Raw genomic sequence first — 72,089 nt, forward strand, 5'->3', positions numbered from 1 at the left:
TTCGTTATGTTTCGTGGCTGAAAACAGCCACTACTTTAAACTGCTGTAAAAATGTATCAGATAAATATTTTTTTCAATTTTTTTTGCATGAATCTATTAATCAACCTCAGTCCTGCTCAAAAATATTAAATGTTTTAAAAAAATTCAGGATTTTAACTCTTTAATTGCCAAATTCGTAAATGATGTCACTGATTTGGGGAAAAAAAACACACAAAATGACTCATTTTCAATATAAAATGTGATTGTGGACTGGATTTTTTTTTACCTTTTATCACAGTCTTGGACATGTCAAAGATTAGAAACAACATTGGTTTTGATGCATTGTTAGTTTTTGTGCAGCATCAGATGTAAACTTTTTCTCCCTCATTTACTGTTCGTGGCTGTTTTTGCCCCATTGACTTCCATTATAACCACATTATTTTGATTGCAAAGCCATGACACCATATAATCATGCATTTTTGATTGTTGGTGGTTTTCCCTGTTGGGAAGAGGTAAAATTTGTAATTTTTACTGTTGATAACCAGGTGGCACCATTAACCCTTTAGATAGGCCTGTGCAAAAAAAAGCTTAGTTTCTGGCTTTTACATGGAGTTATATGGAGTATAATAGCATAATAAAGTGTGTGTGTGTGTGTGTGTGTGTGTGTGTGTGTGTGTGTGAACTCACCTTGATGCGTCTGAGAAAATCAAAATATGCACCTCAGCTCTCAGAACTACATGGAGTAAACAAAAACAAAGTAAGTGTATTTATGCATCTGCTGCCTTTTGATGGTGAGAAATGCAGACTAAACAAAAACAAAGCAAGTGGATTTAAACGCGTGCATGCAAGCCTGCTGGTCATTTGATGGTGAGAAGAGCAGCAAGCAACATGAGAAAGGGCTTGACTTGTAGTGAAGTTTTAGAGATGATTATGCATCCTGACCCTTCCAGCGAGCTGCAGGATGTATTGTCTTCTCCCTCTGACACCACAGACTCAGGAGAGTCAGATCCTGATTTGGATGTGGCACCCTCATCATCCTCTCTAGCTTTCACTGAAGGCGAGGAGGATTCGGAGGATCCTGGATCTGGGTGGATCGGGAGAAACGGCGAAGTGTGGTTTTCCACCAACGGGGAGACAACTCCCTTTCTTCAGCCTGCCAGAGGCGTGACTCCAGGGCCGACGCGCTATGCCTTCGCAAGGGTCCAGAACATGGATTCCGTGTTCAATCTGTTTTTTACGGAGGAGATGATTGACCTCATTGTCAGCATGACTTGCGTCAACACATACATGTTTGTACAGTCATACAAACATGTATGACTATGGCTTGTGATGGCAAAGCGCGTCGGCCCTGGAGTCACGCCTCTGGCAGGCTGAAGAAAGGGAGTTGTCTCCGCGTTGGTGGAAAACCACACTTCGCCGTTTCTCCCGATCCACCCAGATCCAGGATCCTCCGAATCCTCCTCGCCTTCAGTGAAAGCTAGAGAGGATGATGAGGGTGCCACATCCAAATCAGGATCTGACTCTCCTGAGTCTGTGGTGTCAGAGGGAGAAGACAATACATCCTGCAGCTCGCTGGAAGGGTCAGGATGCATAATCATCTCTAAAACTTCACTACAAGTCAAGCCCTTTCTCATGTTGCTTGCTGCTCTTCTCACCATCAAATGACCAGCAGGCTTGCATGCACGCGTTTAAATCCACTTGCTTTGTTTTTGTTTAGTCTGCATTTCTCACCATCAAAAGGCAGCAGATGCATAAATACACTTACTTTGTTTTTGTTTACTCCATGTAGTTCTGAGAGCTGAGGTGCATATTTTGATTTTCTCAGACGCATCAAGGTGAGTTCACACACACACACACACACACACACACACACACACACACACACACACACATTATGCTATTATATTCCTTATAAACTCCATATAACTCCATGTAAAAGCCAGAAACTTTTGCACAGGCCTATCTAAAGGGTTAATGGTTCCACCTGGTTATCAACAGTAAAAATTACTAATTTTACCTCTTCCCAACAGGGAAAACCACCAACAATCAAAAATGCATGATTATATGGTGTCATGGCTTTGCAATCAAAAAATGTGGTTATAATGGAAGTCAATGGGGCAAAAACAGCCACGAACAGTAAATGAGGGAGAAAAGGTTAAAATCTGATGCTGCACAAAAACTAACAATGCATCAAAACCAATGTTGTTTCTAATCTTTGACATGTCCAAGACTGTGATAAAAGGTAAAAAAAAATCCAGTCCACAATCACATTTTATATTGAAAATGAGTAATTTTGTGTTTTTTTTCCCCCCAAATCAGTGACATCATTTACGAATTTGGCAATTAAAGAGTTAAAATCCTGATTTTTTTTTTTAAACATTTTATATTTTTGAGCAGGACTGAGGTTGATTAATAGATTCATGCAAAAAAAATTGAAAAAAATATTTATCTGATACATTTTTACAGCAGTTTAAAGTAGTGGCTGTTTTCAGCCACGAAACATAACGAAAGGTATAGTAAATTTAAACAATGCACAAGGGTTAAATATACTATGTGTAATAACTGCAAATTAATTGATATTACAAAACATTTTAAGTTAAATGAACTAAAAAAATGTAAGTTACCATTACTTAATTATTTTAGGGCAACCAGTTTGCTCACATTTTTTAAGTAGATTCAACTTGTCCGGGCTAACAGTGCTCAAACAGAAAGCACAAAGCCTTTCTTTAAAGTGAATTTCGTTTTTTTATTAATTGTATCTTAATTTTAATCAATGTTTCATCTGGATTTAAATAGCCTAAGAAGTAAATATAGTAGAAAATAGATAATCATGACACGGAGGCGCGGGCGAGTGAACTGGACTCTTGTCTCATAAATGAACCGAAACTCAGCGTAATACTTGCCTCACAGACCTGAGAAATATATAGAAAGCTTGAAATGTCTACTTTTAAACAACAATTCAAAACGAAGGAAAACAGACTGCTTTCTGCTTATGAAATGTGCATTTCTCTCTGCCGCGTTCTGAGAAGATCGCGACGCATCGTCAACTTCATCTTTGCAGTCGACACAGAAAACACGTGTTTATTAATAAACATTTAAAATGTCTCCTTGCTATATTTGACACATTAATAATCATTACTTTTGCCGGTTCTTTGTGACAGCTTTTAGGTGCTTTGTTGGCAGCGCCATTTGTAATTTTAACGAGCGCAGTTTCAGTGCTATGATGCGGTCTGAATCCAGACTGAAACTTTTCATAGATGTCATTTTCTTTCAAGAAAGAGCCCAGTTGGGCGGATACAACTTTTTCTAGTATTTTAGACATTAAAGGAAGATTTCAGGGCTCCAGAGTCCAGACTAACTTTTTTTATTAGGAGCACTGTAGCCCCTGACTTAAAATTTTAGGAGCGCAAGCAGAAAATTTAGGGGCACACCTTAAATCACCTTGCAATGAAATTATTCACATTTTCCCCCAAAATAACTGTATTACTGACAAATGTTTTGATAATAAATAGCCTTAACGTACGGAAATTACAATGTGCAGTTTTATTTTAAGTTCACAGGGCTCCAGACTAACATTTGAGGGCAGCAGCACTAAGTTCTACAGAAAGTATTTGGTAGCACAGGATGACAAAGCACTGAGCTTAATTTGAAGTGTATAGATAAAGTTAACTTTAATTATTATCATTCATAATGTCTTAATATTAATTCAAAAGCAAAATGAGTGACAAAATAGATATTAGGGAGTGAAAATAGCCAATAAGCGTCCTCTGCAGCTATGTTTACAATGGTAATTTAATCTTTTTTTTTTTTTTTTTTTTTAATAAGTGAGGTTTCCTACTTCTTGAAACTTTTAGTTTTATAAATAGGGACAATCTTTAAAGGATGAACAAAAAATGTTTTGGTCAACATATTAAAAATAACATTTAAATATGATATTATAGTTTTGAAGTGCTGGAAAAATATGTGTAGGCTACTGTTATAACCACAGTATACCATAGTTACAGTAAGTGTTACTACATTAAATCCAAGGTGAATGTTGCTGATCTGTGGACCTAAAGCCTTCTATAACTTGTTCGTTAATGGCACGATTCTCCTGGTTTCCACGTCAGCGCTGTTTGATCTCATATGGTTTATAACAGAGAATTCTGCGACAAATCTGAATGTTTCTCACTGGATCTCGCAGCAATGTTATTAATTCTGCCGCGAACTCAATGGATTTCTTCACTGGATCTCCACGATGTAACCGTTTCGCGTGATCGAGATCGGCCCGCGACTGGCGAGAGAAGCTCTGCGTTGTCTATTATTGGTTCGAACTATTAAACGATCTATGAAGCAGAATGAGTAGCGCAGTTTTTTTCCACTTTCATTTTGTTTTTATTTATTAACATGTCACGGAATACTCTATGCTTGAGGCTGAGAATGTAACTAGCGTTTTGTGTTTAAACTGCGAAGTGCCTGCACTGTCTGCAAACTTCGTTTTCCCCGCAGTTCTGGGGTAGCGACTGCAACATTCGCAGCTCATGGAGTTCGTCTCCTTACAGTACCTCAACCAGCTGAATTCTCGCAGTCTTCCAGAAAATAGTGGGTTTAGGCCTTTATCACCTTACAAACCTCTGACTCTGAATCATCATCCTCCGACTGTCTCAGTCCGTGAGGACCATGACATTGATATTTATGACGAGTGGATAGTGCCACGGATAACTTACCGAAGTCGACAGTCGTGTACTTTTACGTGACAGAAGGGGTACGCCGCACCACAGACGCGTGACACCAACGCGTGACTCCAACGTCGCATCACAGCACGTTGCACCACAGACGCGTGACACCAACGTGTGACTCCAACGTCGCATCACAATAAAATAATATCTATTTTTCCCCCTAGCTTTTCTTATCTTTCCTTTGTTATCTTTCTAATCAATCATTCTTTTCTTGTATTCTGATGACATTGAAAATATCACTGATACAAATTTTGTATTGTATACAAAGTTGTGTATGTCATTAATGTCATCTCTGAATGGTTTACAAACATAGTATTTTTTTTTTAAATAATTCACTCACTTTCTACTGGATATGAGGACTATGCAAATTATACACCATCAAAGTCACAACTTTTTGCACAATTATTAACAACAACTTTAAAGTTGAACAGATAAATTCATTAATTGTAATCTATAAACATAATATTCTGGAATGTGTCATTCTGAGTTTTTACTTTTGAAGGTGGTAATAATTTTAATTTACACAGTTGACCATAATGGGCGAATACACATTATGAAACTATTCACGATATTGTTTACAGGAGAAGGTGACAAGAAAGTATTTTAATAGCCTATTATTTTCAAGAAATCAACAATGAAAAAATATAAGACAGGGAAATAGTCTTTTAGTCACAAAATGCAAAACAATGTAGGTTCATGTTCAAATGTTCAAAACTAGGGCTGTCAGTGTCGACTATTTTATTTATATATTTTTTGGTCATAAAGATAGATCTGAAGTGAACAATAGCCTTTAGTAGCCTATGACTTAAATACATATTACAAATGAGGCAATATAATTGGTTCAAATAAAGTAGGGTATTAAAAGTAATTAATTATTTTATTTTATTTAACAACACTATTAAAATACATGAAGAAATATATAAACAATGAACATATGTATATTATGTACAAATGCCAACAGAGGGCGCAAGAGGGCTGACGATAATTGTTACACTTTACATCAAGAGCAGTACTACGGTGACGCATAGCTGCTGCCACATACATATTATTTTTTCCCCTCAATTATGTTGTAATAACGAGATCTTATGTCGTTTTAACGTCATCTTTTCTCGTAATAACGTGATCTTATGTCGTTAAAACGACATATTTTTCTCGTAATAAAAATATTACTTGCCTTTATAAGGACATGTGTAGTCATGTACAAAATATGCCTTTATCCACATAAAATTGACAGCCTATCGCGCCTTTATCATACTTCTATGTTCAAAAAGCTTAAGCAAATAGTAACAGCCCCCAATCAGGCAAAATGAATCAATGAGGCCCCTTTTTAAAATATATTTTATATAGGCCTATAAGTTTTTTTTTATATAATATATTATATATAGCCTAAGATTTATTTTTGTTAATAGGCTATATCTTCATTACCTATAGATAATTAAACAAAAAGTAGTCAAAACACATCTAACAGAACATAGCCTAAATTGTTTATTTTTTACAACATTGTGTTCTTATTTTGTTTAATTAACGAAATGTCAATCTTCATCTTTATAACAGAAGATACAATACAAAAATCTTCAAGATACAGCCATATAGGCTACAATCTTCACATGTATAACAGATTGTCACCTTATAAACAGTCATTTGTGTGGTGGAATAAGCAATTCTATATAGAAATATATGGTTACCGGTAGTATAATTTAAACTTTATTTTATTATTTTATTTGTTCATTCACTAATTATGCTAACTCAACTAATTTAATGTAAAGAGCTGGATACTAATTACTAATTAAATAATGTCAAATATTAAATGTAGGCTATTGATTAGAGTTGCCATAGACTGAAGGATTTTTCTAAACTAGTAGTAATTTATTTAAGCAATTAGGACTAATCGCACATTTATATTCAATCCTGGGTGTATATATGGCTATTCCGCGCTCAAGCGCATAAAACTTGCCGCAAAGCACCGGCAAAAGTAGGCTAATGATATAATAAATGTGTCTGTAAAAAATAATGAAGCATTTTAATTGTTTATTAATGAACTAGTCTTTTCTAAATCAGTGTAGGCTGCCTGCAAACATATCTACATCTCTGCTGTAATTTAGCCTCTATAGATGCGCCTTTCATACGGACAGGATCACCTAAGCCCCTTTCACACAGATGGTATGCCGTATTTGCATACCATAATCAGATGGTATGCCGTATTTGCTTTCGATTGGATTTTTTTTCGTTGGTGGATAACATTTTTTTTATTTATAAACTTTATATAGATAGTTATATTCCTCATGTCTGTGAGGCTTGTCTATACACTGTTTTTCGGTTCATTTTTGAGACGCGCTCCAATTCACAGGGATCATGAAAGGCCCTGTTCGTTTTCTTTTATTTTACAAAAGCACAACGTTTTCTTGTTGTTGAGAGTTTACACAAATAAAAGTAGTTGCGACTGATGTATTATTCTTTTCTGCATGACCAGAAATGATGGAGTATTTAAGTTGTTTCCACTGTTGATAGGAAAATGCGAGTGATGGCACCGGCGCCGTCATGCAGTGCGCGCTCCACACTCCGCACAAACACTCGGATATGCGCTTAATAATAGCGAACATTTATCTAGGTTGACGTTAGAGCGAGCGGCCATGCCAGACTGATAAGTCCTCTTCAGGTTTAACAAATCAAATTCTGTTGCATTTTATTGCGCCAGTTTGAAAAGGACGACAGAAACACTTAGCCTATACATGAATATCAGATGATGTCACCAACGTCTCCTCACTGACGTCACTCCCTTCTAAAACTTGTCTGCCGCCATCTTGAGTACCTGATTCGGCAAGATTGATATGTCAGTTGCAGAGGAACTAGCTAGCTATGCTTTCACAACACGGTAACATAAATATAACATAAATGTAACATAACATAAATCTGTAACGGTCGTTATTTTGAATAGAAATCATCACTCAAAAAGCATTCATTCACGTCTTCTCTGGTTTATTTGTGTTCAAATACATGCAATACAGTATCCGCCAGGGCTATTAGTCCAATGGTAATCAGTGTTTGGTGTAGGCAATCAGTACAGTGATTGATATGACCAATGAAAACTTTAGAATCAGCTGCAGGGCGGGATTTCCGATGAAGTGGTTTAAAAAAATAAAAAATAATCACGCTTCTGTTCTGCCTGCGGTCCTGCATGACTTCATCATTGTGACATCCGTGATAACAAAGCTAAAGTAACATTTCTTCACCTGAAACAAGAAGCTAATAAATGCACGGTTTGAAGTATATGTGATTTGTGTGTGATTTTCGTGCGATTGGGGTATTTTCATATGAATAAAGAATGTTTACAGTATGCATGCTAGGTAAGGATAGGCCATAGCTTCATATAAAATGTTAAATATAACATATTTCAAAATATTTTTTTGACTTGAAACCATTTTAAACCGCGACCGGAATATGATACAAATACTCAATGGTGTTTTAAAGTGAGTTAAAAGTAAAAGTGTAATATTAATCAATTAAATTGTGTCATGTAGCTTTATGCTACCTGTTCTGCTAATGCACCTGCTGCAGGAGCTATTCTATTCCATACAATAATTTTTTTTAAAGAATTCAAATAATGTTTCAAGAATAGTTATTTTTTTGTTTTATTTCTAACAAGACTTGAGATAATAGGTTTGTCAGTACCATAGACAGTACTCGGTAGGTACTCAAGATGGCGGCCGTCAACTGGAAAAAGAGCGGATGACGTAAGAGGTCACGTGACTGATATTCATGTATACAGACAAACGCCCATCGCTGGTGTTTTTATTTAAAATTCGTTTAGTCTTTAAAATAAATATTGTTTGTGGGCTAATTAATGCCACAATAATTTGTTTATTTTATTGGCTACTTTTATTTTTCATTTTTGTTTTGCATTGAATACCATTTAAAGGATTTGCTGTGCACCGCAATGCCATCCTCCCATAGAAAGCCACGTTAAGAGCCACCTTTATTTTCTTTATAATAAAGGGTTTCTATCGGAAAACGCTTAACGTATAATTAAATGCATTGCGTTCATATTCTGGGCTCATCTGCTTTTCTGTAGGATAGTATGGTTTATTAATAAGGTGTGTACAGCATTTGATCTTTATCACTGAAGTAACCTATTAAGCCACATTAAGCTTTTTCTTTATTATAAGGGTTTTCTATGGGAGGAAAATGCTTAGCCTAATATAAACAGAATGTTCGTATTCTGGGCTCATCTGCTATTAATAAGGTGTGTACAGAATGTGATCTTTAAACATGAATGTCCGTTGGGGGCTGTTATTTCTTCAGCTTTTTGAATGATAAAGACATGATTGGCTATCAATTTTATGTGGATAAAGGCATATTTTGTAGCCTACATGACTACACACGTCCTTATAAGGCCAAGAAAATATGTCGTTTTAATGAAATAAGATCTCGTTATTACGAGAAAAATATGTCCTTAAAACGACATAATCTCGTTATTACGACATAATTGAGTGGAAAAAATTATATGTATGTGGCAGCAATGCGTCACCGTAGTTTTTCATAAACTTCGATTTATGAATAAAGAATTTTCCAAGCAAAATTATTAAGTTGACTATATATTGTACAGAGAAATTTGAGTCAGAAAATTAAAAGAAGATATCAAAATTAGATAAATGTAGGCTATGTTTGAGCCAAGTTGTCCATTAATGAAACATTGGCTATATTATTCCACAGAGAAGAGCTATGTGAGCAATTATAGAATAAATGGTCTAACGTTTCCGTTTCCATAAAGCAAAAGCTGCATTTTTCGTCTACGGTATAAATTTAGAGATAATCTTGTTACAGGGGTAATAATGGTAAATAATTTTAAATGATATTTTTTTTACTTTGTTTGTAATTAAAAATGTATGTGGTTTACTCCATGCTCTATTCCAATTAATATTTTCATACAAGGGGGACCATTTGTATCTGGAGGCAGGGATAGATTTAGCAAATAAAAGATTTGTTATTACTTTGTTGTTAACTTTTCTGTCTAGAAAAGATAGACCATTTATTGAAACACTGCTGTAGAAAGACCAACAAGTTAGAGCCTGTTTATGGAATATTCGCTTTTTTCTATTAAATCCAAGCAATTGGGTGATGACAAATTTAAAATTAAGATAGGCTTTAATATTAAACAAAAATTCACTTTAAAGAAAAGCTTCCTGCAAAACAAAACAAAAATCATGTCTCCCGATAGGCCTATAGCCTATTGCAAATCCAATCTTACTCATGCTATTCACTTTTCGTTATCAACATGGGAAAAATAACATTATATTGGGACGACGTGTGTATCAGGCGTCTTATTAGGCGACGTACTGACGGACGACATGTGTATCTAGGCGTCTTATTAGGCGACGTACTGAGGGACGACGTGTGTATCAGGCGTCTTATTAGGCGACGTGCCTGGTTCAGACGTTATGATTTTTTATACATTTCTCACGTACGCCGTCGCCATAAGGTATACGTTACTACTGTGACGCCGCCGTGACGTCGCCGCCGGTCTGTCGTCTGACGTCTCTATCAATCCCATTCAAAAATAGACACGGACTGACGGCGACGGAAGGGTAGACTGCTCCATCTCCTTCTTCAGAGTAGACTTAGAAAAGGCATTATCTAACCGCCATATTCTGTAGGCTATATTCCAGCGTACGGAGAAGTCATGTTCATATAAACTAATACTCAGAACTACAACACACACACACACACACGAAAGAGAATTAATATTTACAAGTAAATATGAGGATACATATTCATGAAGATACAACTCCTCGTAATTTACACCTGCACAGCACGCAAACATTTGCCGGTTTTCTTGTGTTTATCAGTTTACCGAAGGGCATGAGACACTCAAACCTGCTCAAGTGCTGCGTTCCAGTTCAAAATTGTCATGCCCTTCACTCGCTAACTTCCCTTCGTCTCGTTCATGTACGTCATTGCGAGTGCCCACTACTGGCGGACACTGCAATGGTCTGATCTGGAACGTCCTAAGCCCTTGATCACTTGGAATCAGCTGTGGAGTTGATGTATTATTTAAAAAATGTTCCCTTTAATCATTTGTTTAATGCAGCATCCAAATGTTTATAGGTGTGTTTGGGTTGTTTTAAATAAAAAAATATATAATTAATATATCATAGAGTTACGGGTGACATCACAATCGTACTGCATTGTGGGACATAAAAGTGCCTGAAGTGTACATTTGAAGCAGACTCGCTCCCTCGGTCAAAATCGAGGGAACGAGGGTCTGTCCATATAAACTTCCCTCGTCCACTTCACGAAGTGGAACGCACTTCAAAATGGCGGCAGGGATTCCCCCGAGGGGAAGTGCTTAGGGAAGTTCGCAAGTGCGTGTCTAACAGTGGACTGGAACGCAGCACAGTTCAAAATTGTCATGCCCTTCACTCGCTAACTTCCCTCCGTCTCGTTCACTCGGATGTACGTCATTGCTTACGGTGCACGAGTGCCCACTACTGGCGGAAGCTGCAATGGGCTGAACTGGAACGCCCTAAGCCCTTGATCACTTGGAATCAGCTAAAGAGTTGATTTATTATTTACATTTTTTCCCTATAAGAATTTGTTTAATGCAGCATCCAAGTGTATATAGGCGTGTTTGGGTTGTTTTAAATTTAAAAATATATAATTAATATATCATAGAGTTGTTTGTTGTGCTGATGATTAGATGAGATATGTGGTGACGTCACAATCGTACTGCATTGTGGGACATATAGGTGCCTGAAGTGTACATTTGAAGCAGACTCGCTCCCTCGGTCAAAATCGAGGGAACGAGGGTCTGTCCATAAACTTCCCTCGTCCACTTCACGCACTTCAAAACTACGTCCATATTTTTTTACAGTCTATGATTCAAACCCGCGGTCAGTCTGAATCATTGCACATGTTTTATTGAGTCCGTTCATATTTCGGTTGCAACCCAGTCTCACGGCAGTTCGTGATATAGTCACGAAATTTAATCTATTGATTCGTGTTCATGGGCACGAATTTCCCCTTTTTTTCGTGTCACTCAGCACGACTTTAAATCTAATGTATTTCAATGGGACATATTTTTCGTGCCTGCACCACGTTTTTCTTTCGAGAGCACAGTATTGTTTGTTTGTTTGTTTTCTCATTTGTTATTCATTTTGCAAACTTTAAGGGCTACATTATCCAATATTTAATCAGGAGATTTTAATCCTTGTTTTTATTGCTTTATAATCGGTAGGCTACTCAACATTGTAAGTACCATCGTCAGTGCTTCCTAACAATCAAAATATATAGTAAATATATTATTCCTGAACGCGACTGCAGAGTTGAGTTACGGCTATCGCTTCTAAATGTTCCTGTTTCTTTTCTGAGAAATACCGGTTTTCCATCGGTTTGCTGTGTCAAATCTAACAGTAACTACATTTCCCAGGAGCCTTATCGACCGTTACTATGGTGATGACGACAGATAAAACTGAGGACGCGCCGCCGATACTCTTTTAATGATATCCTCATCTTTTTTCAACACAAACGCAAAAGTGTGCTTGATAATTCAACAATACTATGTTATGGCCATTCTTTTTATTTGTTTCCAGTATTACCCATGATCATCAGCTTCCGTTGCTATGGAGACGGAGCCAGCCCGCCCTGTAATTGGGTGATTTCTTCAGTGATTTCTCATTGCGCTCAAACCACTTTCCCGGTAAGTTGCAAGGCTCAGAGTCGTACGTAACGATCACGTTTTGCTTAAATGCTATAAACAATTGATGCCTTATTTGCCATATTAGATTCACATGATTTACACGTTAGGGCAACGAATTAAAGCCCGTCCAAGGTTTGCTCATTATCAGAAAAAAACCCTGTGAAATTAGGTTTGCTAAATGGCTAGCCAACTTCAACATAAGCTAACTCTAGTTATCTAAATGATGTCATTTTCTCTCGATCATCGTGGTTCACCCACAGCGTCACTGTAATGTGTCAGTAATAACAATATTATCATCACTTGGTCTAACGTTATACTGCACATAACGCTGCCTTTAAATCTGGGATGACGAACCCCAGACACATGTTACGAGCCTTTAATTTTTTTTTTTAAATTTACGCGCCTTTTAACAGTCGCACAGGAAATAGGAACAACGTGAATCTGTATTTATTTATCCTAAGTATTTATAAGAAAATGGGAATCACTCACTATTAGGGTAATTAATAGGGTACATAACACTACATAATTAACATTTTCTGTTGTTCTCCCTGCAGATCCTGTCAGACACATCACGTGTCCGACACTCTGGAGCTGAAACATGAACGCATTCTAGCTGAAGCCAGGGATAGAGTTTTTATACACCTCAATCATTTTACTTGAACATAACAAATTAAAGTAAAACGTGACGAGGAATGTGTAAGAAGGATGAGTGCAGAAGATTTTATACAGGTATATTGCACGATGCATCCTACCATGCTCTGTGGCATGTGTTAATGAGGGAATATAATATAGTAATAATAATATATGCATTTGGCAGACACTTTTATCCAAAGCGACTTACAATGCATTTACAGGGACAATTACCCCAATCCCCACCATCTCCATTATATTTTGGAAGAATGGAGTTCCGTCCCTCCGAGTTACAGAGACTTGGAGAATCTATTCCAAGGCTCATTTAAGCTGTTCAACACCTTACTAACACACTATGTTGTGTTTTCCTTTCACTAGTTACCTGCCTTTTGGTTACAGTACTTTTAACAACATCAGTCTTACAAGAAATATTCACTCCAATACACAGAGAGCAGCTGATGAGAGGAGACGTGTACGAGACCCTCCACACACCTCTAAAAGGGACTCTGTAGGACGTGGTAAGCCGAGGGGGAGGCGAGGAGGAATTATTTGACATTTGTAGGAATTTACTATGTCAATGTTGGACCAACTCAAATTAGAACACTGTAATTGTTTATTGATATTTTAAAATATTCAAATATCTAAAAAGACATTAAAAATTAGATAAACCTTTTAGTGACGCTATTGTAGAAGACATTTCCAAGTACTTAACAGAAATATGTCTGATTTCATAAATTGTTCAGTATATAGGCTGAAAAGAAGAACATGAATGCAGTGTGATAGCCTAACTTGTTCTTATTCTTCTATGTGCTGTTTTACAGCCACAGTTGAAATCTGTCATCCAGTGTGGAGGTTCCACTTACTGCAACCTCAACAAAACTAAATCCTCAAGAGGAATTTGGTAATTCACAGTGATGAATTTATGCATGTATAATAATAAAAAAAAAAAAAAAAAAAAAAAAAAACATGTTCATTCTAATACTGATCAGGTGACTTCTAAATCTAAATTATCCCTTAACGCTTTATTTCGTATTTTCTTTACAGAAAAAAATATGGAGAGGCTCTCTGATATTTTGGCGTCATGTCCTTCAAAGAAGCTCTGCATCATCATGGTCTTTTCGGCAGCAGAAAGCCTCAGAGCGCTGGAAAGCAGCAAGACCATACCACCTAAAATGCCTTATTTCAAAAGAGGCTGTTGGTCATCCCCTGTGTTGCCTTTGCAACGAGCCTGCTGTTATTAGGTTGGTTTTCATTAATATCAAACTTCAATTACCCAGGGTAGGTTTGCTGAGTGCCCTGCTTTATAGGCTAAGATACATGTCTTTTGGGATGGGAGAAGACTTGGATACCCAGATGAAAAACACATTGAGAAAAGTAAATCTAGGACCTTCTTGCTGTGAGGTGACAGTGCTAAACACAATATGCACAATAATAATAAAAAAACATGATTTATGAAAATGAACAAGAACGGAGTAGGCTACTTTCAAATGATCTCTTCTGTTGTAGATTTCCCAATTTGGAGAGGGTGTGCAATTTTCAAAGAGTTTAATTAAACGTTCATGTTATATATTTTGTTTGCATTTGTGAGTTAATAAAACCGTAACTGGTTGTGTGAACATAATATCAAAATATCGATTAATCGATCGATATAGCCCTGAATCGAATCGAATCGTAATCGTATCGCAGAATTTTTTGAGGTATCGGCAAATATCGTATCGCTGGCTGAGAGAATCGATATCGTATCGTATCGTGATGAACTGTCCGATTTACACCCCTAATTATATTATAATATTGTTTTATTTTCTCCTTAGGTCCAGAGAGTGTCTTCCTGAGTGGTTCTGTGGGGAGTGTGATGTATTGCATCACAAAAAAACAGCCACTCCACAACAGGGAATGCGTGATTCGTGTATTTTTTTTTTTAAGCCATTCCTCCAACCTCATGCATCATTAAAGGGGAAGATGGATATTGCACCCATGAGCAAGGTACGTTCTCACGAAAGCCCTAATTTTGCTGTTCAATGTGTGTCTGCAGACAGTTACAGATAATCTAAATTATTGGTTTTCCTTTTTTTTTTGCCAGCTTGCATTTTGCCAACTGTAAAGGTGCCAGACTGGTCCTGTGGAGGCACAAACTTTACTGGTTACCAGGCAAACCAGTGATTTTAATTACCATCAATGGTAAAAAAAAAAAGAGCTTTTTGTTGTAGATTTGATGTTTTTCATTATAACTTACAAATATATTTTCCAGTCTGGGCCTATCAACAGCGATGCACTGCAGCGCAGCTTCTTAGAGCTTTCATATGCATCATTTGAGGAAGACCAGCTCTGCTGTAGTGCTCCTTTCAGCAGCCCAGCCAGCCATGGATTCCTTCTGAATGCCCTTAACATGTACAGGGGGGAAATATTTGCCTACCCTCTGTATCTTCAGAAGGAGCTCATGCCAGCCAATGCACAATTCTTCGCAATGGACGTGGCTTGCAAATACTGGCCATACCTGGAGAAAGCTGCTAGTGTTCTTCCTGCTCTTCAGGAGCTGACCACTATGAAACCCTTTCTCAGTGTGATGCATGCTCGAGCCAATGCTACTAAGTGTGAGGTGTGTATAATATTTTGCCATCATATGTACATTTGTAATTTTTACAAGCACATTAATAATATGAAATTAAAGTTAAGCTACACAATATCTTGTCTTTTTGCATAACCATTTCTTGCACAGATTGTAATGCCCTTTGATGCAAATTGTGGTTTGTGATATTGGGCTACATAAATAAAATTGAATTGGAATTTCTTCCACCCTTTACTAACAGATTAACTGGAGTGGCAGGAACCAGGAAGGAGCAGGGACAACCGCTGGTGAGGAGGTGGAGCAAGTGAACAGCTACCGCTCACGTTGCTCCATTAACTCCACGTGTTTCATTTTCTCGCTTATGTCCATCCTGTTTGTGATAATCCTAATTTGTTTCAACAAGCCTTCGCTGACTTCGCTGACTTGTTCAGGGAACGCAAGGGGTGGGAAAATGGTGGTGTGGTTGTGAGCATGAAATGTGCTCATCAAATTTCATAGCAATCCAATAAATTGAGATATGTTGCCTTCAAGTTAAGTGTTCATGGGACACTGACATTCCCAATTATTTTGAATATTCAAATTATCCTAATATCTTTAGTCATTAAATTTGGCCTAGTAATTTCAGCATTCATTTAGTAGCATTTGTTTTACTTTTAGATTTATAATAGACTCACGAAATTCCTTCCAACAGCCCTAGTACAGAATCAGATAGACCTATCATCTATCTAATTATGTAATATCAGATCTACTTTTCTAGCAGATTATCCATGGAAAATGAGAACCTTGAGAGTTTTAATTTATCAAGCAGCAAAAAAGTTATAGCATGGTGTGTTTGAGTTCATTTCCCCTACTTGACATCATGCATCCTGCATTGTGACTATTTCACATGCACACATTGCAATGTCGATGCTGAAAAGAGCCCTAACCTGCATCAAGCTCTATGGGGGAAAAACACTGGAAATCAAGTAAAGTTAAGGTAACCCATGGGTCAAACACTTTTGGACTTTACAAATATAAACTGTAATTCTTTAAATTTGTTGTAATTACCTTGCCCCTCCGTGGGGCTCGCCTGCTCCACCTGCCCCTCGGTGGGGCTCGCCTGCTCCGCCGTGGGGCTCGCCTGCTCCACCTGTCCCTCTGTGGGGCTCGCCTGCTCCACCTGCCCCTCCGTGGGGCTCGCCTGCTCCGCCGTGGGGCTCGCCTGCTCCACCTGCCCCTCCGTGGGGCTCGCCTGCTCCACCTGCCCCTCCGTGGGGCTCGCCTGCTCCGCCGTGGGGCTCGCCTGCTCCACCTGTCCCTCCGTGGGGCTCGCCTGCTCCACCTGCCCCTCCGTGGGGCTCGCCTGCTCCGCCGTGGGGCTCGCCTGCTCCACCTGTCCCTCCGTGGGGCTCGCCTGCTCCACCTGCCCCTCCGTGGGGCTCGCCTGCTCCGCCGTGGGGCTCGCCTGCTCCACCTGCCCCTCCGTGGGGCTCGCCTGCTCCACCTGCCCCTCCGTGGGGCTCGCCTGCTCCGCCGTGGGGCTCGCCTGCTCCACCTGCCCCTCCGTGGGGCTCGCCTGCTCCACCTGCCCCTCCGTGGGGCTCGCCTGCTCCGCCGTGGGGCTCGCCTGCTCCACCTGCCCCACCGTGAGGCTCGCCTGCTCACCTTCTTCCGGTTGCTTGTTCTCCAATTAGGCCTGTCGCGATAGTCAATAAATCAATTAATCGCACGATAAAAAAAAATGAGCTCGATAATTTTTCCGGCCGCGATAATTCCATCTGCATGCTTGTTTGTTTTCCTCGTCTCTCTCTCTCTCTCTCTCTCTCTCTCTACCAAAGAGACTCTTGTCAGTTGCATGGTCTTTGTGTGGGGAGGCGGCGCGCGGCGCTTGTCAGTCACATGGTCTTTAGTCTCGCGTAGCCAGACCTTCAGACTGACGGCAGAAGGTCTGGACTCTATCGCAGCTTTTCTTGGCCAAGAGGACGTTTGACTGACATATAACGCAACCAATCACAGTTCGTTTTGTTCCGCGTCATGTTTAGGGGCGTGCCAATATAATGTTGATGTCCCTACAATAACAGACCGGCGTGCATTTAATAAATTATTCATTCAAGAACGTTGTGCAAGTTTACTGCAACAATGGAGCCGCAAACTTCACATACTTTTGAAAATCCAGCGTTTAGTTGATCCTGGTAAGCGCTCATTTGTCTCAGTTGTAAACACAACGGCTTTCTTCTTCCACGAGGGGTTTTGGCGTCACGGCATTTGTTTCCAGACGGACCGTTAAAGAACGCGACACACACGTCTCGCGGACATCCTGTAGAATTCAACCAATCAGGTCGCGACTTCGAAACTCCTGAAGTGTTTCCAGAAAAGTGTGCCATATGCATCAGACGTTTAGCCAACGTTCCGTGGGCGTGACGTCTGAGGCTGAGACTACATGGTCTTGTATGGGAAAGCGCCGGCGGGACTGCTTGCGGCGACTGCCGGGAGAGAGAAAAGACGCTAGTTGTGAGTTGGAGGAAAAAAAAAAGAAAAAGATGGAATTGGTTTCAAAGCCAAACGCGACAGCGAGCTCGATCTCATGAAAATGCGTATCTATACCACGAATGTTATTTCTCGTGCCATCTATACGCCAAAAATAGTTTCTGCGTGCATATGATACGCACTTTATGGGGTGTAATACGCACGCACTCCATCCTAACCAAGTATTTTCAGTGCGTAGCATATACACGCAATAAAGTGTGTCTCCGTCTTCCCGACAGTACACAATCACTCGGGCGTTAAGTCGACAAAGTAACAGGAGGGCAGTGCACAATGGTGTGATATGGCCTGTTGAGGCTTTTTTTAGTTGTTTACAAAGGTCCTAACCAGCAGTTTTGCCTGTTATGGAATACATCACTATTTATGTCTGAGCCTAAAGTTTAATATTTTTTGAAGTGCAATTTTGTTTACATCCATTTTATTTATTGTTTTTGGTATTTATTCAAGTGAATTTTTTTGTTAACAGACACAGAGTCCATTGCTTTTATTGTTTTTGGTTGTTTTGTTCATTTTTTGTGGATATTTAAAATGTTTTCCATTTTCAATGTTTAATATTCTTTAGAAATAAAAGTTTATAGATCTTTGAAAAGGTGCACCTGCATTATTATGCCATTATCATTATATTAGATGAAAATGGTCTCAGAACGACAATATTATCGTTTATCGCAATAATTTCTTGGACAATTTATCGTCCAGAAAAATTTGTTATCGTGACAGGCCTATCTCCAATGGGTCACAGGTGTGAGCTGCAGCGTAATCAGCTGATCATCATTGCCACTGGAATCCTGGGCCCAACCTGTGCAAGTTAAACAAGTGTTGTGTTTTGCTTATTTAAAACATAGAGGTTAACCATACGCTTGATCTGTACCTGTTTTAAGTTTTAATCTGTTTGAATCATATAGTCCAAATTTTCCCCAAGCAGATTTGAAGGCACTTTTGATTGCAGGAGAACTATTGAGAGTCTACTGGATGTATTAGATATCTGCAATATATTTGATTGATTTCCAATGACTATAACCAATACAATATATCTTTAAGTCAGGAAAATAAAACCCAGAGTGCTCATAATATCTATAAAAAAAAATGACAAGTAAAATGTTTGTTTACAATCTGGGTCAAACTATTTAGTTCAGACTGGACTGCGTGTGCTAAAAAACTTTGGGCTTTATGCCTCAAAGTTAGTAGCAGTGTAAGTTTGTGGTGTATCCAGCCAACATTTGATGGTTTTCTTTTTCTTTGTGTTATTTCTGTTAATGATCTACATTTTAGCACCGTCCTTGATATTGTTTTATTGAGTGTATATATATTCATTATCATTTGATTCATTGACCCAGTGACCAAAACGGGTCTTTGCAAATTTCATGTGTTCAATTAGTATGTCCCTATAAAAATTGCTGTGGTGAGTGTGCCTACCCAGATAGCAGACCGATGTTGATTTTTAGTTGTAAAGGTTAGTATCAGTCGTCGATCAAATTTCAACGTTGAATCAACGTTCACTATTTCTTTTCAGTGAGGAGTAGTTCTCACTCAGCTCTCTATATTGTCTTTCGAGCGCTCTCTCAGGGGAAAGCTCATCTAAAGGAGAGAGAGAGAGAGAGAGAGAGAGAGAGAGAGAGAGAGACACACACACTTTACTAAGGAAAGGCAAACACATTGTGTAACAAACTAACAGTGTCAGTTTATGAATTAATCAAAATTAGGAGTTTGGCAAACCTGCAGCTGATTCCAGATCAGGCATGACACTATAGGTCTCTCATCGGGAGCCCTTGATTCCTCCCGTCTTCTCTGTCGTTCATACCTACGACCATAAATATCATATATAAACGCTAGATGTCTTATGGCGCAGTCACTTCCGGCATCATCGTTCGGCCATCTTGTCACAGTGCTCTGTGCATTAAGGTGAATGATCAGCACGCACACAAATCCTCTTATCTCGCTGAAATCTTGACGGATTTACAAACGGTTTGGTTTCTTACAAACGTTATTAACGTGGCTATAATTCCGAATGCTTGAACATGTATGTTATAATTTTTCATATGTATGCAGTGTATGTATGCAGTGTCATAACTACATCTCTGACGTTTATAACAAACCAAACCGTTTGAAAATCGGTAGAAAAATGAGCAAGTTATGGTTATTTAAAAGTACATGCACCATTGAAGTAGTGAGCGAGCACCCTGTAGCAAGATGGCCGCCGTGTGCGGAGTGCGGACGTCGACCTCCATTGGCCAGCAGTGCGCACGAGACATCTAGCCTTTATATATGATATCTATGCCTACGACAAACAGCAGAGGAAGGCATATCAACATAAAAATACTACAATCTAGGCTGTTTTCGAGAGAAAACAACATATACAGACAGGACACAGAAACTGGCAAAAAAAAAAAAAAAAACTGTCAAACATATGAGGTCAAAATATTTATGGTAAAAAATAATGGTAATGGTTAAAAAAAAAAAAAAATACCGTACTTGACACCTTTCCAGTACTGTCTCTGGTGATACTGATATGAGGGAAAATGGAGGTGTGCACAAGTGTGCTGGATGTCCTTGCATGTTTCTGTTGTACTGAAGGGTTCATTCTAAAACCTGTAGAAATTTCCCGCACATATTGTTAATGTATAAATAAATAAAAATATCCTTAAAAAAAAAAAAAAAAAAAAAAACAGCAGGATTCCTGTAGGTTATTTTTCTAAGGAAAACAGTTTAATTCACACCTAATTAACATATATGGTTGCATCTTGTACTTCTCTTACATGTTTGATTTACTTTCAATTCTTAAGATAGATTTCAAAACTGCATTTTCAAAATTATAAAGCTCCTTTAACAAAACAAATGTGCAAACGCGTTAGTCAGCTCTGGGGAAAACGCTCACAATCCCACAAATTATCATACTATGATAAAAGCATACATTTCCACATATTATTCCATATCATACTACTTACCTCTCCCAACCATTTGTACATCAAAACAGAATGCTGCCACCATAAAGGATGCCACGCGTTGATAGAGTAAACTTGTGTCTGTGGGGCATGGTTCTTCGCTTGTATGCATGCTTATTGGTAACTCGCATATCGCCACCTATGGGTTGTTGAATATGTATTATATGTTATGTATGTTTCCCTTCCAGGTAACCCAACACTGACTGCACAACCGATTCATTTTAATTGTTAATTAATTTTGTAAATCTAACCAATTTAGTTAACATATTTATATTCTAAAGTTTATAACTTATATTTACTAAATTATTGTGTTAAATCCCTTTTTTTAAGGTAACGCAAGGCATCATTATATAAATGTACATTTAAAAAATAAAATACATTTGTGCGCATTCCAAGCCCACGAAACCTGCCAGTAGGCTATATAAGCAGGGGTTGTGACCACCGCATTTCGCAAAGAGCGCATTTAGGCCACGCCCACACAGGGAAATATCAGTCTCCATTGACATTTCATGGCGTTTTTCCTTGTCATTTTTTACTTCTAACAAAAACATTTTCGGATGTTATTGTAAATATTTACACAACCATTAATAACTTCGTGAAAATAATGATTCTTTGTTGTATTTTATAGGGTTAACTGACATCTGACTGTCTTAAGTGATCAATCTAATAGTCATCATACATCTCTGATTTGCCATGATGCTCATAAATGATCTAATGAAAAACATGTAATTTGAACAGTAATGTCTGAATAATGTTTTTTTTTGTGTGTCTTGCAGCACCTAAAATACACCCCAACGGCTCTTTTGAGAGCCAAAGTACAAAACATCTTTGGCTTTTTTTCTTGTGAGTATAATCTTTTTTTATTGAGTGTCAGACACTTTCTTAGTATTTGTATTTAGATCATCAAACAGATACATCATGCATCATACATCAAAGTCACCAGTAATGCCTTTACAAATTAAACGGATATACATCTTATATACATATACATCTTGTGTATAGGGTGCCTGCCCACCCGGCCGCCCCTCAACCTGTAGGGATGGTTGGCTGTCTTAAGGGGCGAGAAGGTTGGCTGTCTTGAGGGGCCGCAGCCTGCCTGCCCGGCCGCCCCTCAACCTGTAGGGCTGGTTGGCTGTCTTGAGGGGCGGGCAGGTTGAGGGGCGGCTGGTTGTCTGTCTTGAGGGGCCGCAGCCTGCCCACCCGGCCGCCCCTCAACCTGTAGGGCTGGTTGGCTGTCTTGAGGGGCGGGAAGGTTGGCTGTCTTGAGGGGCCGCAGCCTGCCTGCCCGGCGGCCCCTCAACATGTAGGGCTGGTTGTCTGTCTTGAGGGGTGGGCAGGTTGAGGGGCGGCTGGTTGTCTGTCTTGAGGGGCCGCAGCCTGCCCACCCGGCTGCCCCTCAACCTGCAGGGCTGGTTGGCTGTCTTGAGGGGCGGGAAGGTTGGCTGTCTTGAGGGGCCGCAGCCTGCCCACCCGGCCGCCCCTCAACCTGTAGGGCTGGTTGGCTGTCTTGAGGGGCGGGAAGGTTGGCTGTCTTGAGGGGCCGCAGCCTGCCTGCCCAGCCGCCCCTCAACATGTAGGGCTGGTTGTCTGTCTTGAGGGGTGGGCAGGTTGAGGGGCGGCTGGTTGTCTGTCTTGAGGGGCCGCAGCCTGCCCACCCGGCTGCCCCTCAACCTGCAGGGCTGGTTGGCTGTCTTGAGGGGCGGGAAGGTTGGCTGTCTTGAGGGGCCGCAGCCTGCCTGCCCGGCTGCCCCTCAACCTGTAGGGCTGGTTGGCTGTCTTGAGGGGCGGCAAGGTTGGCTGTCTTGAGGGGCCGCAGCCTGCCTGCCCGATCGCCCCTCAACCTGTAGGGCTGGTTGGCTGTCTTGAGGGGCCGCAGCTTGCCCACCCGGCCGCCCCTCAACATGTAGGGCTGGTTGGCTGTCTTGAGGAGCCGCAGCTTGCCCACCCGGCCGCCCCTCAACATGTAGGGCTGGTTGGCTGTCTTGAGGGGTGGGAAGGTTGGCTGTATTGAGGGGCGGGCTGGCTGGATGTATTGAGGGGTGGGCAGGTTGGCTGTCTTGAGGGGCGGGCTGGCAGGTTGGCTGTCTTGAGGGGTGGGCATGTTGGCTGTCTTGATGGGCGGGCTGGTTGGCTCTCTTGAGGGGCGGGCAGGTTGGCTGTCTTGAGATGCGATCTGGTTGGCTGTCTTGAGCGGCGGGCAGGTTGGCTCTCTTGAGGGGCGGGCAGGTTGGCTGTCTTGAGTTGCGATCTGGTTGGCTGTCTTGAGGGGCAGGCAGGGTGGGAGTCTTGAGGGGCGGGCAGGTTGGCTGTTTTGAAGGACAGGAAGGTTGGCTTTCTTGAGGGGCTGGCAGGTCGGCTGTCTTGAGGAGCGGGCATGTTGGTTGTCTTGAGGGGCGGCTGGTTGTCTGTCTTGAGGGGCCGCAGCCTGCCCGCCCGGCAGCCCCTCAACCTGTAGGGCTGGTTGGCTGTCTTGCGGGCGGGAAGGTTGGCTCTATTGAGGGGCGGGCTGGCTGGATGTCTTGAGGGGCGGGCAGGTTGGCTGTAAGTCTTGAGGGGTGGGCAGGTTGGCTGTCTTGAGGGGCGGGCTGGCTGGCTGTCTTGATGTGTGGGCATTTTGGCTGTCTTTAATGGCTGGCAGGTTGAGGGGCCCGCAGCCCATTCTCCCCTCAAGACAGTCAACCTGCCCTGCAGGTTTAGGGGCAGGCAGGTTGGCTGTCTTGATGGGCGGGCTGTTTGGCTCTATTGAGGGGCAAGCTGGTTGGCTGTCTTGAGGGGCAGGTAAGTTGGTTGTCTTGAGTTGCAGGTTGGCTATCTTGAGGGGCGGGCAGGTTGAGGGAAGGGCAGCTTGGCTCTCGAGTTGCGATCTGGTTGGCTATCTTGAGTGGCGGGCAGGTTGGCTGTCTTGAGGGGCGGGCAGGTTGGCTGTCTTGAGGGGCGGGCAGGGTTGGGAGTCTTGAGGGGCGGGCAGGTTGGCTGTCTTGAGGGGCGGGTTGGTTAACTGTGTTGAGGGGTGGGTTGGTTGGCTCTCTTGAGGGGCTGGCAGGTTGACTGTTAAGAGGGGCTGGATTGGTCATTGAAAAATGACCCATGATGTTGATTGAAACCTCTGTCTCTGAAGCCTTTAACTGCTGAGATTCCTGCACTGAATGAGGATCATTACATCTGACCTTCATCTGTGACCTAGAGATGCACCAGATACAACTTCATTATAGTCTCAACTGTAGGTTAACACATTATCCATCCATTTCAGCTCTTAAATGTTGATGTGATTTATTTCAATCTTTCTTTCTCTTAGTATGAGATTCACTCCATTATACTTATCACTTTGCAGATGCTTTTATCCAAGTGACTAACACTGCATTTATACTGCATTCAAAGAGCACATTTGATTCATTCATGCAAATGTAATGGAGTGAATCTCAAACTGAAAGAAAGAAAGACTGGGAATTAAACCTATGATCATCATCTAGTGTTGAGCTACAGGATTCACTCACATGTTGTCTGTATCATCATCAGTCTGACAGATGAACCACCCTTTTCTCTGAAAACATCTGAAAACAGACTGAATCTGATTATTGCATATTATTATATAATTTTTAGATGGTTAAAATTCTGCAATCTGATGATGGAGGTGAATATGATGACATGAACTCTTGAGATTTACTGACTGAACTGAGATCAGTCTGGACTCACCTGAAGATTTTTTTACGCAGAATGAAACAAATCAAGAGCAGAATGATGATGAAAAGAGCAGAAATCCACCAGAACTGATCTATACAAGCCATACACAAACAACAAAATAATACAATCAGCTGATCCACTCAATTAATGAACCAATAAAATCAGCTGATCTATAATGATTAATCAATATTAAAGTTGATGTTTAAAGCTCTTGATGTTTTACCTGAGATCTGGAGAGAAGGAGTCGCTTCATTCACATCTTTAAAACACAACGATCACAAATATCAGACAATATGACAGAAAACATTCCCACTGGACTGAGTCTGAATCAGATCTGAATCAGTGTTTTATTAGTGAATTAGACACACGTTTATCAGCTGAAACTCACCTGAGTTTGGAGTCGCTGCAGTTTCATTCCTCACTGAAAAACACGTTCACAATCATCATGATTCACTTACAGAAGATTCAGTTCAACACAGAGTTTAGTCTGATTCAGGACACACTGATGTTTTACGCAAGAGTCTCTCTCACCTCTGAACATTGTCTCTATTCTGAACTGAAATGAAAGAAACTAAGCATTAAAGCAGCATTTATAGAGTTTCATTAAGGATTAAATATGAATTATTGTTTGTTTAATGTTCTGATGAACTGTAAGTCGAATGATTCATAATTAAATCAAAATAACATTATCATAATTTATGTGTGTTTAAATGGAGTGGTGCAGGTATGACGTTACTAGGAAAAGTCTTCCTATATTTGTCCGGGAAGCAGACACACTCTGTCAGTTTAAATCTAGTCTAAAAACACATCTCTTTAACCTGGCATTCGCAACGCATGATGTAGTGAGCCGGATCCGGGCCGTATTCAGATCAGATGGAGGACCTGCGCCTAGACACGACCACAACATTTATCCGCCGCACAGGAAGTTTCTTCATTTCACCTATATTACGAATTCACGGATGTGCGGAGGCAGGCTTGGCTCCCCTGAGAATGTCAGGTCTGCATATTTTGTCATACACATCTGATTGGCTTGTTTTAGCCGAAATGAAGGGGAAAGTTTTGCAAGGACACCTGCCGTGTGCTTACGCACATCACATCTCTCTGGTGGAGATAATCCCTCTGTTATTTACCCAGCCGTGGCGCCTCCCCCTCCGCACAGACCTATTGTCCCAAGCGAACGGGGAGATCTATCACCCACACCAGGGTGGCCGTCCATGGGTAACAAACCTAGGCTCACTAGGGCTTGCCCCGCGTGTGGTTGCTACTATACAGAATGCCAGGGCCGTTTCTACACGGTCCTTATATGGTTGTAAGCGGCAAGTGTTTGAAGGGTGTTCAGTTTCTGATATTTTGTGTTTCCTTCAAGACCTTACGGAAATGGACATGTTTTTTTCCACAAAGTCGACCTGGTGGTGATTTCTGAGAACTGTTCCTGAGTGGGACCTGCCTTGGCGTCAGCTAAACGTGTCAGTGAGCTACATGTACTCTCAGTTCATTCCTCGTGCACTAAATTATCTCTTAGTGGAGGTTTTCCAAAAGCCTAATTCGGCTTGTATGCCAAAATGCTTCCCTGAGTTCACAATGGAGGTGTTAGAGCTGTCCGCTTTTAAACCTCCACCTTTCTCCTCCGTGGAGGATCAGAGGCTGAATGCTCTGTGTCATGTCCGTGCCTTGCAGACATATGTGGCCAGGACCAGTGCTTTCCGGAAGAGCGACCAGCTCTTTATTTCATGGGCGCTCCCTCAGGGCCCATATCTAAGCAACGCTTTTCACATTGGCTTGTGAAGCTATAGCTTTGGGAGCTTTGAATCAAAGGGAGTGCAGCCCCCAGGAGACATCAGGGCTCATTCTGTGTTCCCCTGTCTTGTCCCATGTTTAGCAGTTCCTCGTTATGTTTAATGCCTATTAGTTTTCCCAGGTGTCTCTGGTTAACCACGCCCTCTTGTTATCTTGTTTAGCTTGTTTGCCTCTGTACTTAAACCCTGTGTCTTGTGTCAGTGTTTGTGGGTTCTTGATATTGTATGTTGGTTGTTCTGTTCCCTAGTCTGAGTCGGTCTTGGTTTAGTTTTGAGTTTGTTTAAATAAAGTGTGCTGGATGTGGATCTGGATTCAAGTGCTAAAATGCAACTCGCTTCCGCGGCTTGGCCTACAGAGAGATGTCATACCTGCACCACTCTATATGAAAACAGATGAATGTTGAGAGAGAGAGAGTGAGTTGACTTACTCTATTAGAATGACACTGAATCTCATGACGAAGCTCCTCCACACAGCGAGACGTGACGAGACGATCAGATGAGACTGAAATACCAGGATCCATCAGTTTTTCAGGATCTGATGGATCTGCTATCAGACGCCCGTCCTGAACACACCAAACACAAGATGATCAAGTGTGAGTGTGTGTATGTGTGAGTGAGTATGTATAATGGTGTAGTTTGAGGACAGAAACACACACACACACACCTCTGAATACCAGCTCTGATCACAGTCGGGAATATTGGTTAGATTCAGTATATTAGACTGAAGTCTGTATTCAAACCCGCCGTCAGTCTGAATCTCTGCACATGTTTTATTGAGTCTGTTCATGTTTCAGTGCTGAAAACAGGAGAGAAATGTTTTAAAGAACCAAATGACTGCAGTTTATTAATATTGTTTTAGTAGAACAAACATTTAAACATATGTGGAAAATGTGTAGTGATGTGCATTTAAACCAGTGAATATTACCCCTTAAAATATGAAGTTTTCAACAAATAACCTTAATTTTAATCTCTTCCTCTCAGGAAGCAGCACATTTCAGAAGAAACTCATATAAATTGTAACAAAACAATGACATGCAGAAATGGCATTATTTGAATATGTAGGGCACAAGAGGGCGCTATTGTCACTGATGAAATAATGAAAGTGAAAGTAAGTGTTGACATTACTGCAAAATCTGGGAAAACATTAATAATAAAAAAAATGTAAATACAAACTTCTATTTGTGTTACAAATTAGTCAAATTATTCAAAACTAAATATTCATAATAAATTATCTAAGATTTTTAATTGGGCAACAAATGTAGCCAAATAGGCTAGATACGGTAGAAGAAGAAAAAAAAAAACACTAGTTTGCTCTCTTTATAGTATTTTATGATTATGTTTTATTGCACAAAAATACCAAAGTATAAATGATCGGATTCTAGTCAAAATTTGTAGAAAACTAAAATATTTTCTTCCGGAAACTCGCTGGGCTTCAGCGCGTGTGTTATATCTAGGCTGACATCACGACCATGTAGCTTTTCTGAAATGAGATTTGCTCGAAAGGATGAAAGAAGGCGGATCATTAGAGATGAGAAACTCCCAATAAACGCAATGCGCGAATAAGGGGCGCGCCACGACTTGTCAGTTCTTCGTGAACTTCTGGGAGGAACGGTGCAGATCGCTGGTGAGGAGCCTGTGGAACCACTCGTTCAGGAGAAGCCCAGTGAGTCCGAGCTCCTCGACGGCTTCAACAGGACGCGGATAAGCTCGAACGAGACGAGGCCGCTCGCATCGCACGAGGGCCGCTGGTCTGGACGGGTGAACGGCACGGGGGACATCTCTCTCTCTAGTCTCTATGAGGGTCTAGCCGGCGTGACTGACGTCCAGCTGCTCCTCCCTCTGACTCCGCCGTTTCCTCCTCCGAGGCTCGAGAGCGAAATCAAACGGGAGAGCGCGAGGACCGGAGTCGCGCTCTGAGAAGAACGTGATCCGAGAGCGGAGAGATGAGAGCGGCATGTTCTCACAGTGAGAGCAACTCGTCTCAGTGCGCGTTCACACCGCCGCCGGCGAGAGCGTCAAAAGTCGCTCTCGCCGCCCTACCAACAACACGGTAGAAAGATTTGTGGACGCTCGTAGATTGAATGCTTTTTTTTTTTTTTTTACTTTACTCAAAGGGGCCGCAAACAAGCACGTTAATCGTTATTTGTGCAGACTGACCACAAGCAGTTTAGGGTATAAGTTAACTTCATGAAGTCTTTTAAATGTGAAAGTAAGAAATTGATCGATGGAAAAAGCTTAAGCTATAGTGACATGTTTGCAAACTAAATAATCCAATCAAAAGCCATTTGTGTTTTGTGTTCATGTTTCTAGGCGAGTTAAATATCGTGAATCAGACAGTGTGTTGTGAAGAATCGCTTATTTGCAGAATCGAGCGAAAAGAGACGCACGTAATTTTACGCAGGTTATAGAGCGAGTCCCGCCCCAGCTCGAGAACAGAACCGGTCAGAGTTGAGGCGGAAGGTGGAAGAGCAGGAGAATGACTGACAAAATGTCGGGGAAAAGAAAACATAAATCAGGCAACCAGAAACGCCATGAACAGAAGGAGAGGGAGGCCAGAGTTGTTGTATCCCAGTCAAGCAAGGCGTTCTTAAAGACAGGTTGTATTGTTATTTCGCTGGGAATAAGAAAACCGTCTCCAGTCTGCCGGTTCTGTCACTCTCCATTATGGGTGCGAATCACAATCCACGGAATGATTACGTGGTCAAAAGTCCTGTCTTTTTACACTAAATTAAAAAATGTATACAAGTCACGACGCATTGCATTATGCTCAATAAAACACGAATACAACATACTGTACTTGAATGAATACATTTATTAGATATATTTAATAATATTACCAGATCCATCCATATTATCTTTATCAGAAAATAAGACAATACATTTTTTTTTATGTGACTCCATTCTTGTCAATTTCTAAATGTTTACTTTTTGAATTATAACAGACCTAATAAAATAAAAAAAAAACATTTTGCTGTTACTTTTTTAAAATTGTTTTTTATTATTATTTAACCATTTCTTGCTTTTTGTTAATTTGTATTACTAGTTGTACATTTTTATATAAACATTTAACACTTAAAATAAAGGTTTTACAATGACATCACCATCTTCTGTTATATGTGGGCCTCCATGCTCATCTATTGTATCTGATATTGGTGGAGGGTTGAATTTCACTTCCATTCTTGCGGGGTATATCAATAATAAAATATACACTGTATTAATATAACAAAACCACATAATTGTACTAGACGAAATTAATGTGGTGAAAAATAAACACTCGGAACCCTATAGATTTACACAAACTGAGAAAGTCAAAGAGCATTAGGTTGTGCCCCGCTCTCCCCTAAACATACTTTTTTTCACCCCATGAACCTTTAGACGGAATTATGTTTGACAATATTAAACAAATACTGATAATAATTTTTTTAACTGCTAAACACAAAATCCTGTAGAATCTGTAGAACGGATCAATGTCAAACTCATAAAGGCGAGACACTAAAAACAGTGTTTTTCACTGTTCTGTCAAACAAATGATTGAGCCAGAAATCTCCACTTCAGCAGCTTTACACACACCAAACTTTACAGTGTTATTCTTATCCATATTCTGAAGGGTTTTACAGAGGGATTTGTTCATATAGAATTTACCTATTTACATACCTATTTTTGTCTGTTGACAGTATTTTCTGATTTGTGGAATGATAAGAGATATCCAAAATCTCCTCTTTAAAAACCTTAGATTCTATATATCAAAAAAAATAAACAGGAATTTAGAACCTGACTTCATCCAATGTTCAGATTTTTGTTCAATAAAGTTATGCAAATTAGTGCATACTTGATTAGATAACGCATAGTTTGCATATTTAAATAATTAAAAGACGCGCTTATTAACTCCATGTTGTTTTTTCATGTAAATATTTTTCACGCAGAAATTCTTGTATTAAAAATCTATTTTTTGTATCAAACATCAGTCCACATACAGTGAGGAAAATATGTATTTGAACACCCTGCTATTTTGCAAGTTCTCCCACTTAGAAATCATGGAGGGGTCTGAAATTGTCATCGTAGGTGCATGTCCACTGTGAGAGACATAATCTAAAAAAAAAAAAAAAAAAATCCAGAAATCACAATGTATGATTTTTTAACTATTTATTTGTATGATACAGCTGCAAATAAGTATTATCCTAAGAAAGTATAAGTATCCTAAGAAAGGTGAGAAATCAGCCCAGAACTACACGGGAGGAGCTGGTCAATGACCTGAAAAGAGCTGGGACCACCGTTTCCAAGGTTACTGTTGGTAATACACTAAGACGTCATGGTTTGAAATCATGCATGGCACTGAAGGTTCCCCTGCTTAAACCAGCACATGTCAAGGCCCATCTTAAGTTTGCCAATGACCATTTGGATGATCCAGAGGAGTCATGGGAGAAAGTCATGTGGTCAGATGAGACCAAAATAGAACTTTTTGGTCATAATTCCACTAAACGTGTTTGGAGGAAGAAGAATGATGAGTACCATCCCAAGAACACGATCCCTACTGTGAAGCATGGGGGTGGTAGCATCATGCTTTGGGGGTGTTTTTCTGCACATGGGACAGGGCGACTGCACTGTATTAAGGAGAGGATGACCGGGGCCATGTATTGCGAGATTTTGGGGAACAACCTCCTTCCCTCAGTTAGAGCACTGAAGATGGGTCGAGGCTGGGTCTTCCAACATGACAATGACCCGAAGCACACAGCCAGGATAACCAAGGAGTGGCTCTGTAAGAAGCATATCAAGGTTCTGGCGTGGCCTAGCCAGTCTCCAGACCTAAACCCAATAGAGAATCTTTGGAGGGAGCTCAAACTCCGTGTTTCTCAGCGACAGCCCAGAAACCTGACTGATCTAGAGAAGATCTGTGTGGAGGAGTGGGCCAAAATCCCTCCTGCAGTGTGTGCAAACCTGGTGAAAAACTACAGGAAACGTTTGACCTCTGTAATTGCAAACAAAGGCTACTGTACCAAATATTAACATTGATTTTCTCAGGTGTTCAAATACTTATTTGCAGCTGTATCATACAAATAAATAGTTTAAAAAATCATACATTGTGATTTCTTTTTTTTTTTTTTTTTGATTATGTCTCTCACAGTGGGCATGCACCTACGATGACAATTTCAGACCCCTCCATGATTTCTAAGTGGGAGAACTTGCAAAATAGCAGGGTGTTCAAATACTTATTTTCCTCACTGTATGTATGAAACACAGCTGATACCTGAAGCGAGTGAGTGATGGAAGATGAAGAGCAGAACCAAACTCCTCCTGTTGATGCTGGATGTGGAGAATCAGATTTAATGAGCAGAAAAACATCCCCGACTTCAACATTTTACGATTCAAAATAGCTGAATAACTAACCATCTGAGATTTCGGAATAGAGATAAAGGTTAGGATCATAACTTTCAGGAATATTACAGCAAAGTGAGTGTATATTAGCACTGTTTGCTGTTTGTTTTTGACATCTGATAGAGCTTTTGGACTTGGAAACAGTGACGTCAGACTTAACAAGCGGACTATTATTTTTTGTTGTTGTTGTGTCTTTTTGTTTTTGTAAAATCTTTGCACTTTTGGTGATTTGAGGTAATTTGGTGTTGGTATTTGGCAAAGCTCAAATGCCACTTCGAATGCAATCGTAGAAGTGGATAAATACCTTACAGAGACAAACATACAGAGAGCTTAAAGGACAATTCCAGTGAAAAATGAACCTAGGGTTAATTAACACATGGTTACCGAGTTGATCGTTCCCTGGGATGCGTTTTCCTGATAATCGAATATAAAGAGTTTTATCTCTAAAAACAGATTAGCTCATAACACTAGTATATGGGGCATAGAATAAGTAAAAGTAAATCGCTAGTTCATACCACTAACAAGGCTCAAAATAGCCTCACACTAACACGGTAGCATAATGAGGGTCCCTACATGCAAACTGAAGCATTGAGAACTTTGTAAGTGTACAGACAGTTTAATAAGAAGATACTTTATAAAGACAGTACATTACGTGTATACAGGCAGGCGTCATCTTGGAAAACAGGAAAACACGATTAGTCGAGCCACGAACGCCATGCTACGTTAGATTTCACAAACGTAATTCCTATCGACCAGGCTCACTTAGCACGGCGTTCGTGGCTCGACTAATCGAGCCTGTTTTCCAAGATGACGCCTGCCTGTATACACGTAATGTACTGTCTTTATAAAGTATCTTCTTATTAAACTGTCTGTACACTTACAAAGTTCTCAATGCTTCGGTTTGCATGTAGGGACCCTCATTATGCTACCGTGTTAGTGTGAGGCTATTTTGAGCCTTGTTAGTGGTATTAACTAGCGATTTACTTTTACTTATTCTATGCCCTATATACTAGTGTTATGAGCTAATCTGTTTTTAGAGATAAAACTCTTTATATTCGATTATCAGGAAAACGCATCCCAGGGAACGATCAACTCGGTAACCATGTGTTAATTAACCCTAGGTTCATTTTTCACTGGAATTGTCCTTTAAGACCCACTTGAATACTGGAGAATGCAGAAACAAGTCTACCCCCACCTATATACGCTGGCATTACAGTTTCTTTGTACCCCGGCCTCCTCTGTACCATGTGAAAGAGTGTTCTCTAAGGCTGGGGAAGTACTGTCTGAGAGGAGAAATAGACTCAGCCCCAACACTGTGAAACAACTTTTATTTCTTAATAAGAATAATTAAAAACTTTATCACCTTTCTGTCATTCCTACAGTTACATAAGCACATTTAATAACAGATGATCCTATCAGACAATGTACTTATTCATTATGTGTGTGTGTGCGTGCGTGTATAGTGAGAGAGAGAGTAGGCCTACATTAAATCTTATTGAATCATACAAGCTTATATTGTATTTTATTGTCACACTTTAATGGGAAAATGAATTTATTTAATGAACAAATCAAACACAAACATGTAAGGCTTTTATTTGTACACATAACATTGAAACTATGGAGTGTGTTGTGGTTGCTTCACCTGCCAGAGCTTCTTCTAACACAGGCTTCTGGCTGCTTTATTTTAAATAAGCACCAGATGGCGCTGTTCTCGACACTCTCGAAGCTTTGAATCTTTTCCTGAAACAGTCACGGGAAAGCCTAAGTGATTCATGAGGCTTCATTTCCCCATCCCTAAAGTGTATGTATTAAAATGGATCTAAAATATGTACCATATGAACCATAAGTATAGCTCCCCCCAGTAATTTCACGAGCAAGGTTAAATTCACTTTAACAGCAAACTATAGTCTTTGTATAGATATCACTCTTTTCCACACAGCAACACAATCCACATCAATCACATACAATATAAATGACAAACTTACTTCATTGGCTGCTTATTACCAAAGGAGAACTTAATCTTGCATCTTGTGATATTTTCAGTAACTTCAGATGAGTAAATGAACTTAAATACTCTTTAGAAATGTGGAGTACAGCTTCAACTTTCCATGCGGTGTAAACAACTTTCTCCCTGAGTCTTCCTATGCACTTCCTGTGCTTTTCATAATAAAAGTCTTCTTCTTCTTCTTCTTCTTTGGGTTTTAATGGCAGCTTGCATCCTTGACGTTGCATTACTGCCACCTTCTGGTTCTATAATAAAAGTCTCCACTCAAACAGCTCTTTACAAAGCAGTTTCAAATTAAAGTCTTTAGCAAAATAATTAAATAAACATGAAATATTAACTGACTTCTCTGTCAGTTACACTCCCACCAAAGCACTTTCTTGTGATTTTTGTAACTTAGTGACATAACTTTTAATCAAAAATATTATAGACTAACCCAAGGAATGGTAGACACAAGGTATGCTTTTAATCTGCTTCAATCAGGGTAACTATTTTCTGGATGGGCCTTTTCGAGGTAAGTCGGTTTAGTAACACGTTTGCCCTTTTTATCCAGTGTCGAACCACTGATCAATAACTTCACTGTTCTCACACAGCCATCTGTACCACTGTGCACTTCTGTTACCTTTGCTAGCTTCCACTGACTGCGTGGAGCTGTGTCATCTTTCAGAATGTCATTAACCTTTGGATTTCTGCGACGTTTGTGCCATTTCTGCCTGTGTTGCGGGTTTAGAAGATATTCCTTTCTCCATCGTGACCAGAACACATTTGCTAAATACTGCACCTTACGCCATCTCTTACGAAGGTAAAGGTCTTCCTTGACAAACTCTCCAGGTGGTGGTAAAATTATTGAAGTCTTCATAGTCAAGATATGGTTAGGTGTAAGAGGCTGCGGACCAGATGGATCATTCAGATGCTCTGTGGTTAAGGGTCTGCTATTCACGATAGCAATTGTTTGCTGTACGTAATAAACAACCAGGAGCAGAGTCCATATGCCTCTTTATTTAGCGTACGCCATTACAACTGCCCGCAAACCGGGACCAACAACGTCACAACAGGATACAATATATGGTATTTCACTGTAACATCTCCCTTTCTTTACAGTGTTGTCACACTTCCCTTAAAACCCCTCCATTTATTAACAATCCCAACCCCGAATATGATCTCAGAGTTTACTAGAACAACCTATGCTGTGCATTTCCAAAACTGAACTGCATAACTGATGCGTTAGTCTGTATACGCCACTAAGGAAAATTCACAAGTCCAGTCTCTGTGGTGGACGCGACTGACGGCCGCTGCGCGTAATGATCTGGGTTTCACGCTGGGTAGGTCTGTTAGGCACTGACAGCCTCCGTTCTTGAACTTACTCTGGCACACATTCGGTGCTGTCCTCTGACATGCGAACATGATACTCAAGCACTCCTTCTCAATTTGGGCATCATTTTGTTCAGTTCTCGTAAGCGCCCAAGAGGCGAAAGCCACAGGTTGTCCTTGCTGCAGCAGACAGCAGCCCAAACCGTTCTTGCTGGCGTCGCTTTGTACTGTCACCGGCTTTATTTCTTGAACCGCCTCGTCGTGTTTAGGGAGCCAATGCCACGCTACTTCTTTGTCTAGAAGCCTGCGAAGCGGCTCGCATACCTCTGAAAGCCCTGGGAGAAACTTAGCCAGATACGTCACAAATCCAATGAAACGCTGAACTGCTTTTACATCCTGCGGTGTCTTCATTGCCAGGACTGCTTTCGTCTTTTCTGGGTCAATTCGTAATCCTTCCGCTGAAAATATGTGCCCATGAAAATGCACCGCTTTGAGTTTGAATTGCACCTTTTTTTCGCTCAGCCGGAGTTTCACAGCTCTGCATCGCTCCATCAGAGCGCGGATATTTCTGTCGTGATCTAACTCGGCCTCTGCATCTGAGTCACCGCAGCCAACAACCAGTATGTCATCCGCTATGGGCTCTATGCCTCGGAGTCCCATCAACAGCTCGTGTTGTTTAAGCTGATTTCTGGTGCTATGGAGATGCCAAAGGGCAGTTTACACTATCTCATCTGCCCCCATGGTGTCCAGAAAGTTGTCATTAACCTGCTTTCATTATCCAGTTTGCAGTGTAGAAAGGCATCGCAAACGTCCACCAGCGTGAACAGATGTGCTTTGGGTAGCTTATACAGAACGTCTTCCAGTGTTGGCATGTGGTAGTGCGATCTTTGCAGTGCTTGATTAAGGTGTTTTGGGTCTATGCATATTCTTACTTTGTCTGGCTTGGCTATGAATACCATGTTACTGATCCATGGGTGTGGGTTCCATGACATTTGTGATGTGTCCATCTCTCATGTACTTATCCAGCTGTTCTTTTACTCTGGCTTTCAAGGCCACTGGCACATTACGTGGTGCGCATTGCACAGGTGACACGCTGCTGTCGAGCACAAAGCAGACCTCTCCTGGGACTGACTAGACTGGGTCATTAAACACGTCTTTTTGAAATTGGGAGTTAACTGTTGCTTTGTGAGAGGTATGTCGGAGTATGCAATCAGTCTATGAAGTTCTTCTGGGATGGTAAATTTCATGAGTCCCAGTGTCACGTGTCACCCGAGAGTAATGGCTCTTGATCGGCTTCGACCACTTCAAAAACTAGCTTGTGTTTGGTGCTCTTTACAGTGCATTCTGTGTGAAATCGCCCCAGGGAAAGCACCAGAATACAATTTGAGTCATGTTGTGCTCGGATGCAGGGGGCTTTCTGGATCCAGTTTCTCTTTAGTTATACGGCTCATAACGTTACAAGTTGCCCCCGTATCTAGTTGACAGGCCTGCTTTCTTTTATTAAGCATCAGGTTAACGAACCATCTTGGACCTGGGGACTTTACTGTGTCAATGCATTCCTCAGCCGCAAACAGTCGACCCTCGCTGTAGGGCCCTTGCTCATCCTGACCATCATCCATAATTACATTCATTCTGTCTGACCTGTCGGCTTTCTGGCGGGCTCTACAAACCTTAGCGAAATGATTTAATACACCACATGATCGGCAAGTCTTTCCATATGCGGGACACTGATCTCTGCCTTTCTTGTGATCACCCCCACAATACTTGCAGTTCATCGTTATGAGCATTTGCTTGTTAATCACTTCACCATCCCTACGTTTCAGCCTTTGTGCTTGTGCCATATTCACAGTGTCACTGACTGTGTTGTCGATAGCTTTTACACGTTGTTCTAACGCTTCTGCCAGTCGACATATTTCGACAGACTGTGACAAAGTCAGCTGACGTTCACGCAACAAGCGCCGCCTGTTGTTCTCATTGTCAATGCCCAAGACAAGTCTATCACGCATCATTTCATCTTTGAGCTCCCTGTATTCACAGGTTGATGCTCGTTCCCGCAGCCTCGTGAGAAAACTGTCTATAGGCTCGTCCACCTCCTGCTTGCAACAACCGAACATATACCTTTCGTATATTACATTTTTCACAGGCTTAAAGTAGTCCCCCAACGCATCCAGTATGGCTTTCGGGTCCTTTGTTTGTTCCTCGCTCAACACAATATTATGACTGTAGATATGCCGACATTCATTACCCATTAATCGCCGCAGCGTGGCCGCTCTCACCTCTTTGGGCTTCTCGATAAGCCCTGTAACTAGTTCATAGTCCTCGAATTCCGCTCTGAAATTGTCCCACTTTTTGGAAATGTCCCCTGACATCTGCATGCCCTCAGGGGCAGGAATGCTGTTTAAAGCCATGTTCAGGATCTAGTGTTCACTTCTGACACCATGTTTGCTGTACGTAATAAACAAAGCAGAGTCCATATGCCTCTTTATTTAGCGTACGCCATTACAACTGCCCGCAAACCGGGACCAACAACGTCACAACAGGATACATACCATATATGGTATTTCACTGTAACAGCATTGACTTCATAGAGAAATGTTCTTAGTGAGGCACTATCAAGTCTGTGAGCTGACGGATCCAGAATGGATGTCAAAACACTTCTTATTGTCCGAATTTGCCTCTCCCAAATGCCACCCAAGTGACTGGCTGATGGGGTGTTCATGATGAATTCACAGCCAAACTCCTTTAGGCGTTCTTGGTTAATTTCCTTTAGTGCTTCAGCAAATTCTCGTCTTGCGAAATTAGTGCACTGGACAGATCTAAGTTGACACACAGGTCCACGTATGGCAATGAAAGCATGCAAAGCATTAATGAATGCGTCAGTGGATAAATCATCCAGCATTTCTACATGGACCGCCCTGGAACACATACATGTAAGTAGAAGCCCATAGCGCTTCAACTCCTTTCTTCCTTCTTTGATGTAGAAAGGACCGAAACAGTCCATCCCACAGTATGTTAAAGGAGGGTTTGTCTCCATACGTTCCTGAGGAAGATTCGCCATCCTTTGCTTTTCAGTGCATCTTCTCAGTTTCCTGCACCTAGTGGATTTGTAGATATATGAAGACAATGTTTTGCTACATCCCAAAATCCAGAAACCATTTGATCGCAGTTCATTTATAGTCATTCCTCTCCCTTGGTGATACACTTGCTCATGATAATGTCTGATGATTAATATTGATATATGACTATGTGGGAGAATTGCTGGGTGTTTCGCATGTGGGTGTAATGCCGCATGTACTAAGCGACCTCCCACCCTGAGGATACCATGCTCATCTAAGAGGGGATTCAGGCGATGCAGTTTGTTTGTGCTGTTTTTGGACTCAATCTCCATCTGTTGCCGGAGTCTCTGGATCTCATCACAAAAGGCTGATTGTTGAACCATTTTGATAATGGTAAGCTCTGCATCCTGTCTTTCTTCAATACTGGTGGCTTCATTAACCCTTGAACTTGACATCCTTGGAACATCTCTGAAGTCTTGCAAAAGCTTTTACCACTCTTGTCCAATCCGAAAACTTGTGAAGTTGATCAAGCAGTGATCTTTCTTCTTTTGTTTGAGTTTTATGAACTTGAGTTTTTCGTAGCACTGGGTCATTGTCTATGATCTCTCCCACCTTAACATCTCTGGGCAGTACATCTTTCCACAGAAACTTTGGTCCTGTGAACCAGTTGGAGGATATGAGCTCTTCTGCTGTAAGGCCTCTGGACGCATAATCGGCAGGGTTCTCTTCAGACGTCACATATCTCCATTGTTTATTATCTTTACTTTGTTTGATGCGTTGAACACTGTATGCAACAAAGACATGAAATATTTTGGCGTCATTATTAATGTACCCAAGGACAACTTTTGAGTCAGTCCAGAAGTACTCTTCTAGGTTGTCTATCTCCAGCTCCTTTCTGAGCTGAGATAACGCCAGCCTTGGTATGGTTGTAACCTTAGTAGGAGCAACTCTGGCTTTGCCCATAACCAAGGAGCAATGAACATCTCCTGATATGCCAATAGCTCTGAGATATGTGCATTCTCCATATCCCGATGCACTAGCATCAGAGAAATGATGAAGCTCAAAACGCTGAACTTCCTTAAAGGTAGACGGGAGATAACATCTCTGAATCTTCACATCAGCCAGGTTTCGCAGATCTGTAAGCCAAGCTTCCCACTTTGTCAACAAGTCATCTTTAAGTGGTTCATCCCAGCCCACCTTATCTTGACACATCTGCTGCAGTATTTGCATACCAACAAGAATGAAGGGTGCTGCAAAGCCAAGTGGGTCATATACAGAAGCCACTGTGGACAAGATTCCTCTTCTAGTGAGTGGTTGTTCCTTAACGAATACCCTGAACTGGAAGCTGCCAGATCTGATGCACCATTTCACACCAAGTGCCCTTTCCATGTGAAGCTCACCCAAAGCCAAGTCATGTCCCACAACACTTTTAGCACATTCTTCCTGAGGAATTGATGCTTTTACTTCTTCACTGCTTGACACAAATTTATGCAAACAAAGCTTTCCTGTGCTACAAAGTTCTCTTGCTTCCTTTATCAGTTTGATAGCTTCATCTACAGTTGAGACACTTGACAACCCATCATAGACATAGAAATTCATTTCTATGAATCGAATGGAGGTTTCACTGAAGCAACCACGACCTTGAGCAGCAATATGCTTGAGGCCGTAATTGGCACACCCGGGTGATGAGGCTGCACCGAAAAGGTGTACTTTCATCCTATAGACCTGGGGCTTGGATTCTAGTTCTCCTTTCTCCCACCAGAGGAACCGTAGTCTTGATCTTCTTCCTTTACATGAAGTTGGTGAAATATGCGCTCTATGTCACACATGATTGCCACCTGACCCTTGCGGAAGCGACAGAGAACACCCACAAGGGTGTTTGTTAACTCTGGACCAGTTAGCAAATGGTCATTGAGGGATGAACTTTGGAACTTTGTTGAGCAATCAAAGACTACACGGATCTTTCCAGGTTTTTGAGGATGATAAACCCCATGATGGGGAATGTACCAAGCAGGGTTCTTGTTTGTTTCTTCAGCTGGGACCTGCTCAGTATCTCCTCGAGCAATTGTCTCATTCATAAAGTCTACATAGTCTTTATAATATTTCTTATCTCTTTTAAGTCTTTTTTCTTAGCGTTTGAGGCGATGAATATAGCACATCCTTTATTATTGGGCAAGTTTGGTCTGTCTTCTTTGAAAGGCAAAGGCATTTCACAATGACCATCGTTCTTTGAGCAAATGGCTGATTTTCTTTACCAGACACAATTTCTCTAGGAAGAAGAGCTTGAGGGCAGTTGTAGCCAATCAGGAGGCCAATATCACAAACTTGTTTAGGAGCAATCTTCTCTGCTATATGCATTAGATGAGACCACACTCTTGCAGTTTTGGGTGTAGGAATGTGAGTTCTGTTTGCAGGAATGAACTCTCTAGAATAGGTTACTGGCAAAGAGATCTTCTTATCTGAATAAAATCCTCTCACCTTTAAACCAATTATCGTCTGGCATGGAACAACTGTACTCTTGGATACCATCGTTGAGAGCTTCAGCTGCACAGATTCTTTCTTTGTGTCAAGAGCTTGAGCTATCTCTTCCAGGATGAAGGTAGTATCACTCTAGTGTCAAGAAATGCATATACCAGAACTTCATGATTTGGTTCACTGGTAGCTGATACCCATACTGGAACAATTGTAGAGGTGTGAGTATTATTTACATCCTGTTTTACTCGGTTAGATGTTGCTTCACTTGCGGTATCTTTATTCTGTACCAACTCTGGGTTTCTTTCCTTTAACTTCTCTTTTGACTGACCTGACTGTGGAGTCCTCTTTGCTTCCTTGATACGATCCTCATGTAAACATGATGGGTGCTTCTTCTGACACTTCTCACAGCTGTCACATTTCACTACCATTCTTTCAGGGTAAATCAAGAGTTAAATATACACTGTATTAATTAAATAAAACCACATAACTGTACTAGACGTGTGAAATTAATGTGGGACAAAATAAACCCCAAGTGAATTTACACAAACTGAGAAAGTATAGGCTAAAAGTGTCAGGCTGTGTCCCGCTCTCCCCTACACACTAACACACACACACACACACACACACACTCCAGCATGAGGAAGTCCTGGCTATTCATGTCAAGCATTGGGAGTCTCCAGCTGAATCCAGAGGATCAGAAGCATTGTATTTATCATGAAAATCCAGTTTTAAACAACATGTGAATAATTAAATGAGGACAGAATAATAATTTTTGGGTGAACAGTCCATTGCAAGCCAAAATAGTTTGCACAAGGGATTTGCACCCTTTAAAGGGACGGTTCGGTGTAAAATCAACATAGGGTCCTTTGCACCATGACCTCGAGCCCAACACCCCCCAGAAGCTTTTTTTCCCTTGGTCGAACATTATTAAAGTTAGAGCTAATTTAAAAAAATCAGCCGGGTGGCTTAGTGCAGGCGCTAATGGATCCAAGGCTGTATCTGGTAAATTACCCGATACTAATAATGCCCAGAATGGTACCAAACTTCTACAGTACAGATAGGTCTGAATCTCTGCACATGTTTTATTGATTCTGTTCATGTCTCAGTGCTGAAAACAGGAGAGAAATGTTTTAAAGAATCAAATGACTGCAGTTTATTAATATTGTGTTGTAGAACAAACAATTTAAACATACGTGGAAAATGTGTAGTGATGTGCTTTTAAACCAGTGAAAATTACTCCTTAAAATATGAAGTTTCAACAAATAACCTTAATTTCAATCTTTTCCTCCCAGGAAGCAGCACATTTCAGAAGAAACTCATATAAATTGTAACAAAACAATGACATGCAGAAATGACATTATTTGAATATGTAGGGCACAAGAGGGCGCTATTGTCACTGATGAAATAGTGAAAGTGAAAGTAAGTGTTGACATTACTGCAAAATCTGGGGAAACATTAATAATAATAATAATAATAATAATAATAATAATAATAATAATATAAAATGCAAATACAAACTCCTATGTGTGTAACAAATTAGTCAAATTATGCAAAACTAAATATTCATAATAAATAGTCTAGTCTAAAAGATTTTTAATTGGGCAACAAATCAAATAGATACAGTAGAAAAAATATCAAAGTATAAATGACCGATGCAGAGCATAAAACTTTACTAAAACTGTATAACTTTATGACTGTCGTATCGTTGTTTGGATAGGCTGAATTGAAGTTGAGAGTTCATTTGACTGACATATTGTAACATAACCGCGTCCGAAGCCGCCAATGACAAGGAGTCATCATGAAGATCCTCCTCCGATCAGCCGAACGAGACGAGGCCGCTCGCATCGCACGATGGCCGCTGATCTGGGCGGGTGAACGGCACAGGCGACATCTCTCTCTGTGGAGAAAGTGAGGCACGCAGGGTCTGAGCCGGGGTGAGCTCTGACGTCCTACTGCTCAACCCTCGACTCCACCGTTTCCTCATCCGAGGCTCGAGAGCGAAAGGGGCGGATTCGCGCTCTGAGAAGAACGCGATCAATGAGCGGAGAGCGGCATGTTCTCAAAGTGAGATCAGCTCGTCTCACGGTGCGTGTCCACTACAGCGGCAAAACTCCGCTCAGTGCCGCTGGCAACGCTGTAACTTCTCCGCTTTGGGGTGTGTCTGTTGCGAGTGTGTTTAATGTAAGTTTTTTTTCAACACACGGACAGTATAATCATCAGCGATGCACCCGATTATTTAGAAATAGACAAGCTTTGTTTCCAAATGCACCAAGCAAATATATCTTTTCAATTTTATAAACTTTTATAAACCCAGCCAATATAATCACAACACATCCAAAATAAAATCTTTAACATATATAGCCTACAACAACTGCAAAGCGTCTAATTTGTAAACAAAATGATTTACGCACTAAATCCAGCATAAACTCCTGCACAATTTCCATATTCTTAAACTCTCAAGACAGACGTCACATCCCGAACCTCACAGCAATTGGCTGCCGACCGCGTTTTTCGCTTGATATTCGCATAAAGTCGATTTATGCCCAACCTTTTGACGCTCTCGGTAGCTCTCAACTATCGCAACGAATATGATTAAATAAAAAGTAAAATAATAAAATAAAATAAAAAGAGACATCAAGACGCCAAATACAGGCGTTATTAATCATTGAGTCAGAACAATGGAGATAATCTCAAAGCAGAAACAGATAACAGGCAAGGGTCGAGGCAGGCGGCAGGAATCACAGTCCAAAGAACAATCCGGGTCGAGACAGGCAGCAGAAGAATCAGAAGTCAGTATAAACAAACCAAGGTCAGTAACAGTTTAGCAAACACAGGGAAACCGCTCAGAGATTGTACGCCAGGGCAATGCAATACTTCGCAGAGAAGTGGAGTGTGGAAGTGGCTTTTATGTGTGTGTGAATGAGGTGCAGGTGTGTGTGTAATCAGTGCAGTGCAGGTGTATGAAGTAATCAGTCCAGGTAGATGCAGGATGGGAAATGTAGTCTGTGAGTGAATATGATAGTCCGGTGTGGAGTGCCCTCTGGTGGCTCTCAAGGGCACTCCAGCTGGTGACCGTTACAAGTATATTCCCATTAATATTTACCTTTTTCAGCACACCAGGGGGACTAGGAACATGAAATTGGGGACTAGGAACTCCAGCCATGACTTCTTGTTTCACAGGATTTTAAATATGAGGAAACACAAAGGCCAAATTCCCTTAATCATCCATCACGATGTGTAAAACCAAATAATACAGTTCTGATTTGCAGCAAAAGATTAAGTGTCACAAAATAGAAAGTGGCTGTAAGAAAATAGCTAAATAATTGAAAATGCCCATTTTGACCATCAGGGCAATAATTAAGAAGTTATAATCAAGTAAAAATGTTACAAATCTGCCAGGAAGAGGACGTGTGTCTATATTATCTTAATGTATGGTGAGGAGGATGGTTTGAGTGGCCAAGGACTCTTCAAGGATCAAAGATGGAGAATTGCAGAGATTAGGATAAAAGGATAAAAAGTTCCCCATGTGTACAATTTAATATACCATTGGATCTTTAATGTTGTGGGCCTATTTTTCTGCTGGAGGTCCTGGACTTCTTGTTCAGAAACATGGCATCGTGGATTCTATCAAATATCAACGGATAAAAAAAATCCAAACCGGGCGGCTTCTGCTAGAATTCTTATAATGGGCCGTGGTTGGATCTTCCATCAGGACAACAGTCCAAAACAAACATCAAAATCAACACAAAAATGTGTTAGAGAGCACAAAATGAAGCTTCTGCCATGACCGTGCCAGTTCCCTGACCTGATGAGTGGAGTGAACTGAAGAGAAGAAGCACCAACATGGATCTGGGAATCTGAAGGATCTGGAGAGATTCTGTATGAAGGAATGATCGCTGATCTCTTGTCAGATGTTCTCCAAACTCATCAGGCATTATAGGAGAAGACTCAGAGCTGTTATCTTGGCAAAAGGAGATTGCAAAAAGGTATTTACTAAAAGGGTATGAATAATTGTGACCAACGTGCCCGACGTAATAGAGATAAAGGCTAGGATCATAACTTTCAGGAATATTACAGCACAGTGAGTGCTTTTGGACTTGGAAACAGTGACGTCAGACTTAAGCGGACTGAAACACGTTTTACAATTAAGTCAAGATGGACATTTTTAATTAGTCAAAATTTAAATTTTTACATTGATATATTACATGGAACATGTGTTTCCATGCATTTTGTTGAGATGTCTTTTCTTGTATAGCCTATTGTATACACATATACACAAAATATAATAATTGTGTGTATTCATTGATATTAATCTATTACTAGCTTTTTTTCCCAAGTACATGGAAGTGTATGTTTTAAAATGGATCTAAAATATGTAATAAACAATTCTTATTTTGTTTTTGGTTCAGTTTGTTGATGATAATAGAAGTTAATGTAGCCATAATTCCTTCAGGCACCTTTTATTTGTACAGTATACTTGTGTACAGCATATACTTTCCCCTGCTCCACCTGAAGGGTTGTCACCTCCCCTTGCTCCGCCTGCAGGGTCGGCGCCTGCACTGCCTGCTCCGCCTGGTATGCCTGCTCCGCCCTGGTTCCCTGAAGTGTCGTCGCCTCCCCCTGTTCAGCCTGAGGGGTCGTCTCCTCCCCCTGCTCAGCCAGAAGGGTCGTCTCCTCCCCCTGCTCCACCTGAAGGGTCGTCTCCTCCACCTGCTCCCCCTGAAGGGTCGTCTCCTCCCCCTGCTCAGCCTGAGGGGTCGTCTCCTCCCCCTGCACAACCTGAAGGGTCGTCTCCTCCCCCTGCTCCACCTGAGGGGTCGTCTCTTCCCCCTGCTCAGCCTGAGGGGTTGTCTTCTCCCCCTGCGCAGCCTGAGGGGTCATCTCCTCCCCCTTCTCCGCCTGAAGGGTCGTCTCCTGCCCCTGCTCCGCCTGAAGGGTCGTCTCCTACCCCTGCTCCGCCTGAGGGGTCGTCTCCTCCCCCTGCACAGCCTGAAGGGTCGTCTCCTCCCCCTGCACAGCCTGAAGGGTCGTCTCCTCTCCCTGCTCAGCCTTCAGCCTGAAGGGTCGTCTCCTCCCCCTGCACAGCCTGAAGGGTCGTCTCCTCCCCCCGCTCCACCGAAGGGTCGTCTCCTCCCCCTGAACAGCCTGAAGGGTCATCTCCTCCCCCTGCCCATCCTGAAGGGTCGTCTCCTCCCCCTCTTCTGCCAGAAGAGTTGTCTCCTCCCCCTGCTCCGCCTGAAGGGTCGTCTCCTACCCCTGCTCCGCCTGAGGGGTCGTCTCCTCCCCCTGCACAGCCTGAAGGGTCGTCTCCTCCCCCTGCTCCACCTGAGGGGTCGTCTCTTCCCCCTGCTCAGCCTGAGGGGTTGTCTTCTCCCCCTGCGCAGCCTGAGGGGTCATCTCCTCCCCCTTCTCAGCCTGAGGGGTCATCTCCTCCCCCTTCTCCACCTGAGGGGTCATCTCCTCTCCCTGCTCCGCCTGAAGGGTCGTCTCCTCCCCCTGCTCCGCCTGAAGGGTCGTCTCCTCCCCCTGCTCCACCTGAGGGGTCGTCTCTAAACCCCTGCTCAGCCTGAGGGGTTGTCTTCTCCCCCTGCGCAGCCTGAGGGGTCATCTCCTCCCCCTTCTCAGCCTGAGGGGTCATCTCCTCCCCCTGCTCCACCTGAGGGGTCATCTCCTCTCCCTGCTCCGCCTGAAGGGTCGTCTCCTCCCCCTGCTCAGCCTGAGGGGTTGTCTTCTCCCCCTTCTCAGCCTGAGGGGTCATCTCCTCCCCCTGCTCCGCCTGAGGGGTCATCTCCTCTCCCTGCTCCGCCTGAAGGGTCGTCTCCTCCCCCTACTCCGCCTGAAGGGTCGTCTCCTACCCCTGCTCCGCCTGAGGGGTCGTCTCCTCCCCCTGCACAACCTGAAGGGTCGTCTCCTCCCCCTGCTCCACCTGAGGGGTCGTCTCTTCCCCCTGCTCAGCCTGAGGGGTTGTCTTCTCCCCCTGCGCAGCCTGAGGGGTCATCTCCTCCCCCTTCTCAGCCTGAGGGGTCATCTCCTCCCCCTGCTCCGCCTGAAGGGTCGTCTCCTCCCCCTGCTCAGCCTGAGGGGTCGTCTCCTTCCCCTGCACAGCCTGAAGGGTCGTCTCCTCACCCTGAATGGTCGTCTCCTCCCCCTGCTCCGCCTGAAGGGTCGTCTCCTCCCCCTGCTCCGCCTGAGGGGTCGTCTCCTCCCCCTGCTCCGCCTGAGGGGTCGTCTCCTCCCCCTGCACAACCTGAAGGGTCGTCTCCTCCCCCTGCTCCACCTGAGGGGTCGTCTCCTCTCGCTGCTCCGCCTGAAGGGTTGTCTCCTCCCCCTGCTCCGCCTGAAGGGTCGTCTCCTACCCCTGCTCCGCCTGAGGGGTCGTCTCCTCCCCCTGCACAGCCTGAAGGGTCGTCTCCTCCCCCTGCTCCACCTGAAGGGTCGTCTCCTCCCCCTGCTCCACCTGAAGGGTAGTCTCCTCCCCCTGCACCGCCTGAAGGGTCGTCTCCTACCCCTGCTCCGCCTGAGGGGTCGTCTCCTCCCCCTGCTCCACCTGAGGGGTCATCTCCTCTCCCTGCTCCGCCTGAAGGGTCGTCTCCTCCCCCTGCTCCGCCTGAGGGGTCGTCTCCTCCCCCTGCACAGCCTGAAGGGTCGTCTCCTCCCCCTGCTCCGCCTGAAGGGTCGTCTCCTCCCCCTGCTCCGCCTGAGGGGTCGTCTCCTCCCCTTACTCCACCTGAAGGGTCGTCTCCTCCCCCTGCTCCGCCTGAGGGGTCGTCTCCTCCCCCTGCACAACCTGAAGGGTCGTCTCCTCCCCCTGCTCCACCTGAGGGGTCGTCTCTTTCCCCTGCTCAGCCTGAGGGGTTGTCTTCTCCCCCTGCGCAGCCTGAGGGGTCATCTCCTCCCCCTTCTCAGCCTGAGGGGTCATCTCCTCCCCCTGCTCCACCTGAAGGGTCGTCTCCTCTCCCTGCTCCGCCTGAAGGGTCGTCTCCTCCCCCTGCTCCGCCTGGAGGGTCGTCTCCTACCCCTGCTCCGCCTGAGGGGTCGTCTCCTACCCCTGCTCCGCCTGAGGGGTTGTCTTCTCCCCCTACGCAGCCTGAGGGGTCATCTCCTCCCCCTTCTCAGCCTGAGGGGTCATCTCCTCCCCCTGCTCCACCTGAAGGGTCGTCTCCTCTCCCTGCTCCGCCTGAAGGGTCGTCTCCTCTCCCTGCTCCGCCTGAAGGGTCGTCTCCTCCCCCTGCTCCGCCTGAAGGGTCGTCTCCTCCCCCTGAAGGGTCGTCTCCTCCCCCTGCTCCGCCTGAAGGGTCGTCTCCTCCCCCTGCTCCGCCTGAGGGGTCGTCTCCTCCCCTTGCACAACCTGAAGGGTCGTCTCCTCCCCCTGCTCCACCTGAGGGGTCGTCTCTTCCCCCTGCTCAGCCTGAGGGGTTGTCTTCTCCCCCTGCGCAGCTTGAGGGGTCATCTCCTCCCCCTTCTCAGCCTGAGGGGTCATCTCCTCCCCCTGCTCCACCTGAAGGGTCATCTCCTCTCCTTGCTCCGCCTGAAGGGTCGTCTCCTCCCCCTGCTCCGCCTGAAGGGTCGTCTCCTACCCCTGCTCTGCCTGAGGGGTCGTCTCCTCCCCCTGCACAGCCTGAAGGGTCGTCTCCTCCCCCTGCTCCACCTGAAGGGTAGTCTCCTCCCCCTGCACCGCCTGAAGGGTCGTCTCCTACCCCTGCTCCGCCTGAGGGGTCGTCTCCTCCCCCTGCACAGCCTGAAGGGTCAACTCCTCCCCCTGCTCCACCTGAAGGGTCGTCTCCTCCCCCCTCTCCACCTGAAGGGTTGTCTCCTCTCCCTGCTCAGCCTGAAGTGTCGTCACCTCCCCCCACTCCACCTGAAGGGTCGTCTCCTCCCCCTGCTCCACCTGAAGAGTCGTTTCCTCCCCCTGCACAGGCTGAAGGGTCGTCTCCTCCCCCCGCTCCACCTGAAGGGTCGTCTCCTCCCCCTGCACAGCCTGAAGGGTCGTCTCCTCCCCCCGCTCTAACTGAAGGGTCGTCTCCTCCCCCTGCTCAGCCTGAAGGATCGTCTCCTCCTCCGCTCCACCTGAAGGGTCGTCTCCTCCCCCTGCACAGCCTGAAGGGTCGTCTCCTCCCCCCGCTCCACCGAAGGGTCGTCTCCTCCCCCTGAACAGCCTGAAGGGTCGTCTCCTCCCCCTGCCCATCCTGAAGGGTCGTCTCCTCCCCCTCTTCTGCCAGAAGAGTCGTCTCCTCCCCCTGCTCCGCCTGAAGGGTCGTCTCCTCCCCCTGCTCCGCCTGAAGGGTCGTCTCCTCCCCCTGCTCCGCCTGAAGGGTCGTCTCCTACCCCTGCTCCGCCTAAGGGGTCGTCTCCTCCCCCTGCACAGCCTGAAGGGTCGTCTCCTCCCCCTGCTCCACCTGAGGGGTCGTCTCTTCCCCCTGTTCAGCCTGAGCGGTTGTCTTCTCCCCCTGCGCAGCCTGAGGGGTCATATCCTCCCCCTTCTCAGCCTGAGGGGTCATCTCCTCCCCCTTCTCCACCTGAGGGGTCATCTCCTCTCCCTGCTCCGCCTGAAGGGTCGTCTCCTCCCCCTGCTCCGCCTGAAGGGTCGTCTCCTACCCCTGCTCCGCCTGAGGGGTCGTCTCCTCCCCCTGCACAGCCTGAAGGGTCGTCTCCTCCCCCTGCTCCACCTGAAGGGTCGTCTCCTCCCCCTGCTCCGCCTGAAGGGTCATCTCCTACCACTGCTCCGCCTGAGGGGTCGTCTCCTCCCCCTGCTCCGCCTGAGGGGTCGTCTCCTCCCCCTGCTCCGCCTGAGGGGTCGTCTCCTCCCCCTGCACAGCCTGAAGGGTCGTCTCCTCCCCCTGCTCCACCTGAAGGGTCGTCTCCTACCCCTGCTACGCCTGAGGGGTCGTCTCTTCCCCCTGCACAGCCTGAAGGGTCGACTCTTCCCCCTGCTCCACCTGAAGGGTCGTCTCCTCCCCCTGCTCCACCTGAAGGGTCGTCTCCTCCCCCCTCTCCACCTGAAGGGTTGTCTCCTCTCCCTGCTCAGCCTGAAGGGTCGTCTCCTGCCCCCACTCCACCTGAAGGGTCGTCTCCTCCCCCTGCTCCACCTGAAGAGTCGTTTCCTTCCCCTGCACAGGCTGAAGGGTCGTCTCCTCCCCCCGCTCCACCTGAAGGGTCGTCTCCTCCCCCTGCACAGCCTGAAGGGTCGTCTCCTCCCCCCGCTCCACCTGAAGGGTCGTCTCCTCCCCCTGCACAGCCTGAAGGGTCGTCTCCTCCCCCCGCTCTAACTGAAGGGTCGTCTCCTCCCCCTGCTAAGCCTGATGAGTCGTCTCCTCCCCCTTGCGCAGCATGAAGGGTCGTCTCCTCCCCCTGCGCAGCCTGAAGGGCCGTCTTTTACCCTGCGCAGCCTGAAGGGTCATCTCCTCCCCCTGCGCAGCCTGAAGGGTCGTCTCCTCCCCCTGCGCAGCCTGAAGGGTCGTCTTTTACCCTGCGCAGCCTGAAGGGTCATCTCCTCCCCCTGCTCCACCTGAAGGGTTGTCTCCTCCCCCTGCGCAGCCTGAAGGGTCATCTCCTCCCCCTGCTCCACCTGAAGGGTCGTCTCCTCCCCCTGCTCAGCCTGAAGGGTCGTCTCGGGGGGGATGGATGGATGTATCCACTTGAAGATGGTATTCTGCTCCGTTGTTAAGTCGTAATAGTTCATGGCGACTGTATGTGTGTGTCTCTATTTGAAAGCTGCGTGCAATAATATTGAGTGCTACCAAAACAGCAAACAATCTATGCCCACTTTGAGAGCTCCTAGCCGCTGCGACTGTGCGCGCCGCCATTTTCCGACATGTCCATGGAAGGGTGGAGCAGGTGGAGGAGATGACCCTGGAGGCGGCCAGGGCGGAGCAGGCAGTCTCTGGCTCGGCAGGACTGACGTGAACGGTCTCCGGATGAATGGGCAGGCCTGGCGTGAACGGTCTCTGGATGGGAAGGCCTAGCGTGAACAGTCTCTGGCTCGGCAGGACTAACATGAAAGATCTCTGGATGGGAAGGCCGGACGTGAACGGTCTCTGGCTCGGCAGGACTGACGTGAACGGTCTCTGGATGGGCAGGCCTGGTGTGAACGGTCTCTGGATGGGCAGGCCTGACGTGAACGGTCTCTGGATGGGAAGGCCTGGCATGAACGGTCTCTGGAACGGCAGGACTGACGTGAACGGTCTCTGGATGGGCAGGCATGGCGTGAACGGTCCCTGGATGGGCAGGCCTGACGTGAACAGTCTCTGGATGGGAAGGCCTGGCGTGAGCGGTCTCTGGATGGGAAGGCCTAGCGTGAACGGTCTGTGGATGGGCAGGCCTGTTGTGAACGGTCTCTGGATGGGAAAGGTCTCCTCCCCCTGCTCCACCTGAAGGGTCGTCTCCAATCCCTGCTCAGCCTGAAGGGTCATCTCCTCCCCCTGCTCCGCCTGAAGGGTCATCTCCTCCCCCTGCTCTGCCTAAAGGGTCATCTCCTCCCCCTGCTCAGCCTGAAGGGTCGTCTCCTCCCCCTGCTCCACCTGAAGGGTCGTCTCTTCCCCCTGCTAAGCCTGAGGGGTCATCTCCTCCATCTGCGCAGCCTGAAGGGTCACCTCCTCCCCCTGCTCCATCTGAAGGTTCATCTCGGGGGGGATGGATGGATGTATCCACTGGAAGATGGTATTCTGCTCCGTTGTTAAGTTGTAATAGTTCATGGTGACTATATGTGTGTGTCTCCATTTGAAAGCTGCGTGCAATAATATTGAGTGCTACCAAAACAGCAAAAAACCTATGCACACTGTGAGAGCTCCCAGCCGCTGCGACTGTGCGCGCCGCCATTTTCCGACATGTCCATGGGAGGGTGGAGCAGGGGGAGGAGACGACCCTGCAGGCGGCCAGGGCGGAGCAGGCAGTCTCTGGCTCGGCAGGACTGATGTGAACGGTCTATGGATGGATGGGCAGGCCTGGTGTGAACGGTCTCTGTATAGGCAGGCCTGACGTGAACGGTCTCTGGATGGGAAGGCCTGGCATGAAAGGTCTCTGGCTCGGCAGGACTGACGTGAACGGTCTCTGGATGGGCAGGCCTGGCGTGAACGCTCCCTGGATGGGCAGGCCTGGCGTGAACAGTCTCTGGATGGGAAGGCCTGGTGTGAGCGGTCTCTGGATGGGAAAGGTCTCCTCCCCCTGCTCCGCCTGAAGGGTCGTCTCCAATCCCTGCTCAGCCTGAGGGGTCGTCTCCTCCCCCTGCGCAGTCTGAAGGGTCGTCTCCTCCCCCTGGTCCACCTGAAGGGTCGTCTCCTCCTCCTGCTCCACCTGAAGGGTCATCTCCTCCCCCTGCTCCGCCTGAAGGGTCGTCTCCTCCCCCTGCTCAGCCTGAGGGGTCATCTCCTCCATCTGCGCAGCCTGAAGGGTCATCTCCTCCCCCTGCTCCATCTGAAGGTTCATCTCGGGGGGGATGAATGGATGTATCCACTGGAAGATGGTATTCTGCTCCGTTGTTAAGTTGTAATAGTTCATGGTGACTATATGTGTGTGTCTCCATTTGAAAGCTGCGTGCAATAATATTGAGTGCTACCAAAACAGCAAAAAACCTATGCACACTGTGAGAGCTCCCAGCCGCTGCGACTGTGCGCGCCGCCATTTTCCGACATGTCCATGGGAGGGTGGAGCAGGGGGAGGAGACGACCCTGCAGGCGGCCAGGGCGGAGCAGGCAGTCTCTGGCTCGGCAGGACTGATGTGAACGGTCTATGGATGGATGGGCAGGCCTGGTGTGAACGGTCTCTGTATAGGCAGGCCTGACGTGAACGGTCTCTGGATGGGAAGGCCTGGCATGAAAGGTCTCTGGCTCGGCAGGACTGACGTGAACGGTCTCTGGATGGGCAGGCCTGGCGTGAACGCTCCCTGGATGGGCAGGCCTGGCGTGAACAGTCTCTGGATGAGAAGGCCTGGTGTGAGCGGTCTCTGGATGGGAAAGGTCTCCTCCCCCTGCTCCGCCTGAAGGGTCGTCTCCAATCCCTGCTCAGCCTGAGGGGTCGTCTCCTCCCCCTGCTCCACCTGAAGGGTCGTCTCCTCCCCCTGCTCCACCTGAAGGGTCATCTCCTCCCCCTGCTCCGCCTGAAGGGTCGTCTCCTCCCCCTGCTCAGCCTGAGGGGTCGTCTCCAATCCCTGCTCAGCCTGAGGGGTCGTCTCCTCCCCCTGCGCAGTCTGAAGGGTCGTTTCCTCCCCCTGCTCCACCTGAAGGGTCGTCTCCTCCCCCTGCTCCACCTGAAGGGTCATCTCCTCCCCCTGCTCCGCCTGAAGGGTCGTCTCCTCCCCCTGCTCAGCCTGAGGGGTCGTCTCCAATCCCTGCTCAGCCTGAGGGGTCGTCTCCTCCCCCTGCGCAGTCTGAAGGGTCGTCTCCTCCCCCTGCTCCGCCTGAAGGGTCGTCTCCAATCCCTGCTCAGCCTGAGGGGTCGTCTCCTCCCCCTGCGCAGTCTGAAGGGTCGTTTCCTCCCCCTGCTCCACCTGAAGGGTCATCTCCTCCCCCTGCTCCGCCTGAAGGGTCGTCTCCTCCCCCTGCTCCGCCTGAAGGGTCGTCTCCAATCCCTGCTCAGCCTGAGGGGTCGTCTCCTCCCCCTGCGCAGTCTGAAGGGTTGTTTCCTCCCCCTGCTCCACCTGAAGGGTCGTCTCCTCCCCCTGCTCCACCTGAAGGGTCATCTCCTCCCCCTGCTCCGCCTGAAGGGTCGTCTCCTCCCCCTGCTCCGCCTGAAGGGTCGTCTACTCCCCCTGCTCCACCTGAAGGGTCGTCTCCTCCCCCTGCTAAGCCTGAGGGTTAATCTCCTCCCTCTGCGCAGCCTGAAGGGTCGTCTCCTCCCCCTGCGCAGCCTGAAGGGTCGTCTCCTCCCCCTGCTCCACCTGAAGGGTCATCTCCTCCCCCTGCGCAGCCTGAAGAGTCGTCTCCTTCCCCTGCTCCACCTGAAGGGTCATCTCCTCCCCCTGCTCCACCTGAAGGGTTGTCTCCTCCCCCTGCTCAGTCAGAAGGGTTGTCTCCTCCCCCTGCGCAGCCTGAAGGGTCGTCTCCTCCCCCTGCGCAGCCTGAAGGGCAGTCTCCTCCCCCTGCTCTGCCAGAAGGGTCGTCTCCTCCCCCTGCTCTGCCAGAAGGGTAGTCTCCTCCCCCTGCTCCGCCTGAAGGGTCGTCTCCACCCCCTGCTCCGCCTGAAGGGTCGTCTCCTCCCCCTGCTCCGCCTGAAGGGTAGTCTCCTGCTCAGCCTGAAGGGTCGTCTCCTCCCCCTGCTCCACCTGAAGGGTCGTCTCCTCCCCCTGCTCAGCCTGAAAGGTCGTCTCCTCCCCCTGCTCAGCCTGAGGGGTCGTCTCCTCTCCCTGCGCAGCCTGAAGGGTAATCTCTTCCCCCTGCTCCATCTGAAGGGTCGTCTCGGGGGGGATGGATGGATGTATCCACTGGAAGATGGTATTCTACTCCGTTGTTAAGTCGTAATAGTTCATGATGACTATATGTGTGTGTCTCCATTTGAAAGCTGCGTGCAATAATATTGAGTGCTACCAAAACAGCAAAAAACCTATGCCCACTGTGAGAGCTCCTAGCCGCTGCGACTGTGCGCGCCGCCATTTTCCGACATGTCCATGGGAGGGTGGAGCAGGGGGAGGAGACGACCCTGCAGGCGGCCAGGGCGGAGCAGGCAGTCTCTGGCTCGGCAGGACTGACGTGAACGGTCTATGGATGGATGGGCAGGCCTGGCGTGAACGGTCTCTGGATGGGAAGGCCTAGCGTGAACAGACTCTGGCTCGGCAGGACTGACGTGAAAAGTCTCTGGATGTGAAGGCCTGGCGTGAACGGTCTCTGGCTCGGCAGGACTGACGTGAACGGTCTCTGGATGGGCAGGCCTGATGTGATCGGTCTCTGGATGGGCAGGCCTGGCGTGAACGGTCTCTGGATGGGCAGGACTGACGTGAACGGTCTCTGGATGGGCAGGGCTGGCGTGAACGGTCCCTGGATGGGCAGGCCTGGCCTGACCAGTCTCTGGATGGGAAGGCCTGACGTGTATGGTCTCTTGATGGGAAGGCCTGGCGTGAACGGTCTGTGGATGGGCAGGCCTGGCGTGAACGGTCTCTGGATGGGAAGGCCTGGCTCTAATGGTCTCTCGCTTGGCAGGACTGACATGAATGGTCTCTGGATGGGAAGGCCTGGCGTGAACGGTCTCTGGATGGGAAGGCCTGGCATGAACGGTCTCTGGCTTGGCAGGCCTGGCGTGAACGGTCTCTGGATGGGCAGGCCTGACGTGAACGGTCTCTGGATGGGAAGGCCTGGCATGAACGGTCTCTGGCTCGGCAGGACTGACGTGAACGGTCTCTGGATGGGCAGGCCTGGCGTGAACGGTCCCTGGATGGGCAGGCCTGGCGTGAACGGTCTCTGGATGGGAAGGCCTGGCATAAACGGTCTGTGGATGGGCAGGCCTGGCGTGAACGGTCTCTGGATGGTAAGGCCTGGCTTGAACGTCTCTGGCTCGGCAGGACTGATGTGATCAGTCTCTGCCTCGGCAGGACTGACGTGAAGCTCTGGCTCGGCAGCGACCATGGTGGGACGAGGCTCTAATGTGACTGCGCTGGTGAGCAGTGTTAGTACTGGAGTTGCCAACACTAGAGTAGGCATGACGTGAAGTGGCTCAGGCTTAGAGGATACCGAGGGCTTGCAAGGCAAAATGGCAAGGTCAATATAGTTAACTAGATTCCAGTGAGGGGTATTGTCAGGCATGATATAATTAAGTCCATGGCGAAAAATGTCCTTTAAGACAGCATCATTAAAGTTAACCACATGACTAAGCTCACAAAACTCTTTGGCAAAATCCTTAATCGGACGGTTACCTTGGCAGAGGTGGAAGAGCATAATCCAAAGAACAGGCAAGGTCAACCACAGCCAGGCAGTCCATACAAATAAACACACAAAACAGGCAGGGGTCAGAGGCAAACGAGTAATCCAGGGAACAGGGCAAGAAATCCAAAACCAAGAGACATGAAAACAGTGAGAATGCTCAGAATTGCAGTGTGACACTAAAACAAAACTTTGCAGTGAGTGAATGAGTGAACATGGAATAAATAAGCTGAAACTAACAAGGTAATGAGATACAAGTTAATGCAATCAGTGATGAGTCCGGGCAGTGATTTCTGGGAAATGTAGTTTGTGAGAGTGACAATAGTCTGGTGTGGAGTACCCTCTGGTGGCTCTCATGGGCACTCCAGCTGGTGACCATTACAAAAACAATATCAGATTTTTCTCATTTTAAATAAACACAAAAAACAGAGATGAAAAATGTACTTAAGAAATTTACTTATGCTATGGTTAAATTAATGTTCAGTGATATATTCCAAAGATTTCTTACTTTTGATGCATTTTCCTCTCTATATAGTGTTGATATGGCAACTAATAAATACACTAAGTTTCTCATGCTGGCATGTGTGGAAGTATTTAAAACAAGTGTTTTACAACTAGCCCATGTTAGTATGTGCCCCACACTAACATAAAAATGTTAGTGTAACATAAAAAAGTATTCATAAACCCATTTAAGTCTTTCACTCACAATCTTTTTTTTTTTGATAAATACATTATGCGTCCTCTGGTGGTGTGAAAGAGAAATGACATGAATAAAAAATATGAATAATCTCCCTTTTCCCTCATTTAGAGAACACTACCCAACACTCTTTTTTTAATCAGTTGTTTTGAATCTCAATTTTGACAAAAATGCCACGGTGACATAATTAATTGGTGATGAAATATGCAGTAAACTCATTTCTAAAGTGCTGTGAATTCATTTCTAAAGAAATGAAGACCAAATGTGTGTGTGTTTTTGTAATAGTTTTTCACCCCTGTAGCGCATTACTAAAGGGTTAACCTGAATGCTTCAACATTCCCTGACCTCTTATACATTTTCAAGATTTCCAGGAGGACAAAAACACACTTCAAGTTGTGTCCATTTAATAACAAGATATGACAGAATTAAGATTCATAACCAGTTCTTACAGGTGTAACTGTGCGTTCACACCGGACGCGAAAATGCGTCAAAATTCGCGCCTGCCGCGTCTAGTTATACGCTTGACCACTTTGTGTGCATTCGCGTGTCAAGAGCGAAATTGACGCGCGTAAAATCAAAAGTTTGAATCGAAATTTACGCGCGTCAGAGGCGAAAGTTTCGAAACCTGTTGGCGGCCATCTTTTTTTAGATGTTTATCGAGCATTAGCATTAGCATTAATCGAGAGAGTCACCGCTCGTATATGCTCTGGAGAGCAGAAACAGCAGCGTAGTGGACATCGTCGCTGTTCTCGGGTCCACCAAACCCTCCGGAGGGTTTCAGGGGTTTCACAATTTGCTCCAGGAGGTAGGTTTGGTGGACCTAACGGTGAGGACGCTGACGAGGAAAGCGTAGGCCGTATAGCCTCGGCCTCGAGTGGTGGTCGCTGCCTGACGAGCCCGCGCTGTACAGCCCGGCGCGAGGTTCACCCTCGCCCGCACCTAATCTGTGATTTATTTTTGTTTTGATAATAAATGGAGCTGCAGCCTTCAAAAATGAAACCTGTCCTGTGATTTTTTTTTTTATACACTAAATTGTGTTTGTTGTCTTTACATTAGATTAATAATGTTTCATATAATCTAGAATAGATATGGAATAAATAGCATTCAATACAAAATGAGTATCTCTCATATACTGAAATCGAGTTTTATGTTTTTATTTGCTTTATTGTGCATTTTTAGTCATATTACAAAATAATTTATTGAGGCCAAACATAAAATAACATTATAAACTGTCACTTCACCACGTGACAGCAGCATGCAAGCAGGCTCCTGATTGGTTAACGCGGCGCGAATTGACGCAGAAGTTCAGATTTTTCAACTCGGGCGGCAGACGCGAATTCGCGTCAAACGCGTGAATGCACAAATAGCACTAATAAAATCATTCGCGCATAACGCGCTTAACGCGCCAGACGCTCAATTCGCGTCATTCGCGCGAACTTGACGCGCGAATGAGGCGAATTCGCATCTACCGCGCCGCGCTAAACGCCTCATTCGCGCCGCAGGAATTTTTTACGCGCGTAACGCGTCTTTGCATTGACTTAACATTGAAATGACTCGCGCCTGACGCGCTAAACGCGTCCGGTGTGAACGCACCATAACAGTCACCAGCTGGAGTGCCCTTGAGAGCCACCAGAGGGCACTCCACATAAGACTATCATATTCACTCACAGAGTACATTTCCCTTCCTGCATCTACCTGGACTGATTACTTCATTCACCTGCACTGTTCCTGATTACAGTCACACCTGATCCTCATTCTATGGACTATTTATGTCTCACACATTCTCTCCCTCACGGCGAAGACTTGTTTTACTGTTGTGAACTCTACTGAGCGTTTATTCCTGTGACTGCCTGTTTGTATTTTTGACCTTGCCCGTTTCTGGATTTCTCCCTGTCTGCTGCCTGCCTACGTTACCTCTGCTTGGATCTCTGACTTTGATTGTTTGCTGCCTGCCCTGATCTTCTGCCTGGTTTTGTAGGCTACTACGATTAAGCCTTGTCTTCACTGCTGTATCTGCTGGTTCTGACCTTTGCCTGTTTGACTACTCTTATTAATAAATCACGCTGCGAATGGATCCCCCAGACTCTGATGCTTCATAACAACAGGATTTAGTTGCATTATATTATGAACACTAAAAGCTTTCGGTCAGTAATATTTGAAATGTAAATATCATAGATATTTCATAAATTCTGTATGTCTTCCCCTATAGATGGATGAGTATCACAGACTCTCAGACACCAGTGCTGTCAGCAGTTCCTCAGATCACAGTATGAACGTTTCTCCTGGCGTGATCAGTGAGTATAAATATTACACACACTATGAGCAACATCACTTTTACGTTTGCAGAATAATCATCAAATTGTTCTTAGAAACCACAATCTGATGGCAATGGTAGACCAAAGTCAAGTGAGGACTGAAAACTTTTTCCATCAAATTTTTTTCATGTTTTCCTTTTTAAGTATTAAGTTGAAAAATGGAATATATTTCCACAAATTTCTGATAACTTACATCAGGGGTAGGCAAGTAAGTTTAACATCGGCCCCAACAAAAAATTCCACCACTATATGGCAGGCCAGAACATATAGACCAAAGGATAATTTAAGAAATTAATTGATGAAAAATGCAACTAAAATTGCCTGCGACAGACTGTTTCAGTGTCTTTTGTAACTGGTAGTGCACTGTTACTCTGTGTTAAATCCTGTAGTAGGAAAGCCATTAACAAAAAGCCACATTTGTGTGGCGTTGTCTGGGTTTTAGACTGGATAAATTAATAAAGCAGTAGTGACTAGGGATGAGTCACAATTTTCAAATATTCGATTAGTTTATTTAATTATAGAATATCGAATAGGTTTTGTGATTATTGCCGAAAAAAATCCCCATGTTTTCGGTGCTGATGCGTTGCTGACGTGTTAATGACAAGAGCATGGGTCAGAAATCTAACATTTTGAAGCAGCCTTTATGGAAAGACCAGATGTGATCTAAACATTGGCCTAAAACGGGGGACTGAAGGGGTGGATTAGAATCCACTGCTGCTTAAGTGTATATGTGATATGAGTGATTATAATCAAGGTATTAATCAATATTTTTCCTTCTAAACATCACCTGAGTTGGTTATCTAGGCTTGTGAGATTTTACTTTGTTATAGAAGTTACAAGTGTGATTACTGAAATATTATATTATATATATATATATATATATATATATATATATATATATATATATATATATATATATATATATATATATATATATATATATATATATATATATATATATATATATATTATAAAGCGTTGTCGGGATAAAACCGGTTCGCGTGGCTACGCGGATGCGGTGAAAATTCAGTATTATAAATTTTAAGGCCAGACAAGTAGTTTGTTGAGGGTTGGTTGTAGGGAAGGACTACACGCCTGCGCACATATATATTCAAACGCACATACCTATAGACTGAACTCGAAATATGCATGTGCACGCCATCAGCGATCTCACGTGTTCGCGTTTTTGAAGTTTGCGCAGAAAAAACGTAAGAGTTTTCTGTTAAAACGGTGTCGTGTTAGTGGCCCCTAAGTTAATAACTAATGATCGTTGCGACGGAAGTGTATCAATCAAAACTAACTTTATTCTAGAGCTGCTGTAAAGCCAAAACAATCTCTGTTACTTTAATTTCCTATTATCACTGTAAAGCTGCTTGGAACAATATACGTTGTTAAAAGCGCTGTAAATGAAGACTTGACTTGACTATTATCAGTTTGGTGGTTTGTCCTGATGATAGTTAGCTGCTGAGGCCTTCAATCTTGGAGAAACTGCGAATCCCAAGTGCTTTTGTGTGTGCGTTGGATGTTCTGTGCAGGTCTTGTATAGGAGTTATGGGACACTTCAACAGACCCGAAGACGACTTTCTATGACCTCCGAGGTCACCGCAGACCTAAATCTAGGAATCGTGCGACAACTATCTTGACTAATGGCGACATACTCTCCTATCTATCCATGTGTGGAAATTTGCTTATACTATATGTGTTCTTGGCCAATCAAAAACTGCAACCTGAAGCAAGGATGCAGCTTAGACCTTGGTGTAGGGTATTGTGTGTGTGTGTGTGTGTGTGTGTGTGTGTGTGTGTGTGTAACAAGCTGAAAGAAGCAGGATGTGGTTTTAACCGCTGTAGGTGAAGGAACGGAAAACACAAAAAAAACTGAGATGAACAAACTTCAATACTAAATTTACTTTAGCTATGGTTAAATAAATGTCCAGTGATACCTTCCAAAGAGTTTTTAATTTTGGCGCAATTTTTTCTCTTCTGTATAAAGTGTTGATATGGCAACTAGTAAATACACTGAGATTCATCATGCTAGCATGTGTGGAAAGTTTTAAACCACATGTGTTTCAAGTGAAACTCCCACACGGCACAAGAAAAACACAGCTCTTTAAAACACTCATGGAACACGTGCTCCTCCTACACACTCCACTATTATCTAACTAGACGATCTAGCTAAGAATGTTAGCCTCTTTCTTGACTATTACAAACAGTGCTTGAAGTGGGCGAAAAAGGTGCCGGTACTCTCTCTTGCATTGGCAAATCATGACATTTGAGATTTCTACAGTGAAAAACAAAACTTGGAGATATTGCTGGTACAACAACAATTTATTGTTATTTATTAACAACATAAATGTATTTAAAGTCCGCGTGAACCGGAAGTTGCAAACGACTTTTCTCCAGTGTTGTGACGTATTTCCCAGTGAAAAGGTATATTGAACAGAGGGCAGGGTTTTACTCTAGCGCTCCTCCTCTCCATCTCTCGCTCATAGCAGACTAAAGGCCAATTTATACTTCTGCGTCGGGTGCGCGTAGTAGGTACGGCGTAGCATACGTATAGACGCGTATCATACGTCGTACCCTTCGCCGTACCCTGACGCGCACCTCCTCAAAAATGTAACTACGCGTCGCGGCGACGCGGACCGCAAGATCTGTGATTGGTCGGCTTGGTAGCATCGCATTTCCTCCTACACATTTCCGGCGTGTTCTTCTGCACCGCCCGTCATTTTTAAATTCGGTTCAACCGTCAACAGGTTCACAGGTCGCACGTACCATCTCCTCCGACGCCTTCTCTCGTTTCTGCCTTTTAGTTTTAGTGATTTCACTAAAACTGTTTTTCCACCTCGATAAGCTCCAACTCCAACATGATCCACTCTCTTTCAGACGCTAGTAGCCTAAACTCAAAACAGCCACGAGGAATCTAAACACAGTGGAAAATTAAAACCCGCCCCCGCCAACTAGTGTCTCGGTGGTGTTAACTGTAGAGCAACACAGACATAACGCAGAAGTATAAATGCTCACGACGGAGTCACCTACGTGCGTAGCCTACGACGTACATTACGGCGTACACTCGACGCAGAAGTATAAATTGGCCTTAACGGTTTGAGGGGAGTGGTTAAGCGTTTCCCAAACCAAGCCGTCAAACATACGTCATCAGGGAAGGTCCTCCAATGCAGAGGGGAGGGGCATTTTCAGATTTTGATTAAAGATTACAAAGCCAAAACATTTTTTGGGGTGGATTGACTTGCATGGATGAATTGTTCACCACAAAACTAACAATTTAGGCAAACAAAGTAAATATGGTCAATTTTGAATTCATGTGGACTTTAAACAAGTCATGTGTGTGCGTGCGTGCGTGCGTGCGTGCGTGCGTGCGTGCGTGCGTGTGTGCGTGCGTGTGTGTGTGTGTGTGTGTGTGTGTGTGTGTAAACAGGTGTCAGAATCCCTCTCGCGTACATGTGCATGACGTCACTTCACTAGCCTCTGTGGTCTTTTTTAATGTTCTTCGCCGGTAGTTTCCACACGTGTAATTCCTGTCAGGAACTCTGGATTAAGTTTTTTTTTTTTTACTTTTTTTTTTTTTTTTTGTGTAAAAAAAAAAAGAAAAAGAAAAACAAAGCAAATATGTAAAACCTTTGTCCCTTTTACAGATTACCAATATATAACCATATGCATGTAGCCTAGAAATCTAGACGCACCCTAGCGGCAGCAAAATGTATTTTGCAGTCAGTGTAGTCTAGCAACTCTCCGTTGACTTTCCAGCTGGAAAAACCAAACTCTAGTCAGGCCAATCACATCGTGTATAGAGTCGGTGGGCGGGCTTTACATAATGAGTTGCGACGGTTACGTGTGAATTCCCTGCTACTTGAAAACAAAGAAGAGCTGCTGCTGGCAGACAGCTGTCTTTCCAAACGTCTTTGGCCGCGACTGTGGAGGACTTGGAGTTAAGCTTTTCTTTGAGAAGAGAACAAAGAACGGCACTTAAGTCATTCTTAAAATAGGAAGATGTGTTCGTAGTTTTGCCGGCCAGATACGGCAAAAGTTTAATCTATCAACTAGCTCCGCTGTTGGGAAAATGCTCTGGTTGGTTGAAGCGCTGTCCTATTGCATGCAGAGGCAATTTGAAAGACAATCGTTTATCCCGCCCCTCAGATTGAGCCGTGCCAATGGTGAGTTGCCAAGCTAATATGCATGTACAGCAACACAAAATCACTATAATTTTTAATCCAACCTTTTAAACAAGTCTTACAATGTGGAAAATTATCAATGAACATTGGATGGACAAATAATAATAATAATAATAATGGAGTACTGAGCTATTTAAATTGATAACAGGTCATTCATAAAAATGCATTCATGTATCAAGATGGGCTTGTGACACACTGCCACATCAAAAGGAAAAGGACAGCACTTCCTGGAGCTTTAATCCTAAAAGTAAGTATTAGGGAATTGGCCAAGAGAACTGATTAAAAGATTTTTACTTCACCATTAATGTGCTGACCACGTTCGCCACTCACTGATGGAAGTCAGTTACTCAGTAAATACTATATGGACTTTTTTACATGTACATATACAGAGTAAGTGGTTATTTCTATTAAAGGTGGGGTATGTAATCTGCAAAACGGCCGGCAGATTTTGAAAATACACAACTCAAATGGTCCTACCTTCTTTCCTCCGACGCTGGCCCTGATTCGCGCGAGGGGGGTAGGGGGAGGGGTGTATGGTACGACCGTTTGATTGACGCACTTATTGTCCAATGATTCTAGGTGGTCTTGGAAATTATTGGCTGGAGTTTTTCGAGTCCTGCTCGTTCCACAGATGATTCAATTACCAGTAATTACCCCAAGTGGGGGGCTGTGGACTAACATAATATTGTACTTTTAAAAACGTTAAATAAAAATAAATAAATGGACAGCGTTAACTTACTCTCTTATGCCTAATTAAGTGAGTGTTCAAGCTACGGAGAAAATGAAATAAAGTTTGAATTTGTCATGCTTTGTTCCGTTCAGAGCACGTGAGCGGAGATCGAGCGCATTTCTGAATATTCCGCTCCCTCGCTCATTCTGCTCAGGGTCACTCGCTCAACCCAGAATGGCCTGCTGGTTCGAAAATATGTGGAATAAGGGCTGCCTCCGACTAAAGTTTTTTTCTAGTCGACTAGTAGTTGTTCATTTAAGCCATCAGTGGACAAATCACAAATCGCCCCTTTATATTAATTGTATTACTTAAATAGGCTATACAGGATAATGAGCGTGTATAGCCGCACTCAAGCGCACGGCCGCACGCATTAAGCTTGCCAAAAAGAACAGGGAAAAGTACGAATGTGTCCAAAATAGAAAGGAGACATTTAATGTTTAGTAATAAACTGGTGTTTTCTGTGTCGCTGCAAAGATGGAGTTGTCGATGTGGACTCGCCATGAACGCCAGAGAGAAATGCATGTGAAATACACATTTCATATGATATAATCAGAGTGTAGCCTATTTCTTTTCGTTTTGAATAGTTTCGTTTAAAAGTAGACTTTTCAAGCTTTCTATATATATATAGCCTATATTTCTCAAATCTGTGAGGCACAAGCTGAGTTTCGGAGCCCTCCAGTTTACGTGCAATGCAAGTGATCATGCCGGTGCCTTATTACATTGTCTGCTATATATTTCCGTCTTATTTATTAAATACAGGCAATTGGTTGATAAAACATTGATCAAAATTAAGATACAATTTATACAAAACGAAAATCTTTTAAAAATAGTTTTTCTACAAAAAAAAACTCAATGAAATGGTAAAAATCATGTCTTACCCACTCCATGTCTCCAGTCATATGCATCTCATGATGTATCTTTATCTTTCTCATGCTGCATTTGCTCACTTTCATAATCAACATTGATTAAATTAAAAAATAACATTACCCTATAATATTTAAACATACATATGAAACTAAATGTTTTCTTTAATGGCTACAACACATATACAGTACAGAGAAATTTCATGTCTTGTCGTTGGCCACAACATAATGACGTCACATATTTTCCAACCCAGCCCCCAGCCCCCCCTCCATGAAACAGCTTCAAGCGCGCCTGTCAATTACTTAATTTTCATTTCAGTGCTTCTAACTCAGTGGCTGTAAGTGGGTTAGGAATAGGATTTCAAGTGATTTTGAAAAAATGGTCAAAAAAGAAAATTACATACCCCACCTTTAAGAACTAATGATCTATCATGAACTATCATGTATCAGCTGTAATCTCAAGCTCGCATCATCTGATCCACGTCTCTTCAGGGATATGACGCCTATCACAGAATCCATAAGGTCCTTCAGTATTATCAGAAGTTATCACGTTTCTCAGGAGCTAATGACCCTCCTCCATCCTCAGCTCCACCTCTCGGCCAGTCAGCATTTGGTCTTCTGATTCCCATTTGAATCAGACTAATTTCTCAAATTGTGTGTTCATAAATGTATTGAATTGCATGGATGTGCAGGGAGGTCTAGCCTAGAACACAACCATACCGAACCAAACCAAACTGTACGCAAAGTGTCAATCATCATTGATGATATGGTCCTGACAGAAAAAAAAACAAAACAACAACAACACTTAACATTCAGGCTGATACATTATAACTCTTATTATATATAATTTTAAAATGATTAAAAAAAAAAACATGATCCAACAATGTTACATAAAAAGGATACATATATAATTTTTTGGGGGAGGAATTTATGCAATTTATTTCATTGCACTTTTATTGCAGTTTTATTGTCACATGTCACAAGCTGGGTGTCCTGTAAAGAGCACATTCAGGGCTTTTCAGAGACACCACATGTTTGGAGGTTTCACCATGAAAACAACTTCTCCTTGGTCTTTAAAAATGTCTGACATTACTTTGGTGATCAAATGTAGGAAATATGATAATATATTGTAATTATAATTTAAATCGGACTACTTTTCAAATTACCAACTTATTTCATAAACCAACATCTCAGGAAAATGTTATTGGCTTTCAAATAAAAAAATGGCTTTCTGTTCAGAACAGGGCATTGATTTCACACACGTCACTGCAGAGGACATCAGGACTTACTTACATACATGTTTATCCGGCATTTTAGGAGACACAACAAGTGAATATGGAAATAAATTATACATCAGTATTCCTATGAAATATTAGATATTATTATTATTATTAAAATGTTGCTGATTATTACTCAAATTATTACACTTCTTTTTTCATTAAATATTGCTCCAAGAACACATTAATGTGCAAATTAGATGCAGTGTACAGATGCATTGCATTGAATGGGAATATTAATTGATGGCTATTTTACCCACATATTGCATAAAGTAAAATGGTGTATCAATTCATTCCGTTATATCTTTCATAACATAGTCATCTTCATAGTCATAAAGAATCATCTTTATACAAATTTGGGCTAAAAAAATCCTGAAACTCCAACATTTATTGGTGGTTAAAAAAAAAAAAAATCCCTTTGTTTTTGCCTAATGACTATACATATAATTTCATGTCATTTTAAATTTTAAACAACTTAATCCTGGTGTCCACTACAGAGGACATAGCATAACATATGAATAAAATATTATTTTTCAAAATTTTTATTTTACCATTATGCTCTAAACAATGTGATGACATAAAAAAAAAAAAAAAAAAAAAAAAAAAAAAAAATTTTCCCGGGTGTCAGGAGGATATGACATATTCTTCACAGTATTTATTTGAATGGAAGAAGCCAGATGAAAATTGCACCACCTTAAATTACACCAATTAACTTTTTGTCTCATTGAGCAGAGAATTCTGAAAATATGAACTGTTTTAGGCCTACTATCATTTTATAGTAATATTTATTTATACAGTAATATTATTGTAGCCTATTATTTATTTATTTAGTCATATTTATCAAATAACAGTTGATTGTGATTGTGAACATAGGCCTACACAGATTCAGTGATCAGGAATTACAGATGCTATTCAATCTCTCCATATTTCAGTGTCAGGAAGAACTGAACAATTTGCAATGCAACAAACTTTTATTAAACATGCAATTTATAACTTGTTGCAACCGTCCCCGACCCTATCAGCCACGACAGAACATCATACTCCTGCTAGACACGCTGACTCTGACACATGTTAACCATGGCACTTAGAAGTCAACACAACAATAATTCAAACTAAGTAAGTTTTGATTAATTCATACAAAATGTCAGGACAGAATGACAAAAATACATCTCATGAAAAAATTTACTTTCATACCTCCAAAACAAGTTTTGTTTAATAAATGCAGCAGCAGATGCTGAATATGTCTACTGTCTTCTTGGTGGTAATGGTGGTGTGTGGTCTGTGGTGTCTAACTGTTCATGTGCAGTGTGAGTGTCATCACTCTAGCTTGTTTCTGATTGGAGAAAAATCACATGTTGCAACTGTCCTTGGGCTGCGTTCTAGTCCACTTTTAGACACGCACTTGCGAACTTCCCCTAAGCACTTCCCCTCGGGGGAATCCCTGCCGCCATTTTGAGGTGAGTTTCTCTTTGTGAAGTGGACGAGGGAAGTTCCCTCGATTTTGACAGTGGGAGCGAGTCTACTTCATATGTACACTTCAGACACCTACACATCCCACAATGCAGTACGACTGTGACGTCACCACAGATCTCATCTAATCACCACCACAACAAACAAATTTGGTTGTTTAGAATATGATTTTATGTCCAGGCAGAAACTGATCCTCGGATTCATGAGCAGCCAAAACCATCAATGATATTTTACTGATGACATTTGAGTTCATTTAGAGAAACTTCTCATTCTTCTCGTCAACTTCGCTGCATTATGCCCTATTTTACATGTAGGTTTCAGATCTATTTTTTAACCCAATTGGGTCATTTTATTGGGTTATTTTTAATTATAGGTAAATGTGACATTTATTAAAACGGGTTTATGTGATTGTTTTAAGTTCACTTAAATTAAAAGCCTAATAAATGTTAAAATGTATAGCTTTTAATTATACTGTAATGCAGAATGGCTATTATAAATGGCTAAAATTAAGATGGAAAAAAAAAATTCAGAGACACTGCGGCCTTAAAGGGATAGTTCGGCCAAAAATGATATTAAACCCATGATTTACTCACCCTCAAGCCGTTCGAGATGCATATGTCAATCGTTTTTCTTTTGTGAAGGATGCATGCACATTTTTGGGACTTGAAGGAGTGGACCCCATAACTTGACATTCTAACCACTGAAAGATCTAAGACATTTTCTAAAATAACTGAAAATGTGTTCGTCTGAAAAATGATTGACATATGCATCTCGAACGGCTTGAGGGTGAGTAAATCATGGGTTTAATATGATTTTTGGACGAACTATCCCTTTAAAAGACACATATTTAAAATACACTGCCTCTATGTTGTTTCGTTAATTTGGAGAGTAAATGTGAAATTATTACAAAATAAAAATGTATTAAAAGCTTTTAACGTTGGTGTGATTAATTACAGAAAATTTGTTTTTTAATGGATGTCCTTCTCTTTCATATGCGATACAGAAGCACATGTTCAACCGTTTCTGTTAGATTGCTATATATATTTCCCTATTCTAGATCAATAATCATTTAAACGTGCTATTCTGAGAGGAGTCATTTTATGACCCATATAGTGGACACTTCCCTTTGTTTCTTTCATATACTGTATTAATCATTTCTGTGGTTCCTCTTTAAACTCTTACAGGCCAACATGAACATCAACTTACAGTGAGTTTTGCCAGATCAGCCACTTCCTTTCCTTGGACTTCCGCATTTGCACTTGTTCATTTCGTTGCACTCATAGAGAGAGAGAGAGAGAGAGAGAATACAAGATACAAAAAGGTGTCTAACTCAGTTTTAACCACACAAGTCACATAAATCAGTCACAAATAAAATAAGTCTCAGGACGTAACACAATGCTCTCACACATATTTGGCTATTTGAACTGCATTTATTTGTTGATGATATACATGGAGAAATGTACAGTTTCACACCGTGCTGTTGATGTTTCTTAAAGGGATAGTTCACTCTGAAAAATGAAAAGAAAAATGTATTAATTTACTCACCTTCATGTTGTTAAGTCATAATGAATGCGACAGACTCAAACATTGTGCAAGACAAAGACATGAGGAGAAATGGTTTATAATTTACTGGTGTTGCTATCAGTCACTGATTGATTTCTGATAAATTAAGATGGTATTTTTATGAAACTTTTTTTTGTTGTTGTGACTTTTATAACTCTGTGAGCGTGGTTAACTGCGACATTTCACGTTAAGCTTTTTCTTTTTAACAATCTCTAAGGAAGGAAAATGCCCTCAACGTGAAACTTTGCGCGTCGTGTTCATGTAAGCTCTTGTCTGTATATAGTTTTCCTCCAATAGAGTCTATTATAAAGAAAAAGCTTAACGTCAATGCAGTAAGACGGTGATATTAAAACTCGGTAGCCTATACACTTTATTGAACATGATACGCGCTATTGCACGTTTAGCGTTTTATAATGGTTTTCTATGGGTGTCGTCCACAGTGGCGTTTTCTTGCGGAGGCCAAGGGAAGCCAGGCTTCCTCACTTTTTCAGAATATAATCGTCATTTAATAAACACTTTTGTTTTCACAGTTTACGCAATCCTTCTGTCATCTCCTCATCGTCTCTCTTCATTCATTACTGAGTGTTTTATGATGTGTAAAACAGCGCCCCTATAAAAGTGACATGGTGAATGAGCGTTGAAAACATGGTACTGCACCCTGTGTCTGTGAGGAGGCCAGGCTGAGTTGGCATCCCTTGATAGAAATCGGGTGACGCTATTGTCACGACACTGCTCCCCTGTGATTGGTCAGGACAGTGTCAAGGGAAGCCATGAACTTGTTGGCATCAGGCCAATCACATCACGTTATCATCGTCAATGAATTAATGAATGAAATAGCGGAAGATTTGTGGTTTTGTGCCCATCTTTTTAATTCCTTTATTTATTGACCATACACTCAAAACAAAACAAAGACACATTTAAATGTAAGCCTTACAAACAACCTTTTCACACGTAAGTTTTTTCAAGGCGACCGTTATTGATCGTAGTATCACTTTATGGTTCCCATGGAGACGCGTCTTTCATTGCTTGTCACACCGCAGGCACAATAGCGCTGAATGATCAGCTTTTATTTCCTTTTTTTATTCAAAATTTCACAAATTTATTAGCTATAGCAGGATATATGGTATTCCGATTGTCAAATATGTGCAAGAAGATGTGTTTTGTTGTTCAAACACCTTTATAACAATCGCGTTAGTTGAGCTGTATGCACAACATATTTTAGGTATCTACGTGCTCAAAGTGTTGGATTGAAACAAGCGTAAGTCCCGGTAAGATGATGCTGGGCGCTCTAATAGTTCATCCAAATAGCAACATATAAATGGTAACGTATGATTTTCTGCCCCCACCCCTTAAAACACACAGCTTAGAGGTTGTGTCTTAATTGGCTTCCTCAGAAATTTTCCCCACGCCACGCCACTGGTCGTCCATAATCTGATTTAATCCGTTTGCCTCTACAAAGTATGCTATATTAATAAGGTAGGCCTATATTGTGCACTATTTGGTGCTTCAGTATCACTTTCTAAAGCCACATTAGGCATCTTAAATGGGGAAGAACGCTCAATACGGTGCCGTTAACTGTTTTAGCAGCTAGTGCTAACTAGTGGTAGCAGATTTCAGACAGCTGTGTGTGTGTGTGTGTGTGTGTGTGTGTGTGTGTGTGTGTGCGTGTCGTGCAAGGCTAAACCAGCGAAATGAAAGTCTCAAAATTCAAATGAATCAAATGAGATCGACTCAGAAAAGACGTCAATGAATGCACGCGTGTGATGTGCAAATTATGATAAACTAATACAAAAGAAAACATTTGTATTCACAAAAATGTCTCTATTTGAACAAATTGCTACACATTCATTCAATTTTGAATTTTGCATACGCAAATTGAAAGGCATTTGGTTGTGGATAGTAAACCATTTCTGCAACATTTATCAAGATCATGGATAATTGTGCTTGCACGTGTTAATCATTTTGATACTATATTCATCCCATATGTTACTGTCAAAATAAAAATGAAGTGAATTTGTGTTTGTTCAGTCTGTTTTGTGACAGATAAAGTTGGTTGAATGTGTTTCTCAGATCTTCTGCTCTGAATATAGTGAGCTGCTATAGTCTGTCATACAGCTGGAACTCCCGCTATTCCCATTACAATGTACAAAGTTCTTTATTAAAACATTTGATGATATATAAAGTTCTTGAAAATACTTCTTTAATACTCACCAGTTTGTGGGTGATTAGAAAACACACACGTGCCAAAAATAATAATAATATTAATAATAAAAATCTGAAAAAGTCAATGTCCATAAGGTCGACAAGGGTTAAATGTATGTATTTTGTATCGTTGCCCTTCAGTTCTAAGACACTGAAGTAGAAGAAGCTTTTTCTTCTCAACGGCTGCGTTTATTAGATTATTTGAATGAGGGAAAACCCCCACGTGTGCAGATTAGTTTCTGAAAACTTAGATATAAGATTGAAACTATAAACATGAGTTCTCTGTAATTGTGCCCATCTGACATTGTATTAGCAACCCCTGCACGCACACACACATCCTGTCCAACCCACTTTTTAAAACAAAGTTATGCAATTTTACAAATAAAATGTGTGCATAATAAAATTCAAATAGCTCCAAAAACTAGAATTAGGCCTAGAATTCCCTTTACTCACTGTAAACCCGAATAAGTTGGCAAAACTCAAATAATTTGAGATAATCAGATATATCATATTTTTTTAAGTTAGGAAATTTTACATTTAAAGGCAGGGTAGGTAGAAATGGTCTAAAAAATTTATTTTTCAAATTTGTTTAAACTTTATGTACATATCAATACATAATTAAAATGTAAGTACTCTGAAAAAGAAAGTATCAAAATCGAGTGTCTGTAGACCTCTCACGACTGTTTTAAAGACATCTCATTATTTCCATTCACTCCACCCCCTCATTTCTGTGCTTCCTCCAAAGCCACGCCCCCAAAACACATGAACGCGCGACTCCGACCGCTGAGCTAGAGGACGCATTATTTACCTGAGACAAGCGGAGGGGAAGGGGCATTTTTTTGCCTGGTTTGCCTTCACTAACTGCATATGCCGGTACTGTAAATTTAGATTGCTCTTTCTCTGCCATTGTTTTGGTATTCCTAGGTTCAGTGCCTTCTTCTTCTTCTTCGATAGATTTTATTGGCAGCTTGCAAACATAGTGCATTACCGCCATCTACTGGACGGAGGTGTGATCAGGTTCCGTGCCTCTCGCACTCCTCAAATCAAACGGTCGCGCGCAAGTGGGCAGGTGCTGTGTGGCAAAAGGGTGGTTGCCATGGTTGCGAGAGAGTGACAGTCGCCTAAGCCAATCCTTTGATTCGTCCCGAATCGAAATAATGAGCTGTGTTTAATACAGATTAAACGGTCTAGAGCCACTTGATT

The 72,089-nt window shown here is 43.4% G+C and overlaps 1 protein-coding gene across 1 annotated transcript; it reads right to left on the bottom strand.

Annotated features, from left to right (window-relative positions):
• Positions 1-23,714: 23,714 nt before the first annotated feature.
• On the bottom strand, positions 23,715-34,024 carry LOC311287026 (uncharacterized protein). The gene is made up of 9 exons (XM_084403581.1): positions 33,884-34,024; positions 27,190-27,321; positions 26,954-27,088; positions 25,261-25,285; positions 25,118-25,150; positions 24,953-24,988; positions 24,742-24,820; positions 24,543-24,599; positions 23,715-24,228 (listed from the first exon to the last, which is right to left on the bottom strand). The coding sequence occupies exons 2-9, from the start codon at positions 27,310-27,312 to the stop codon at positions 23,742-23,744; spliced, it is 975 nt and encodes a 324-aa protein (XP_084259707.1). The 5' UTR covers positions 27,313-27,321; positions 33,884-34,024; the 3' UTR covers positions 23,715-23,741.
• Between the last annotated feature and the right edge of the window lie 38,065 nt (positions 34,025-72,089).

This window comes from Rutilus rutilus, assembly GCF_951802725.1.
Source record: "Rutilus rutilus genome assembly, chromosome: 1".
Lineage (NCBI taxonomy): Eukaryota > Metazoa > Chordata > Actinopteri > Cypriniformes > Leuciscidae > Rutilus > Rutilus rutilus.

What these genes read in the sequence shown, in the direction of transcription:
- LOC311287026 (XM_084403581.1), bottom strand. Translation starts at nt 27,312, where the DNA reads ATGAACAGACTCAATAAAACATGTGCAGAGATTCAGACTGACGGCGGG. An exon ending in ATCAGAGCTGGTATTCAGAG is followed by an intron (nt 27,089 to 27,189) that starts GTGTGTGTGTGT and finishes TGGTGTGTTCAG; the next exon opens with GACGGGCGTCTGATAGCAGA. An exon ending in AATAGAGACAATGTTCAGAG is followed by an intron (nt 25,151 to 25,260) that starts GTGAGAGAGACT and finishes CGTGTTTTTCAG; the next exon opens with TGAGGAATGAAACTGCAGCG.